Source organism: Pseudorasbora parva, chromosome 3 (genome assembly GCF_024679245.1).
Source record: "Pseudorasbora parva isolate DD20220531a chromosome 3, ASM2467924v1, whole genome shotgun sequence".
Classification (NCBI taxonomy): Eukaryota; Metazoa; Chordata; class Actinopteri; order Cypriniformes; family Gobionidae; genus Pseudorasbora; species Pseudorasbora parva.
In genome coordinates this window covers 19,970,701-20,021,950 of record NC_090174.1, presented here as the reverse complement: position 1 = coordinate 20,021,950, position 51,250 = coordinate 19,970,701, and the positions used below count along the sequence as shown (strand labels likewise).

General features: G+C 36.5%; 2 protein-coding genes and 2 long non-coding RNA genes across 7 annotated transcripts in view; 2 read left to right on the top strand and 2 right to left on the bottom strand.

The window, feature by feature from the left end:
- The window catches only part of LOC137070678 (centrosome-associated protein 350), a 30,974-nt gene extending 30,294 nt beyond the window's left edge, over positions 1-680 (bottom strand). For both annotated transcript variants that reach the window (XM_067438027.1, XM_067438028.1), the window contains exon 1: positions 546-680. The gene's annotated coding sequence lies outside the window, so the exon portion shown is untranslated. The remainder of the gene's footprint in view (positions 1-545) is intronic.
- Positions 681-22,902: 22,222 nt separating this feature from the next.
- LOC137071815 (uncharacterized) lies at positions 22,903-25,177 on the top strand. The gene is made up of 5 exons (XR_010904504.1): positions 22,903-23,000; positions 23,408-23,480; positions 23,873-23,967; positions 24,558-24,636; positions 24,899-25,177. It is a non-coding gene; the product is annotated as an uncharacterized lncRNA (long non-coding RNA).
- A 3,904-nt stretch (positions 25,178-29,081) lies between these two features.
- LOC137071813 (uncharacterized) lies at positions 29,082-47,267 on the top strand. Of its 3 annotated transcripts, XM_067440013.1 has the most exons (21): positions 29,082-29,688; positions 29,773-29,923; positions 30,449-30,560; positions 35,406-35,483; positions 35,603-35,644; positions 35,786-36,169; positions 36,252-36,353; positions 36,460-36,692; positions 36,933-37,108; positions 37,196-37,289; positions 37,397-37,526; positions 37,616-37,836; positions 37,917-37,950; positions 38,509-38,592; positions 38,672-38,763; positions 39,606-39,723; positions 39,958-40,062; positions 40,217-40,381; positions 42,623-42,805; positions 45,967-46,075; positions 46,291-47,267. In XM_067440013.1, the coding sequence occupies exons 2-21, from the start codon at positions 29,780-29,782 to the stop codon at positions 46,400-46,402; spliced, it is 2,718 nt and encodes a 905-aa protein (XP_067296114.1). In that variant the 5' UTR covers positions 29,082-29,688; positions 29,773-29,779; the 3' UTR covers positions 46,403-47,267. The 3 variants fall into 3 exon arrangements, with proteins under 3 accessions (XP_067296114.1, XP_067296113.1, XP_067296115.1); XM_067440012.1 differs by having other exon boundaries at positions 29,082-29,923; XM_067440014.1 differs by having other exon boundaries at positions 29,082-29,923; positions 45,993-46,075; positions 46,291-46,428.
- Positions 31,685-33,963, bottom strand: LOC137071812 (uncharacterized). The gene is made up of 5 exons (XR_010904503.1): positions 33,866-33,963; positions 33,386-33,458; positions 32,899-32,993; positions 32,226-32,304; positions 31,685-31,963 (listed from the first exon to the last, which is right to left on the bottom strand). It is a non-coding gene; the product is annotated as an uncharacterized lncRNA (long non-coding RNA).
- Positions 47,268-51,250: the final 3,983 nt, after the last annotated feature.

Genomic DNA, 51,250 nt, shown 5'->3' with positions numbered 1-51,250 from the left:
TCTACAGCTATGCCCTCTTTTTATTATCTTTAACTTCCTCCAGCTTCCTTTTCACTCTCTCTCTCTCTCTCTCTCTCTCTCTCTCTCTCTCTCTCTCTCTCTCTCTCTCTCTCTCTCTCTCTCTCTCTCTCTCTCTCTCTCTCTCTCTCTCTCTCTCTCTCTCTCTCTCATCCAATAACTCTCTCCTCCCATCCTGCCTCCCCCTCCTCTCTCTCTCTCACTCAATCTGTCTCCACTCTATCTCTGCGACTTCCTTCCATTTCTCTCTCTCCATGGGTAATTACTCTGAGTGGAGCCTGTAACCAAGACAGACACCGTAAATGCTAGATAACAAGCTTATGATATGCACACACTTCTGCCATGTCTCCTCCTCTGTTTTGTGTCATGCAGGATTTGCCAGACAGTAAGTGGTGCACTGCAGTATTTCCTCTTGAGGTTGTACCCTACATAAATGTGTTGGCACTGCCTCTGGATCTAAAATATGCTTCCTGCTTTTTATAATAGTTTATAATAATAAATGATGGAATAATAGGGATCCCACTTGCCTCCCTTCTTCTCTGGGTGCTTCATCTGTGCTTCTAGCATCTGGCTTAATCCCAGGCTGCATAACACCCTCTTCCTCCTGCAAAACATCAGCATAAAAATCAGTACTTCTAAAAGTGGAATCTGGGCATTATGGGTAATTATCACATGGTTTTGCACTCCTGTTTAATCTGTCACATTATTGCAATAATAGCACTGGGAACTGTTGCATTTTGGACTTTGTAAAAAGTCAACATGAAATCAAAATGGCCTATTTATTTTATTATTATTTTTTTTTTTTTTTTTTGCTTTTACTGTGAACATTTAAAGGGACAGTTCACCCAAAAATGAAAATTACTCCATGATTTACTCACGCTCAAGCCATCTTACGTGTATATGACTTTCTTTAAATCTAGAATAAAAACACATCTCTTTAGGCAGGGCAAGGTAAGTTTATTTGTATAGCACATTTCATACCCAATGGCAATTCAAAGTGCTTTACGTAGAAATGAATTAAAATAGTGGTAAAAACATGCATGAGAAAAACAAAGTATGAATTTAAATTTAAATACAAGGATAGTTAAAACAGTTGTAAAGATATTTTTTTTTAAAACTTCACTTAAATAAAATGGTCAGATCTACAATAGTAGTCTGAAATAAAAATAAAACATCCTTCAGTTTACAGCCTACATATACATGTACCATCTTAATTAGAACACCTCTCCTTTATTTATTTCTTAAACACATTTTAACCCATTTTCACTCATCATACCCTTCCAAAGATTTACCCATACACAAACTTTATTGTCAAACTTACTATTTCCATCAAACACAGTTTTTACTCATCATATTTAACTCAAATTAACATATCAAATAACAATAACTTACGATAAGAACAAACAACCCGTTCTCACTCCCAAGGCGTCAAAATCCGAAGCATAGTCAAGTGCCTTCCGCGTCACAATGAAGACGCTAAAGGTGCCCATGGGCGTCATTTTTCGACGCGCTGGGTGCTCCATTCATTACAATGATAAACCTTTGGCGTCATAAACAGACGCATTTAATTCTTTGCGTTTGTAAAAGCAGACATGATTTTATTAATATTTAAAGGCTACTTTTATATTTTGGAGCAACTAACTCCACTCCTACCCTAAACCTACCCATATCTAAACAATATAAAACACATAACAGGCAAATAAATGTACAGTCACAGGTATTTATTGCAAAAACTGACCAAAGCAGTATAAAAGTATTAGCTCATGTTGCATTCCAAGTCTTCTGAAGTCATACGATGTCTTCATGTGAAGAACAGAGTCGATCTTGATGTTTTAATCGCTGAAATGATGATCCCGCTGCCCCGTGAAGGAACTCATTCATATCTCATTCAAATAATTCAAAAGACTCCTGAGCATGACGCAATCGGTCACAAGACACACGAGAGCCAATGACATTTTACAATCAATGCTGACGTAATGACGCAATTGGTCACAAGACATACGAGAGCCAATGCAATTTCACTATGAAATCTCACGTAACCGGCGCCAGTATTTGAAATTTGATGTGTTTGTTGATGATCTTCTGCGGATGGAGATGCTGATTGCTTTTGGGGATTTTCTTCATACAAATCAATCGTTTGGCCTCGGAAAACTTGGATTATTTAACTTTTTTGAATAACTTGTGTATGCAGTCGTATATGTCAGGCTATATCCTGTGTTTTATATCATGTTCAGACAAATGGGTAGGTTTAGGGATGGGATGGGGTTGGGTTACATGTTAAGCATGTCTAAATAGCGTAAATAAAATAAATGTAAATAAAATTATGCTTGCTGATTAAATTGAAAAACACACTCCAACATGTCATAATGGCAAAATTATAAACTAATAAAATTTCACCATGACGATAACATTACTAATACCCAGCGCGTATGTGTATGACGCCAAAGGTTTCTCACTGAAATGAATGGAACACCCAGCGCGTCGAAACATGACGCCTTGGGGCACCTTTAGCGTCTTTATTGTGACGCGGAAGGCACTTGACCATGCTTCGGTTTTTGACGCCTTGGGAGTGAGAATGGGTTGGAACAAAGGTAAACTAAAACAATCCTGCTGATCTGAGTGATCTGTTGGGTTTGTATTTATCTGCAATGTATTGAGGTCCTTGGTCATTGAGTGATTTATAAACAAGTAGTTGTACTTTCCCGAGGTCTACTACAGTCAGCTGGATTGGGGTCATATCCAGATCAGATAGTGAACCCGCACCTGGACATGACCGACACACATCCCTGAAGTGTCCGCAGAGAGCATGTCAATTAAACTCCACCCTGTAAATACCACATCGACATGACATCCTCATTAAACACGTCTCCGGCGTTGACGACTCCAATCTTTCGAATAATCTTACAAATATATATTGAACTAATATGACTGACCATTAATGTTGTCAGAATCAATCATACACTGTTTGTCCATCAGCCAGAGGAGAACTGGCACCCCGACTGAGCCTGTTTTTTTCCCCTCCATTCTGGCCCTGAAGGAGTTTTGGTTCCTTGCCACTGTCGCCTTTGGCTTTTTGCTTGATCAGTTGGGGACACCTACATTTTAACTATATTACGATCTGCCCGCATTGATACTATATATGATAATTTGAAATAAGCTGGATAACATCACTGTTTTCTCCACAGTGGCTATAGAGACCAATCAAATTCTGTTGCATTATTTTGAACCTCCGGTAGTAATGACTCTTTAACTAGTTACATCTGTATATGTATTTTATAAAGCTGATAAAACTTAAGACTCTTCTGAGATTTGAAGGATGTGTAGGAAGTGGAATTTAAGAGTTATAATGTTCTATGACTTTAAATAGGATGTGGGATAATATTGCGATAATGCGGGAGAAATCAATCTGGGCAGTTGTGATACAGGGGAAGAGACGAGATGCAGTCTTTAATCTGCTGTGGCCATTTTCTGAATTGTTCAATAAACAAGTGTTGTCATCACTGGAGCTCCTTGTCAGTGTCCTCCCTACAGTGGTGATAACCCAATAAAAGGAACAAAGCCAAGAACCCGCGGAACAGCACTGGGTAAGAGAACCTAAGTTAGAGGATAACTCACGCAAAGATAACTCCTATATATAGATGCAATACTTCTTTAGGTGCTCAAGATTAACATTAAATTGGCAGAAACAGTGTGTGTTATATCCCCTTTAAACAGGCACTATTTGAGGGGATACCGATAGCTAGTGGTGTTAACCTAAAATCTATCTTCTGTTGCAACATTATGCATTTGTAAATCCCTCTAATTTTGAAAGTGGCTTGCGAATGCTGTTTCATCTTAACCACAGTATCACTGAAGAAAAAGGGTAGATTTCTGAATAATTCAATACCATAGTACTGACCGTGTTCTCCCACTTGTTGTTTCTGTATTTCTTTGGCAGTGTCTGCCTCTGCAGCAATTGTCTAAAGTGAATAGCTGACTGCTTGATTTGAAGAATATCTCTATGATGGTGGAGAAGCAAACGTCTCTGCTGCCGACCTGATCTGTATATGTTTCTCCAATGGTGGGTCTCTGCCTATAATTAACATAGATCAAATGCTTACATATAAACATGGCTGAAAGTAGTATTTTATGCTCACCAATGCAGTCATAATGTGGAAAAAAATAAATATTTTTTTAATTTTTTTAATTCAAACGTAGATGTCCTTGCTGTCTTATTTGATCAATTTAATGCATCCTTGCTAAACAGAAATATTAACTTTTTTTAAACTTAAAACATCCTCAAAAGTCACCTGCTCTTGTTGGAGTCTGTGGATTACTTTCTCCTGCTTCTCCTTGAGTTCAGCTAAAGAAGTGCATCATCTTGTAATGTTCTATGACTGATGATAACAGATGTGTTATATGACAATATTGAAGGTTACATACAATGGCTGTAACAATAAGAGAATACTTGTATACGGTTTAATTAACTTTCTCATATGAATAAGAGGTAATAAAAATATTTGCATAAACAAATTGTATCAGTCATATAATTGAGGACTAACATCTATGATGACACAGGATAAAATGCTGTCATCCAGTCAGCTAAATCCCAGCACATAGAGACTCTTTCACCTAGATATTAGAGACTGTGTCTGTTCCCTGAGAGAATAAGGATTAGTAAAAACAAAAAAAAACATCAAAACCATTTAACAATAAAAAATGTATTTGATGTCCAACAAATAAACAACAGATATAATACATGAACAAATGATAAAGCTCGGGTTGCTGAATATTCGATCCCTTTCTCCAAAAGTGCTTATTGTCAATGATATGATTATAGATCATAACCTAGATGTGCTGTGTTTGACAGAAACCTGGCTAAAACCTGACAACTGCATTACTTTAAATGAGTGCACCCCCCGAGATTATTGTTATAAACATGAGCCACGTCTGAATGGTAAAGGGGGAGGTGTTACTGTAATTTATAATAATATCTTCAGTATTACTCAGAAGTCTTAAATTTTATTCCTTTGAAGTTTTGGCGCTTTATGTAACGTTGTGTAGTGTAAATGATAAATCTAGTTTGACATGTGTGTTGACATCAAATACCGGCCACCAGGGCACAATACAGACTTTATCAAAGAATTAGTTAAGAGTTAGTACTGGCTGCAGATAAAGTACTAATTGTTGGTGATTTTAATATCCATGTATACAATGAAAAAGACGCATTGGGATTGGCATTTAGAGACATTCTAAACTCTACTGGAGTTAGACAACATGTATCAGGACCCACTCATTGCCTTAATCATACTTTAGATCTAATAATGTCACATAACGAGTAAATGTTGATACCGTTTAAATTCTGCAGCAGTGCGATGACATCTCAGATCATTACATAATATCATGTATACTTAATTTAGCTAAGGCTGCAAAGCCGTCCCCTCGCTTCAGATATGGTAGGACTATAACCGCTGCGACTAATGATTGCTTTGTACATAATCTTCCTCATCAGTTTCATCTCCTCAGCATTACAGATAGCCAAGAGGAGCTCAATGTTGCAACAGAAACTACTGACTCTCTCTTTACTAGCACTTTAGACATAGTTTTTCCCAGGCACTTAAAGAAGATTAAAGAAAATAATCCAATGCCGTGGTACAACGAGCACACTCGTTGAAACTGGTTCATGCTTTCATCACCAGTAGGGTGGACTATTGTAATGGCCTTCTCACCGGCCTTCCCAAAAAGACCATTAGACAACTGCAGCTCATTCAGAACGCTGCTGCCAGGATTGTGAGCAGAACCAGAAAATATGACCATATCACACCAGTCCTCAGGTCTTTACACTGGCTCCAGTTACATTTAGGATCGATTTTAAAGTACTATTACTTGTTTATAAATCACTCAATGACCTAGGACCTCAATACATTGCAGATATGCTGATTAAATACAAACCCAACAGATCACTCAGATCAGCAGGATCAAATCAGTTAGAAATACCAAGAGTTCACTCAAAGCAAGGAGAGCCTGCCTTTAGCTATTATGCCAGCCGCAGTTGGAACCAGCTTCCTGACAGGAATCAGATGTGCTCCAACAGTAGCCACATTCAAATCCAGACTCAAAACACATCTGTTTAGCTGTGCATTTACTGAATGAGCACTGTGCCACTGTACGTCCGACTGATTGCACCTTATCTGTGCATCATTTTTTAAAATCTTTTTATAACTGTTTTAGTTTACCTTTGTTCTTTTCTTTGGTTATCATCACTTTATTATTTTTAATTCTCTTTACATTGTATTCTTTTTCTTATGCATTTTTTTATCACTATTTTAATTCCTTTCTATGTAAAGCACTTTGAATTGCCATTGTGTATGAAATGTGCTATATAAATAAACTTGCCTTGCCTTGCCTTGCCTAAGATTGATACTATTAGGAATACAATTATAACCATGCAGCCGTCTACTACAGTATCACTTCAGACAGAGCATTGTAGTGTCACTGAGGAAAAATTACACTCATTCACTGCTATAGGAGGAGAAGAATTGGCTAAACTTGTTAAATCATCAAAATCAACAACAACGACACTGACAGGGAGTGTCATGGCAGAAACAGATTACATGAGTCAGATTACATTCAGCGTCATGAATGAGCTGAATGAGCTCTCATGATGAGACCTGAGGTAAACGTGTTCGTGCTTGCGGCATACATTCAAAGCGCATGTTCAGTGTGGCGCGTTTTCAGTTTATGCCTTTACAAAGCTACTGATACAAAGTCATATGTTAATCGCTGAAGTAACCCTTAAATATCATTAATTCATCCTTGACATTAGGATATGTACCAACATTTTTTAAGTTGGCTATAATTAAACCACTTATTAAAAAACCTAAAAGCATTTAAATTAAATTAAAAGCAACTTGATCCTAAAGAATTAGTCAATTACAGGCCAATCTCAAATATACTGTTTCTATCAAAAGTACTAGAAAAGGCAGTGTCTTCACAATTATGTTCCTTTTTTAGAAAGAAATGTTATATGTGAGGATTTCCAGTCAGGATTTAGACCATATAATAGTACTGAGACTGCTCTAATTAGAGTTACAAATGATTTACTCTTATCATCTGATCGTGGTTGTATCTCTCTATTAGTGTTACTCGATCTTAGCGCTGCATTCGATATTATCGATCACAATATATTTTTAAATAGACTCGAAAATTATGTTGGCATTAATGGAATTATATTGTCATGGTTTAAATCATACTAATCTGACCGTTATCAGTTTGTAGCAGTAAATGAAGAGATGTCACACCGATCACAAGTTCAGTATGGAGTACCGCAAGGCTCAGTGTTAGGACTGTTGCTTTTCACCCTTTATATGCTACCACTGGGAGATATCATTAGGAAGCATGGCGTTAGTTTTCATTGTTATGCTGACGATACTCAGCTCTATATTTCCTCACGCCCTGATGAAACTTACCAATTCACAAGATTAACGGAATGCATAGCTGATATAAAAAATTGGATGAATAGTAATTTCCTGCAACTTAATTCAGATAAAACTGAATTTTTAATTATTGGGCAGAAAAGCTCCACAAGTAGTAACCTAAAATACTGCCTAACACTTGATGCCTGCTCTGTCAAGCCCTCGTCGTCAGTGAGGAACCTGGGTGTGCTCTTTGATACCAATCTCTCATTTGAAAGCCACGTTTAGCATCTGTAAAACCGCATTCTACCATCTTAAAAATATCAACCGTGTATCACATGAAATACGTTCTGAGGAAACTATTTTGCAAATCGCAATTACGTTACATGCCAACATATAAGCAGTGCTATTACGTTGGTCCTTAACCTAATATAAGCAGTGCTATTACGTTGGTCTTTAACCTAATATAGCCAATTTACTGCAGTGCTATTACGTTTGTCCTGAACATAATACATCCAAAGCAGGTTTCTTTTCATACATAGCAGCTAATGCTGTTCATTTTGTTTTAATTATTTACTCCCTTTTTTCTCAGCGGGCTACAAAATATTATCTATGTCAGGGGGAGTCAAAGGCGGAACCCAGATAATTTTTATTTGGCCCTCCAACTGGTTTTTGATGTTTAAAACCCCTCGCAATCTGATATCAAAGTCCCCGCAAAGGTTTAGCGCTTTCAGCGGTGAGTTTAACAACGCACGTGATCATGCAGCGGTGAATTTAACAACGCTCAACTGCAGGTAAAATGGCATTCAGAGGTAAGTTTGACCAAAACAACCCTCAACTGCAGACAAAACGATATTAAAAGGTGAGTTTAACAACGCTCTAAGACGCTTGCAAGTAAGCAGTTTTAGCGTTTTCTTGTCATAGGTAGGACCGGTAACGTGCACAGACCTGGGGGGGGGGGGGGGGGGGTTATGCCAACGTTACATTAGCTCACAACTATTAGCCAACATTATAAATGTAAATAGATTTATTTATTTATTTTAAGTTCTGCTGTGGCTTTGTTTGGGATTTTTTTATATTAAAATAAATGGGGAATTTTTAAAAGCCACGCCCATCTTGTTACTCTGTACTCATCAGTACTCATCAGTATATATATATATATATATATTATTATTATTATTATTTTTTTTTTTATTATTATTTTTATATTAGATGCCAAGGTATCAAAAATACAAGTACATAACACAATTGCAAAAGTTACATACAATTAAATAATAATAAAAGTAAACCGCCATGCATATAGACATAGGCCTATAAAACAGAAAGAAGATTTTAACAGAATTAATAAAAAAGTTTAAACAAATTTGTTGTCAAATTTGTTAAATTTGTTTGTGGAAACAAGTGCATTTCCCCCTTGACGTACGTGTAGGAAATAGCATTGAATTTTAGGCTAACTACTTGCATTTTCATTCAACAGCTTGAATGTAAACCCCAAACTAATATGGAGACAAACGGTTAATTCCCTTTTTTTTTTTTTTTTTTTAAGTGATAAAGAATATGTATAATTTAATGTTAGATGTGAGATTTTGAATAGGCTATTCTTTTAGATCTATTCATGGGACCTATATGCAACGTTTGATTACGTTCTTCAACTTTAGTATATAACTGCATCCAAATATATAATGTATTGGTTAAGCCTAAAAATATGATTAGGCCTATTATTCATCATGGGACGACATGACTAGTCAATCCTGTATATTTCATGATACAATTTATATAATTTTTATTCATTTTTGATCAGCTAATATACAGTATTTAGGACGTGAATTTGCGGAACCCACATACATCTCTGATCCAACCTTTACTGTCATTGGATCCAACTAACGTGTGTCAATGAGTTATTAGTGTGTGCGCGCACCATGGTGCGCAAAAAAAAAAAAAACAACAACACCAACAACCCATATGGTGCGCACTTACTCTTCTTCGTTTGATTTCAGTAGTCCAGACAGCCCTCCGACAAACAGCGCCCCGTGCTGTGTCTGCGACCACTGCGCACTTTTGTCACTACTAGAATGTTGTGCAGATACAGATTGTACGAAATAAATACATGACTAAAGTAAACCCATTTAAAAACTGTATTATACTACTAGACTATATCTAGACTGCAATTAAAAAAAATATAGAGAAACATTATGTGTTTGACCAATTACATCATTGAGAAACCAAGGTGATTTGATTCTACAAATAAATTAAAAAGTACCCATAATAATGCTTCCAAATTTCACCTTTTGTTAGACATTTAGATTTGACTTAAGTCAAAACATTGTCCAAAAGAGCATAATACAGTATACAGGCCTGTTCTTTTGATACTTATATTATGACCTCAACACTTATGCACAAAGATATATTTATTAATGCCTATACAAAGTAAATGTCCAGTATAATGAACCATATAACGCTCATTTAAAAAATGGAAAATGAACAAATGAATGATTTACTTTTTTATTTGCAATGATTCAAATTACAATGTAACATCTCCAACATCTCAAAGGCAGGACAAAGGCTCCCAACTGTTCTTCCATTTGGTCCCACTGTTTCAAAAGAGAGTAAGAAATCATATGAGAAAATTCAGCAACTATTTTAATCTGTCTTATTCACTATCCTATTTAACTTAAGTATAGTAGGGGCTACTGTTTATGTAATGAAAGATAAAATACTGTACTACCATTCAGCATGCACAGCTTTATATACAAATGACTGAGTGTCCATATTTCAGTAATATAATTGACAGACATTTTTTTACTACAGATAGGACTGCAATAATAAGAAAATGTATATTATGTCATGTAAGTCTTGTTCTAATAGCTGTCCAAGTTAACAGGTATAATGTTTCACCTATAAAAGATATGGTTAGATTCATATCGTTGCATAGTTGTCTTTAATAATGATCAGTTCCCTCTGTTTGTATTCCAACACAATTCTCATGTACAATTCCTCTCTAAGCTTAGTCTCATCAGGAACCTTACTTGGGTGCAAGATGGTCGAATCACTTCCTCTGATTCACAATGCTTGTTCAACCCAGACGTCTCTACACCACGATTCAGAAATGTGTAATGACCCAGGAATGTTCATGTGTTTTGATAAAATGTATTCCTTACTTCACCAAGGTGTTGTTAAATTAATCAGAAATGTTAGTAAAAACCTAATTATTTACGGATAAGCTAAAACACTTATTAGGACACAAGTGTCTTTTTTGTTATATTTAAATAATGAATAAATCTGTCATTTCCAACAGTGATAGACATTTGCAACATAGGCACTGGTAAACAATACATATTTTCATTAATTTAATGTCATCTTGGCGAATGAAGGTACAATTTTCTCAAAGAAACACACATTTCGTGGTGATTCCAAAGTTTTAAAGCAGAAGCTCGGTAGATCTGGGCTGAGTTTCCCGATAACATTGTCCTATGAATACTCTTCAGGTAAAACTTAACTGAAGGTCTACCATTTGTAGGTGTGTTCCCCGATCTATACCTTAGGAAGCTGCTTAAGATATACCTTCTTACGTGCGACTTTACCCGGTGCTGTCCGTGTTGATGCTGCTGAATCTGTTGATATCGATGGCTCGAGAATCAATTATTCTCTTGTGCAGGGGCTGTTTATGTGAGAAAGCGGTGTTCTTCATAAAATAAGCACTTCATAAATAGTTTAAAATTATAATAAATACACTTATTAGGACTCATTGGATACTATAAAAAATAACCCAAACTATACTAGCCTATAATAGCCTTGCTGACATTTTAAAATTGTATCATATATTGCTGCCATAATAACCATTTCAATTATTTATGTAGTTTCTTCTCTTTCCTATTTTTGTTTGCTGAGATGGAGCTGTGATGAAATATTGTTCTTGTAAATACTTTACAGCATTTCAGTAATAAAAGTGTACGTCATACGGATTTAAACAGTGGATTTTGAATCTCTTCTTGTAAACTTGGAGATGTGGATTCAGACGGCAATTAAATTATCGTACGACCTGTTTGTCAAAAATCAGTAGGTACTAATTTTCCCAGGGATTTTTACGTGGGTTGGGTGAGAAAAAAAACACTGATATTATGGATTGGACGGCACTAAAATAACTGACTTACTGTATGAGCCCATGACCATGAGAAACAATATTAGCGTCCGAATAGGACTTAACTGACAGTAGCCTATGCTTTCACTGGCATTTAAAACGGCTCGTTAATTAAAATAAATTTATAAAATTGTATTATATATAATAATATAATTTAAATTCTAACAACAATCAGTGTAATGACAATTTTATTATTTGCATGAAAAAAACACTTGAATTAGCCTAACTGAACACTGTCTGGGTGTATTAAAGGTCCCGTTCTTCGCGTGTTTTCGAAGCTTTGATTATGTTTACAGTGTGCAATATAACATGTTCATGAGTTCATGTTTCGCGTGTAAAAAAACACAGTATTTTTCACACAATTTACTTATCTGTACAGCGCTGTTTTCTCTGTCCTAAAAACGGCCTGATGATTTCCTTGTTCTATGAAGTCCTGCCTTCAGAAACACGTAACAAGTTCTGATTGGGCCGGCGCTTCCCGTGTTGTGATTGGACAGCAGCTTAGCACACTTTGCCCGGAAAGGTCCCGCCTCTTACCATAACGGGGAGATGCAAGCTGAATGCGCGCTCTTCTCCACGTGGGAGAGCAACAACACCACGCCCCCTTTTTTTGTGTTCTTGTGGGCGGAGCTTTAGTCAACAAACGGTTCTAGTGACGTCATCACAGCAGGAAGTGCAGCGCTGTAGTCCAAACCGGCCGCTTGCTGTAGGCTTTGAAAGGGAACTTCTGTTAAATAATATCTCGCTTGGCATTGAACTTTGAGCTTTATAATTTTACAGGTATTATTTATGCTCTAACAGCAACATTACACACTAACTAAAGTTTGAATGATGGAATCGCGAAGAACGGGACCTTTAAAACTTATTAAGAATTATATTCATATAGACCTGCAACAGTGAAAAGGTAAAGGTAAGAGTTGACCAACCTTACGAAAGTATGACTTACAGAAGATATACTTGACTTAACATTTCGGGAAACACGTAATAACAATAAGGTACAGCTTAAGGTGTAACTTAAGAACGACGTAGCGTTAAGGTTTCGGGAAACCCAGCCCAGAACAGGTTGTTGAACTATCCAAATGATTTCTAGACAGTTTTATTAACTTAAAATTGTTACCAAGTTCTGCTTTGAAATCTAATATTCTGCAAATGTTCTACATATTCAACCATTATGGAATTTACACATGGCAGACTTGCACATAAGAAATCCCACAATACTGACAGCCTGATTGTGTCTGTCTACTTGTCTAGCCTGCGCAGTGTTGTACCAATTAATGCCACCCCAAGCATACCCACCTGGCAGACCAAGATTCAAAAACACTGCCCATATTGATGAGGCTGTGCTGCCAGGCAGCGACTTAAAGTGCTGCACCACATACGGGTGATCCACAGTACTGATCATACATCTTTAAATGTGTGCCAATATTATGGCAAGACAAGACACTAAACTAAAAACTACACTTTCTACCTACTCATTCTCTACTGATTTCATTCACTAATAAGTGAATTTGTACACTTTACTGTAGCCTTGGGTTAAAACTATGCAGAGCAACCAAAAACTGGTCTTAAAAAAAAAACATCAAAACCAATGGTTCTCAAAACCTCTTGAAGAAACCCCCAGCCATGCAATACATTAGACCAGGGGTGTCAAACCGATCCTAGGAAGGCCAAGCGTATGCAGGTTTTCTCTTTTCCCTTGTACCAGATTGATGGAGAAGCTCACTAATTGGATAGGATCTCCCCTCACCTGGCAGTCTAGGTCCTAATTATGCATTGATTAAAGGGAAAAACCAGCATACACTAAGGCTCTCCATGGATCAGGTTGCCCCACCCCTGTATTAGATGTATTCCAGAGCTACAGTAGCAAACTCTGAATCTACTTGGAGAGCTTGTTCAGGGCTAGAACAAAACTGTGTGGTGATCAAGGGTTCCCTTGGAGAATTTTGAGAATCACTGTTCCAGGACATAGAGTGTGTTGTAATGTTGCCTAAAATTTATACATACCAGGTCGCACACGGACGCCATTGAATAAATACCTGAAAAAGATGCATATGTTTTTTTAATCATTCAACATTTACATTAGACTTGTTGCATTAAATCAACTGTGCAATGGTTTGTCTTGTTTGTCTTCATCCTCCACACCAGGTTTCTATTCCCCTATTAGTAGTACCCCCTGTTTAATAATTCCCTTGTCTATCGTTTCCTTTCATTGTGACATCATGTGTCATGGTACATGCCTTCTTTGCTGCTGCTAGTGGATTCAGTATAAAGTTAAGTCTTCAGTTTAAGCCTTTGTTAACATTCCAGTGTCAGGTTGTTGGTCTCGCCCAAAATATGTTCTATTTTGTGCCTGTGTATTACATTTAATAAACATTACAATGTATTTTTATGGATTAATGCATTTCCCTCCTGCCTACCATTTACCAACATCATCAAAATGACCCTCATCACCAATTCTGGACCACAAAACCAGTTCCACAATATTTCATTGCTACCGTCTGGTCTGGTACATATTAAGACCTGGCTCACCAGGTGAGTGCAATTAAAGACATCGAACAGAAACTCAGCAGGCTTCATCTTTACAGTGTAGAAACAGACCAAATTCCCAAAGTTGCTGGTACCAATCCCTAGAGCTAAACATAGAAACTACCATATTTTCCAGACTATATGTCGCACAAAAGTTTAAGTTGCACTCAGCAAAAAAACACATTGTTGCAAGAAAAAACATATACTGTATAACTTGCTTTGGTTTTAATGAACACATTTCTGGTAAACAAAGGCATTGTTATAAACTTATGCTTGTCTCCTTACAATTTAGATGTGTATATGAAGATATCTCCAAAAAACACAACTCAAAATAAGACATTACTATGGGCTCAAATTCCTGCCCATCGAATTGCAGTCAAGCCTAGAAAAATAATAAGCATGAATCGCATGAATTGTCTGGCTACGGGATGAGCTGTCAATCTAGAACTAGTGGACAAATGGTGATGCTAAGACCCGCCCGTGATTTACATGAAACTCGAACTGCAACATTTGGAAACGCAAGCGCAGAATGTGGAAACAAGCAAAGGAGAAAAGAGCACAGACATACAAAAAATGAAAATAAGTGCAGAAAACATGATTTTGTGTGCGATTCAGATAATTTAGAATTCATGATTCAGTTTTGAGCAATATAATTTTTTTAACTTGTTTAAATGTTTGACTCATGCTTATTATTTGTATTTCTATGACCGCATTGTTTGTGATTATGCACTGATTTTTCAGTTTTGTGCGTTATATTTTCACGTGTGTTTTTAAAATTTTGATTCATGCTTATTATTTTTTTATGCTTGACTGCAATTCAATGGGTGGGAATTTGAGCCCATACAAAACCCTGTGGTGCAGTAAAATGATATGAGCTGAAACGAGACCCCTACAACTCTAAACATAGCAGCTTCTTGCCATTGTAACTAGCTATTTGAGTTATTTCCTTCACAAACATCCTATCACATGGACCATTATGTCCTCAGTAAAATCTTTTAATACATGGATCCATTCTCAACTGTTTTAAATGGACAATATATTTGTCTGAGCACTATATGAATCCAATGTCATCTACTGTACACACTCAGACACAATGCTTTTATTTGTTTTAAAAAGAGATTAAGTCAACATTTTAGCATGGTAAGCTGTAGGTGGGTTCCAATCTGATATTTCTGTAGTGTGTTGCAAATTGAGCGGTAGAGTAGTCTGTAAGCAAGTTCTTAAATCCAAACCACTCTATTTTGAGGCTGGAAGCCAAGAAGTGTTCAACTGGAGTCTTTGGTATGAGTCTTTGTATATGGTATGAGTCTTTGGTGTTTCAGTGTGACACCTTACTTATAAACACTTCAGCAAAGATGTTTACGTTGGAGCAACCATCCAATTACTGGCTGCCAAATTAACATTGAGGTTTTGGTTCCAAACCAAATGTAATGTGAACTGACACTGTTGTGTTATGATGAACGATTGGCTTGTAAAGTGTAAGTCACTTTACAAGCCAATCGTTCATCTTAACACAACAGTGTCAGTTTCCACCGCAGGAACTTTACCCAGGAACTTTGGGTGGTACTCGGTGTGTTTTGACCGCAGGAACCAGGGTCTAAAAGAAGTTCCGGGTAATTATTATACATTTTAAATATAAACGGCCCTGCTCGCGTGGTAGTACTTTTTCAAAGTTCAGGAACTTTCGAGGGCGGGACTTGGGCGCCGAGCATGGTGATTGGTTTAGCTCACGCAGCATTTTATTTCAACCGGAATTTTTAAAAATCTTTTGCGAGGTTCTGTCTACGTTCAGTAAATATCAGTCTAGCTCTCTGTCTGATGGCGCGCGTTCATCTCAGCCATCTCACGTTCAATGTCCGTAATAGCTGATAATAATATACATTGTCATTTTAAATCTAGCTTTACAAGCTTTCTGAATATGCTGCATGCTGCTGAATCTGCATATAGTGCTCTTTTCTGTCGTTGTTAATTTCCTCTTTAGTAAACCTATACATAACCAGCAAAACTCTTAATACTCGTTATTAACTCGTTATTAATTTTTTTACAGTCTATTTTTCACCATGTAAACGACCTGACCGATTAGTTTTAAGTGTGCGTCCTTACGTGACGTGACAGCGCACACCGCGCTCATGTTGACAAGACAGGAAAGCTTATTTTTCTTAGGGGTAAACTTTTTATTTCCTAAGTTATGAAGATAATGTTGGAATATTGACACAGCGTATATTGCCCTAGGCAGTTTTTACTTTAACTGCGCCTGACAGAAGATTTTTTTTTTCTGAGATGATTATTACACTTTACAACAAATAAATAGCTTATAAAATACTGTATTAGTCCTGGTGGCCGTTAAGAGTTGCTATGGCTACAGTAAACACATTCCAGCTGCTGGAGAGAAAACAGCGTTGACATTTTTGATGCGGCAGACAAACTGCATGTGACAAAATGATTGGGATTGAAAGTCATCACATGTAAACACCAGATCGGTTTAGATACGTCTCATGTAAACAGTCCACTAAATCTTTCAATCGGTACAAAAAATGTCATAATGTTTTGTTCATTTTTGCGGTCGTGCAAAAATGATAACTGTCCGTCACGGACTTGGAGGAGCAGTTGTGCGCAATTCTACATCACCGGACTAATTTGCCTAATCTTCACGGAACTTTAGATCGCGGTGAAAACGCACAGTTGCAGGTTTGGGGGGGAGAAAAGTTCCTGTAAAAAAGTTCCTGGTACAAATTGTTCTGGGTAATTTTGGTGGAAACGGGGCTTTAGTTTCACAGAAGACTTAAAACATGACAAAATATGCATAACACGGTTGTACAAAAATAGTTGTGTTTTGTAATCAATATATGACAAAATCTTAAAGTGATGGTTCTGAGTCAGTCGACATCGAGCAAAACAACCCCTCATCAGCTTATATCCCTTGTTATAACATTGGTCGATTTAGCGCTATCAGCTGATTGACTAAATGCATGCGCTAATGGATCCAAACGTGCTTCGTACATTTACCCCACTAATAAATGCCCAGAATAAAACCAAACTTTGACAGTAGTACAAATAGGTTAAAAAACTATTTGTACTACTGTCGAAGTTTGGTACGATTCTAGGCATTATTAGTGGGGTAATGTACGAAGCATGTTTGGATCCATTAGCGCATGCATTTAGTCAATCAGCTAATAGCACTTTCTCGACCAATGTTTTAACAAGGGATATAAGCTGGCGAGGGGTTGTTTGGAACGATGTCAAGTTGCAAAAAACCCTAGGGTTAACTAACTCCGAACCATCACTTTAAATGTCTTACTGACATTTCTAATGCAAAATGTATATTTTATGAACCAAAAGCAGATTGGGCTTCCAGATTTTGGGATTTTATTTAAAAAAGAACAAACATAAAACAACATTCATAAAAAAATACCCCCCCCACCCCCCCAAAAAAAAAAATCTTTATGAAATAGAAGAATCAATAACTTACCAGATCCCCTCTTCTTTTTAGAATCTTTGAATAAAGAAAGTTTCCGGCCGATGTCCGCTCTGCACATTCCTCGCATGGCAGACCTATATAATCACAACTGACATAAGGATTACGGAAGCATTGATGTTTTATAATCAACATTATTGGATCACTTCAGAATGCAGTATATCAATAAGATGATAAGGAAAAGGAAACAAGATAAACAAGATATTATACAGATACCTCACTTTTACATGTACAGGTAATTAAAACACTATGATCACCTTGATCTCAGATCTCTGTCTCGCTTTTTGGCAAGACAAGCACAGTAAAGGGCCAAGACGTTCCAAATACTTACGTGTCTTTTGACAACTTTTTCTCCCTTTCTTTTTTGGAACACCTTCTGTGTTTTTGGTGTCCTTGACTGCAACAAATTATGATGGACAACAGTATTTATAGGTTATTTTCTACATTTGTTTTTCATGGTTCTAAAGTGGGCCTAAACCCAATGTGAATGAATGCCTACCGTGCTCTGCAGGCTGAACCAAATCACTACAGAATGTTGTTTGTGCCATGTCTTCACACTCAGCAACATCCATCTTGGAATCTGTCTCTGCAGCATCTGGTCCAGCAGAATCCTCACACACGGTTTCATTTTCCTCCACACATGGGTTAAGGGTGAGCACCACAGTGTCAGATTCATTTTCCTCCGCACATGGGTTAAGGGTGAGCACCACAGTGTCAGATTCATTTTCCACCGCACCTGGTGTAAGGGTGTGCACCCCAGTGTCAGATTCATTTTCCTCCGCACATGGGGTAAGGGTGAGCACCACAGTGTCAGATTCATTTTCCTCCGCACATGGGGTAAGGGTGAGCACCCCAGTGTCAGATTCTAAAGGACCTTATAACAAAAGAAGAGTGTCATATAATGCTCTACCCATTACATAATAACAACATTTTTCAAAGGTGGACATTACAAAGAGAGTTCACAGATACAGGAAATGTGACCATATTTCATAAGAGCATAGTTGCAGAAAATGGATCTCCACATTAACTTGCTTCATATTTACGTTGCAGGTGTTTGTGTAGTTTGCGCCTGTCTCCGCCCACTACATCGTACACTGCGCCCTTTAAACAGTTGAATGGGCCTCTTTCTCTCTCTATTGGTCGGGTCAAAACGGTGAAAAAAAGATTTAGTGATATGATCTTCTTGTTTATGAGTAGGCATCGAATTTAAATATTATACATGGCCGGAATTCCACACCGACACAAATGAATGCCATCTGGACCGAAATTACCATCGATGTTGTAATATCCTCGACCCACAAATAGGTAGAAAGGGTGAAAAAAGGTGGCAGGACCTTAAACTTTATGAAGAAAAACTTTTCTGAGGCGGAGAAATTTAACCGCAAAATAGAGACGTATTACCTAAAGTAGTAGGCTACATAACATCGAATACATAATTAGGCCTCATAATACATAAAATACGAATACATAATTAATGCTTCCCCTCCCATCTCTTTATATGATCCTCCCATTAATGCATATGCATTACATAGAATGCGCTATTAGCCATTTTCATTTTCATACCTCGCCATGCTTTCATGCGCAGTTTGCGAAACAAATACGCCTGAAGTGGGTGCAAAAGCGTTAGTACATCTGACCCTGAGGCCTGTAGCTTATAAACTAGGTCATAGGGTAGAGTCAAGTGTGGACATCACACACACAAGCCTGTTGATCTTGTTATTGTAAAGAGAAGGGGCTTTCTCTTCTCAATTCAAGGCCACTCGATGACTGACAGGATGACTGTGCAGTGTGCAGGATTTACAGAAAGGGCACAGAGAGGCCATCAAAATCCATCAATGTCTATATTTTAGCTATGCTACAGCTGATTCTAAAGACGTGTGGCTAGGTAGCAGCAATTATTTTTCAAATTGAAAATAATAATAGAATAATTTGTTTTACATGGTTACAATGTGAGACAATATTAATATGAAATACAGACTTGTTTGAAAGTATTTGGGGACCTTTCATGCTTTTTGCAGAAGTAACAGACTTAACAGAAGATCAGGAGGAGGATGACGTTCATGATTAATTTTACAATCAGTGATCTGCTCGTTGGGAGATGGTGGGTCTCTGTTAACTTGTGTCAAATGATATTATGGATATAACATTTATATATGGTAACACTGTTCTTTGTGTCAGAGAGTGTTCTGTTGTATGTAATTTAAAACTCTAAAAGACAAATAAACACAATGTTGAAAAAAAAAAATGAAATATAGAATTTGGACAACTATTCATTTTTTCTAAAGTTGCAAGCCCGTCGTACATTCTTTTGCACATATAGGATACACACACATCCCTTTCTACGCCAGTGTGGCGTTGACTGGAAAACAGTCTGTACCTCGCTGCATCATATCCTCTTCCTGACCAGCTGACTCCCTAGCAGGAATACTGTCTTCAACTTCAGCTACCTTCTCCTTCTCCAGATTTCGGGAGTGTACTTAAGAAACAGAAACAATTTTACAAACACTTAAGACAATAATTATGAATATTTAGAAATCACAAATATGAAATAATTCTAAATTAAATTATTAACCATAAATGTACAGTAATTACCACCAAATACATGTTTCAATTTTGAACATTTACTCACACTTCAGGATTGACCCAAAGACCTCCTTCAGCTTTCCCAGAAGCTCCTCATTAAGATTCAGCCCAATGCTGCTGATGACATCGGCAGTAAATGTAGATTTTTTTTTACTCCCCAAAAGTAATATGGGGTAGTATCCAACAGCTTCAAGGCGATCCAGCTAAAATGTGATCACACCAAGATATGTGTAAATTACATTGCAAGTACACTAGTAAACTAGTAACAAACTAGTAATTGTATTGCTTATTTCTTTGTTGAATATGAAAAGCTGCAATATGATCTCCATAATGGACATATGGCTCTGCAACCCAGTTTCACCCCTTGCTAACACAGGATTACACTGTACATTTGTGTTATTCATACAACAAATTACATTTTTGTGTGCTGTGGAAATGACAGTTCAGTTTTATATTGTGAACGGTTAAGGTTAGGCAAGAACTTAAAGAGGTTAGGGTTAAGATTAGGTAAGTTTACATAATGTATAATAGTCTACTGTAAGTACAGTGATCTGCGTGGCATAGTGGGCTAATTCGCTGCGTCGGACAGTCTGTGTCATGATGGTCATAAGTTCGAGTCTAACATGTACGGTCTAACTTTCTTTGGGCCACCTGCACGAACCAGTGCAGAATTGGCATTGCGCTGCCCAGGGTTTTGTTTACTTAAATCAGATTCTCTATCCTGTCATGTCACTCTCCTGTGACTCTGGTAGACAATAAACTATACTTTATTGAAGTATATTCGATTAACGTTACCCATAGGTCTCAAACCAGTTCCACGGATGGACTAGTGTATGCTGGTTTTACTCTTTTATCTTGTACAAAACTGGTTGAGTAGGTCAGTAATTGGTTAGGATCTTCCATCATCTGGCAGTCTAGGTCTTAATTGGTCACTACTAGAAGATAAAGACTAAAAACCAGCATACACTAGGCCCTCCGTGGAACCAGTTTGAGATCTCTGACGTAAACATTCTGTGCATGATCCGAATAAAGGTGAACAGTGAGAAAAAGTTGTTGGTTCAAGCGACATATGGTTGGATGAACCCCTTGTCATCCCACAGATCTATACAAGTAGTAGTGAAGTGGCAGACAAGGCAGGATTCAGAACTATTTGGCTATCCTATTCTATTATAGGATTTGGCTAGCCTATACAATGTAAACCCCAAGAGTTCATTATTTTGTTGAAAATGAATGCACCTAATAAAGTCGAGTACAGTGATTTAAATAAACATATAACAGGTTTAATGTAGCTAAATGTTTAATAAAAAATTAACAGTAATACTGATATTTCACAAAACGTGAGTTCACCTAATATAGTTATAAGAGTATTTGGGTAAAAAAATGAATGTGGGTGTCATGTATGTTTATTGGTTCCCACCCAGCACCAGACGTCTTTTAGACGTTGTTTTTTGGGCTAATTCAAGTCGGCCCGTCATGGCCTTCATTTGGCCCAAAAAAAGACGTTGAAAATTGGGCTCTGTTTGGTCCGTCGGATTTGGTCCAAATTTAGCCCAAAAAAAGACGTTGAAAATTGGGCTCGGTTTGGTCCGTCGGAGTTGGTCCAAATTTAGCCCAAAAAAGACGTTGAAAATTGGGCTCTGTTTGGTCCGTCTGATTTGGTCCAAATTTAGCCCAAAAAAAGACGTTGCACATTGGGCTCTGTTTGGTCCGTCTGATTTGGTCCAAATTTAGCCCAAAAAAAGACGTTGCACATTGGGCTCTGTTTGGTCCGTCTGATTTGGTCCAAATTTAGCCCAAAAAAAGACGTTGAAAATTGGGCTCTGTTTGGTCCGTCTGATTTGGTCCAAATTTAGCCCAAAAAAAGACGTTGCACATTGGGCTCTGTTTGGTCCGTCTGATTTGGTCCAAATTTAGCCCAAAAAAAGACGTTGCACATTGGGCTCTGTTTGGTCCGTCTGATTTGGTCCAAATTTAGCCCAAAAAAAGACGTTGTACATTGGGCTCTGTTTGGTCCGTCTGATTTGGTCCAAATATAGCCCAAAAAAAGACGTTAAACACTGGGCTCTGTTTTCTCCAAATTTAGCCCAAGTAAATGTGCGTCTGTTTCGACCACATAAACATAATTAATCAGTCTACTAAAGCAAGTGAAAAAATAGACTGTTGTATATTATAGGCTACATCTATTTCTGAACTTTTGTTAACAATCACTACATTCAGCCTTTAATATAATGCATCCATAAAAACATATTAGCCTACATATCACAGTTTAGACTGCAATAAACCACACTTATAGCCTATTAATAAATTAATTTTAATTGCACCCGTAATTTATTCACATAGGTTATATTTGAAGTGCACTGTTAAATATATTGAAATCCATTTCAAAATATATAATTAAAAATACATACAAGTTGTTCTACTAGGCTACATCTGCAACAGTAGGCTGTATGTCTTATGTATAGATTTTAATCAGCATTTTTGCTATTTTATTTCTACACGTAGCCTATACATTTCAAAAGCTATATTATATTAGCTATATTATAAAACTGATCGTTTTTCATTCTCAATACAGCTTTATTCTCTTTCCATTTACAGGTTGATGCTAGAATTAGGCCTGCTATCCACTTAATAATGTATCAAGTTTCAGGACATTTTATCTGGTTATCAAATTATTAACTTTATTAATTCGACATTTATGCATTTATGTAAATGCTACGTGACTTCTGCGCGTTTTAATGGGCGCGCGCGCTGAACATTCGCGTCACATTTGAACTGGAGCAGAGGGCGTTACCATAGAAACGGAGCTACGCAACTCAACTGACAAGCAGCAAAACTCCGTCTCTCATTGTTGTTTGCATAATTTCAGGTAAGTTTAGTGCCTACAATTACACAAATAGTACATACAAATGTTCCTTACACTTTTCATGTGTATGACACGCTTCCGTTGAATATTACGTTATAGAAATGGTTTAAGTTAACGTTAGTATCTTTGGAAAAAGTTCGTTAGCATCTTAACCGTTAGGCTATAACGTTAACTACAGGCAGGTTAAAGCTCTTGTTAATGGAAGTTGGGGCTTTTAAAATCACATTTTATGTGTAGATGAGATATTTTGATAGTTTTGTTTGGAAGTAAGCTAATTAATTTAACCTAAAATATGAACTGTACGGTTAATCGGTGACGTCATTTAAACAGCATGAAAATGAGCTGATTTCATACACGTTATGATCTTACGTTGTACACTAATACTGATACAATTTGTTCTGTGATTCCAGAAGAAGAAAAAACCCTCTACCTACCGCATATATTTTATAATTTCCAATGGGAAGTACAGACAGAAGGAAACAGGTGATCTGAGAAAGCACTTTGAACTTCATATGCATTTTTTCACAATATAACGTTATATCAAAAATGAATATACATCATATTTCATCTATATCACCATGCATCTGTAAATTTCTTTTGCAAATATATATATATAGTTATTTTAAAAAAAGGCTTTAATGTACAAACATAAGTGACACTGTGTTAGTATTATTAAATAAGTAAACCAAAAAAAATTAATTCTATTTTTTATATATATATATATATATATATATATATATATATATATATTATATATATATATATATATATATATCTGTAAATTACTTTTTCTATTCTGCGTTTGTGCTGCTATAATTTATTTATAATAAACCTTACATTGAATAGGCTACTAAATATTTTTGTCTCTGTGACAGATGTTCGTAGATTCTTCCTTGCTGATGGCCGTGCTCTAAAGTTGGAGCATACCCCTGTCGAAGAACATCTCTAGACATTATGTTCCATATGACTGGTAAGTTATACCAAAGTCCCTTTAAGACAAGTCCTTTCGCACAGTGGTCATCTTTAAAACGCTTCTCGGGTATGCAAGAGCAGCTCCTATCTCTTTGAATAAAGGGAAGGTTTTTATGTAACAGTATTTATTATTATGTACTGTAAATAGCATTAGAAATACATCATTAATATCTATGTATATATGTATATTAATATCTATCTATCTATCTATCTATCTATCTATCTATCTATCTATCTATCTATCTATCTATCTATCTATCTATCTATCTATCTATCTATCTGTCTATCTTGTTCATTAATATCAGTAGTGTGTATATATAGTCAACGATCTGTAGTGAGCCACTGTTCTTACCAGTGCCCGAATTCATAAACACAATATACTAATTCACAACCTAGGAAACTATGAAGCTGATTGAGACGTATCCTTTATGACACTGGACCTTGAGGGTCAAGAGTTGAGAACCCCTCACATACTAATTAGTCAATAATCACTGATGAAGAATGAGTACACTTTAATTTGCACAGAAATATGAAATATTTTGGAATAATCAGTGATGTTGTCATCTTGTTTCCCTTTTGTTTGTACAGCTAAATAAAACCACAGGCCACTGCATCTTTTTACAGTGTGTGCAGGTTCCCAGTTTCAATTGATGATGATGACATGAGGGTGAGTACAAGATGACCATATTTCCAGTGTACCATCCTTTTCAGTAGTTTACTTTTTTGTAGTACTTGCATAGTTATTTTAATTGTACAACATTTGCAATGTAGAGAAAGTAACAAAACGGTGTTGAAAATTTTAGTAAATTATTCTCATGCTATTAATCATGTTCAGTCTTTTGTGCCCTCAGGTGGAAACTAACAGACAACCATTGTTTTGTTTTGTGTTAACATTTACATTTGGGTTATTGTTTTCTTTCTCTCTTTAGATGCTGGAGAAAAACAGCCAGGCTAAAGTATTCAAAGTGGAAGCTTCTGTCGTGGTTCAATAATCCAGATTGGGATGGTGGAAGGAGCAGAAGAACAAGCGGTTTATTGATATGTTGACTGATTTACCTAATGTATAACATTTAACCAAAACATTTCATCACCCACCTTTATGTTGTTCCAAACTGTGAGAATTTTATTCATCTTCTTTTTAATTAAATCTGAGAGATTTCTGTCCTTCCATTTCATAGTTTATCTCAGAAAGGTAGTAAAGACATCAAAGTAACCCACTTGGTTTAACCTCGATTTTATGAAGCAACGTGAATGCTTTGTGTGTGCAAAAATAATCAGCATATTTTTTCACAAAATATATATATCCGATGCATGTTCATGAGAGCACCACAATGCATCCGTGTTGTGTTGGCTTGAGGCATGCTTGTGAACATGCTTCAGAGATACATCATTTGTGAACAAAAATGTTTTGTTTTATGTGCACAGAAGGCATCTGCTAAAACTTCATTTGTGTTCTGCACTAAAGTCTTACGGGTTTGGAGCTGCACAGGGGTAATTAATGACAATCTTAATTGTTGGGTGAACAATCTTTAATGAGTTCTTTGTGTTTATAATTGGTCATTGTTCTGTTTTATAAAGTTTTAATATTTTGAAAAAAAATATTCAGAAAAGATGGATTAATTTGATCAAAAGTTACAGTAAATGCTTAAACTGTGTGTGTGTGTGTGTGTGTGTGTGTGTGTGTGTGTGTGTGTGTGTGTGTGTGTGTGTGTGTGTGTGTGTGTGTGTATAAATGCTGCTCTTTTGAAAGTTTTATTTAAAGAATGCTGAAAAACTATCATGGTTTCCACAAAAATATGAAGAAGCACAACTGTTTTCAGCATTGATACTAATAAATGATTCTTAAGGCATCAAATCAAGAATGATTTTTGAAGGATCATGTGACACTGAAGAGTTCAGCTTTGATAACAGGTATAAATTAGATTTTACATATAGAAAAGTTATTTTTTGTAATAATAGTTCACACAATTATTGTTTTTACACTGTTTGATGAAAATTGTTTTTGATGTGTCAATAAACACATAGTTTGTGTACTCTTGTGTATTGTCTTATTTTGACATTAATTAAAATATTATATAATCGTCTTTTTCAGGCCTAATTTCAACCGTTAATATGCGGTTGAAATTAGGCCTGAAAAAGACGTCTTTTCAACTTTCACTTTACAATCAGATTTAGACGCAAGTGGGACGTCCTTGTATATACGTCTTTTCAACGACCTGAAAAAGACGTCTTTTCACCTTTCACTTTTCAACCAAATTTTAACGTTGTTTAAACGTCTGGCAATGTCGTCTTTTCGACGTCTTTTCAACGAGTTTTTGCTGGGTGGGTTGGTTAAAAGTGTTGTACATGCGCAGAAGAAGAGACGTAATGTGTGTTCAGTAAAGAGACATGGACGGCTGCAGATTAAAATAAAAATATTATATTTGATTAAAATAATAACACAATAGTTATGTAAATCAAAAATGTTCAGAATAATCTTAATTCAAAAAGTCAAACTTTACAGTAAATTACATTCTTATAGTAGTATGCACCACTTACCAATTTGAAGCTTGACTCTAGCACATGGGTTTGGTTACAGTTCTTCTTTATGTTTTTGACATATTCTGACTTCTGAGCTGCAAACTTGGTTCTGGCCTCAATCAGTCTTTTCTTGTAAGGCTGCTGTGCTTTGCAGTGAGGGCATTTTTTGCATGCAACATATATTAAATGCTGGCAAGCAACACACTGACGTTGGTTCTTAACGTTACCTCCCGGCATACCTGCATAAATACGCACAGCTTTTAATAAAAACAAATGGAAAATTACCCCGACCTTCCGGACCCCAATATCAGTAAAGCAGGGTGTCGAAATGTAGAACAATTGTACTTACTTCTTAATGTGTTCTGTTGATCGATTTTCTTCGCGATCGTCTGCAGTCACGACAGGCGAGAAAGCACTCTGGTCCAGACGTGTGATGTCACAATAATCGATTCCCGCCAAGGCCTCCCGCAAAAATCCTCGAATCAGTATCAATGCGCGTAGGCTAAGTAGGTTAAGCGCGTAGGTTAAGTCAACGCTATCTCACGACCAATTCGTACTAATGAGTGAATAAAAGGTGTCTAAATCGTTCGTGCTGCTGCTGCTGCTGCCTTGCGCGCACGATGTCTGACGTTAGCCAGGCTATTCTAAGTAGTTTTGAAATTGTCATCTTTAACAGTTATAATGTGACAAATGGCCTTCAAGCCAAATGCATTCAAAATATTTTAAGAAAAATAATTGTTTGCAAATTATTCTAGCAAAAAGTACTGTATTTAAGAATCAGTGCCCCTGTGAGAATAAGCTTGGACCCCCTGTGGCCAGCCTAAACAACAATGTATATTGTAACTGGTCCCCCTAAGAGTACAACTGGCCCCAGCGTGGCTCCCCAGTTGAAATGTTCTAGAACTGCCACTGGGGTGTAGGACTAAATGAGATGGAGGGGACACATTTCATATTTTTGAGTGTTCTTACTATTATACTATGCCAGGGATCTCAGTGCAAATTGTAGTTAGGGTCTCTGTGAATTCCATCACAGTTGTTAAGTGTTAATATGTAATCATCCCATATATGTTCTGACTTAAGTCTTCCATGTTGAATGAGCTGTGAAAAGAATCAGACCATCTCGTACCTTATCAACAAAATAACACTTAAAGTGTGAATTTAACATTAGAATTTGATTATGCCGAAAAATTGGGTAACCCATTGTGTGTGTGTGTGTGTGTGTGTGTGTGTGTGTGTGAGAGAGAGAGAGAGAGAGAGAGAGAGAGAGAGAGAGAGAGAGAGAGAGAGAGAGAGAGAGAGAGAGAGAGAGAGAGAGAGAGAGAGAGAGAGGGTGGTAATCCCTACATTATGGGGACAAAATGTTAACCTCACAAAGATGGCAATATCCGAAATCCATTTTTTGGTCCCCATGAGAAAAACATCTTATAAATCATGCAAAAAGAGTTTTTTTGAGAAAATAAAAATGCAGAATGTTTCCTGTGATGGGTAGGTTTAGGGGCACAGGCAGTGTAGGGGAATGCAGTTTGTACAGTATGAAATCCATTACACCTATGGAAAGTCCCCATAAAACATGGAAACACTACATGTGTGTGTGTGTGTGCGTGTGCGTGTGCGTGTGCGTGTGCGTGTGCGTGTGTGTGTGTTATTGCAGCTTATAGGAATCAAAGATATGGTATCTCAAATAGAAAAGAATACAGATTTTCTAATACAGAAATGTCAACCTGAGAAGCATTTGCAGCTACTTTTTATCTCTCAATCTGGTTCAGTACAACCACAATCATGTGCTGACTTCAGATGCACCTGTATATATTTTCAACCACTAAGTGTGAACACTCCGCATATGTATTCACATTGGTTGTGTTCTGTTTTGAATTTATATAATCCTCAACCTAACACCCAACAAAGTCTTCTAGAAGTTGAGGAATGAGGAAAAACTCTACTCCAGACAATGTTCCTCTACCAGTGAGATATTTAGCATCTTGAAATAATGGTGTGCATAAAACTCCACCAACCTGCTACAGAATACAAGCTGTTCTCTCCAACACAGGAGTTGATGCATTTCTTTCAGTCTAAGTGACCAATACTGAAGATACACATTCATTTGTGTCTGAACATTTTAGCAAAGCAATAAAAATAGTGAAATTTGAGCAACTTCCAAAATACATCACAAATATATTGTCCAGTTCCTTTACATTTAGGAAGCAATGTGCACATCATCTACAATAAACATGATTGTGCATGCACTGTATTGTCAAATGCTTAGGGTTAGCATGCAGCACCCATGGAAGGTTTGGCTTTAGCAACAGACAGATTTCCCAGGCAAGAGGCCTAAGGTCAAAATTGCCCCTTTACAGAAAAAACCCAAATGCATTTCATATGTGAAAAAGCACATGTGATCACGTGTGGTTTTTAAACACTTCACATTCACACCTGTGTTCACACTAAGGGTGTAACTTTGGGTTCCACATTGGGGGGATTGAGATCTAAGTTAATCATTTTCATTCATCATTATGATAAGGGTTTGCACTGGCCAGTTTTGATTTTTTATGGGGGGGGGGGGGGGGGTGTTAAATTACGCCAATGATTCAAATGTGTGTTCAAGTGATTCCCATGATTTCACATGTTGCAATATAGCAATGTGTCACAATAAATTACATTTGGTTTTTATACACTTCACATGCATCCACATGTGATCACATGCGTTCACATGTGAAATTCATGTGTTTTTGTAAGGGTGTTGTATTCTTTAAATAAAACACCAAAAACTACAGCAACAACAAAAACTAATGAGGATTTAACAGGCTGAAGAGACCACAGAGTAATCTGTTGTCAGGCCAGGATGTTACTCAAGCAGTTTCGTTGACAGTTCGCAATTTAAATGATGCCAATTCTATAAACAATTATAAAATAGGCCTATATACCTATTCGCTTATCACAGGTAAATGTAAGACATACATTTTATTTTGTATATGTTTTGGACATGTTGTTAATATTTTTTTTAAATGTTTTTTATATGTTTTGTACAATACTGGAAAAATAGAAATCTAGCTAATATATTCAATGAAACGGGAAATAATTTTGTAATGTGCCATTTGAACCTGAACCCTAATTTTCCGGAAGTGGGGTTTACGCGGGCCATATCTATCTATGACGCCGGCGGCATATATGAAGATACACCACTGCGAGTTTAATCCGAGAGGTAAAACATTTGAACGATATATTGAATAGACTAGACAACATCTAAAAATAAGCAAACGTAAAATATTGCGTATTTCTGTTGTAGACGTGACATGGCAAGAAGGAAAAGACTACAGAAACAGATTCCTCTTGATGGGCCGAACGTTTCTACACTCACTGGAGACGTGAACGATTATGTTGATAGTCGGCTAATTGATATAATTAGTTCCGAATTAAGAGACAAAGTACATGAAAAGGTAAGCAAAGAAGAATATACGTTATGTTAGCCAAAAGGAGTGGTAGCCAAAATTTATAAGTGTTTTAGGTCAGTGTTTCACAAACAGCTGTAACGTTAGCCCCTTAGTTCAAGACACGTAGGCATAGTACAATTAATATTAGGTTACTAAAGAGGTACTTTGGCTACAGTCACATACAAATGTTGGGAACAACTGTTATATGTTAATGTTATGTTGGACATTGCTGCATGAACATTTGCGGTGCCTTTCTTGTGAGATATCAATTTTTGTTATATTTAATGGACTCCAATGAATAACTTTTACAGATATATTCTTGAGAAATGCTTTTGAGCATAGATTTAAGTTACCCATCTGAACCCAAATATGAACTTGATTTACTCAAGTATAAATAAATGTAACTAGGCACATTCTCAAAACGAATGCAATTATAAAAATGATAACTGTTGCCATTTATTTGCATACTAGACAATTCAATGAGTACAATTGCATTTAGCTGCAATTTATTAATCAATACATTTATTCCAGAAGGATCCATGTAAGGCCAAATGTAAGCGCAAGAACATTGACTCAGTGCGGTGGAGAAAGAGGGACCAGTTGGGACGATTAACAATTGAGAATCGAACTCCCTCAAGAGATAGTACCCACCCAGCAAAAACTCGTTGAAAAGACGTCGAAAAGACGACATTGCCAGACGTTTAAACAACGTTAAAATTTGGTTGAAAAGTGAAAGGTGAAAAGACGTCTTTTTCAGGTCGTTGAAAAGACGTATATACAAGGACGTCCCACTTGCGTCTAAATCTGATTGTAAAGTGAAAGTTGAAAAGACGTCTTTTTCAGGCCTAATTTCAACCGCATATTAACGGTTGAAATTAGGCCTGAAAAAGACGATTATATAATATTTTAATTAATGTCAAAATAAGACAATACACAAGAGTACACAAACTATGTGTTTATTGACACATCAAAAACAATTTTCATCAAACAGTGTAAAAACAATAATTGTGTGAACTATTATTACAAAAAATAACTTTTCTATATGTAAAATCTAATTTATACCTGTTATCAAAGCTGAACTCTTCAGTGTCACATGATCCTTCAAAAATCATTCTTGATTTGATGCCTTAAGAATCATTTATTAGTATCAATGCTGAAAACAGTTGTGCTTCTTCATATTTTTGTGGAAACCATGATAGTTTTTCAGCATTCTTTAAATAAAACTTTCAAAAGAGCAGATTTTATACACACACACACACACACACACACACACACACACACACACACACACACACACACACACACACACACACACACACACACAGTTTAAGCATTTACTGTAACTTTTGATCAAATTAATCCATCTTTTCTGAATATTTTTTTTCAAAATATTAAAACTTTATAAAACAGAACAATGACCAATTATAAACACAAAGAACTCATTAAAGATTGTTCACCCAACAATTAAGATTGTCATTAATTACCCCTGTGCAGCTCCAAACCCGTAAGACTTTAGTGCAGAACACAAATGAAGTTTTAGCAGATGCCTTCTGTGCACATAAAACAAAACATTTTTGTTCACAAATGATGTATCTCTGAAGCATGTTCACAAGCATGCCTCAAGCCAACACAACACGGATGCATTGTGGTGCTCTCATGAACATGCATCGGATATATATATTTTGTGAAAAAATATGCTGATTATTTTTGCACACACAAAGCATTCACGTTGCTTCATAAAATCGAGGTTAAACCAAGTGGGTTACTTTGATGTCTTTACTACCTTTCTGAGATAAACTATGAAATGGAAGGACAGAAATCTCTCAGATTTAATTAAAAAGAAGATGAATAAAATTCTCACAGTTTGGAACAACATAAAGGTGGGTGATGAAATGTTTTGGTTAAATGTTATACATTAGGTAAATCAGTCAACATATCAATAAACCGCTTGTTCTTCTGCTCCTTCCACCATCCCAATCTGGATTATTGAACCACGACAGAAGCTTCCACTTTGAATACTTTAGCCTGGCTGTTTTTCTCCAGCATCTAAAGAGAGAAAGAAAACAATAACCCAAATGTAAATGTTAACACAAAACAAAACAATGGTTGTCTGTTAGTTTCCACCTGAGGGCACAAAAGACTGAACATGATTAATAGCATGAGAATAATTTACTAAAATTTTCAACACCGTTTTGTTACTTTCTCTACATTGCAAATGTTGTACAATTAAAATAACTATGCAAGTACTACAAAAAAGTAAACTACTGAAAAGGATGGTACACTGGAAATATGGTCATCTTGTACTCACCCTCATGTCATCATCATCAATTGAAACTGGGAACCTGCACACACTGTAAAAAGATGCAGTGGCCTGTGGTTTTATTTAGCTGTACAAACAAAAGGGAAACAAGATGACAACATCACTGATTATTCCAAAATATTTCATATTTCTGTGCAAATTAAAGTGTACTCATTCTTCATCAGTGATTATTGACTAATTAGTATGTGAGGGGTTCTCAACTCTTGACCCTCAAGGTCCAGTGTCATAAAGGATACGTCTCAATCAGCTTCATAGTTTCCTAGGTTGTGAATTAGTATATTGTGTTTATGAATTCGGGCACTGGTAAGAACAGTGGCTCACTACAGATCGTTGACTATATATACACACTACTGATATTAATGAACAAGATAGACAGATAGATAGATAGATAGATAGATAGATAGATAGATAGATAGATAGATAGATAGATAGATAGATAGATAGATAGATAGATAGATAGATAGATATTAATATACATATATACATAGATATTAATGATGTATTTCTAATGCTATTTACAGTACATAATAATAAATACTGTTACATAAAAACCTTCCCTTTATTCAAAGAGATAGGAGCTGCTCTTGCATACCCGAGAAGCGTTTTAAAGATGACCACTGTGCGAAAGGACTTGTCTTAAAGGGACTTTGGTATAACTTACCAGTCATATGGAACATAATGTCTAGAGATGTTCTTCGACAGGGGTATGCTCCAACTTTAGAGCACGGCCATCAGCAAGGAAGAATCTACGAACATCTGTCACAGAGACAAAAATATTTAGTAGCCTATTCAATGTAAGGTTTATTATAAATAAATTATAGCAGCACAAACGCAGAATAGAAAAAGTAATTTACAGATATATATATATATATATATATATAATATATATATATATATATATATATATATATATATATATATAAAAAATAGAATTAATTTTTTTTGGTTTACTTATTTAATAATACTAACACAGTGTCACTTATGTTTGTACATTAAAGCCTTTTTTTAAAATAACTATATATATATATTTGCAAAAGAAATTTACAGATGCATGGTGATATAGATGAAATATGATGTATATTCATTTTTGATATAACGTTATATTGTGAAAAAATGCATATGAAGTTCAAAGTGCTTTCTCAGATCACCTGTTTCCTTCTGTCTGTACTTCCCATTGGAAATTATAAAATATATGCGGTAGGTAGAGGGTTTTTTCTTCTTCTGGAATCACAGAACAAATTGTATCAGTATTAGTGTACAACGTAAGATCATAACGTGTATGAAATCAGCTCATTTTCATGCTGTTTAAATGACGTCACCGATTAACCGTACAGTTCATATTTTAGGTTAAATTAATTAGCTTACTTCCAAACAAAACTATCAAAATATCTCATCTACACATAAAATGTGATTTTAAAAGCCCCAACTTCCATTAACAAGAGCTTTAACCTGCCTGTAGTTAACGTTATAGCCTAACGGTTAAGATGCTAACGAACTTTTTCCAAAGATACTAACGTTAACTTAAACCATTTCTATAACGTAATATTCAACGGAAGCGTGTCATACACATGAAAAGTGTAAGGAACATTTGTATGTACTATTTGTGTAATTGTAGGCACTAAACTTACCTGAAATTATGCAAACAACAATGAGAGACGGAGTTTTGCTGCTTGTCAGTTGAGTTGCGTAGCTCCGTTTCTATGGTAACGCCCTCTGCTCCAGTTCAAATGTGACGCGAATGTTCAGCGCGCGCGCCCATTAAAACGCGCAGAAGTCACGTAGCATTTACATAAATGCATAAATGTCGAATTAATAAAGTTAATAATTTGATAACCAGATAAAATGTCCTGAAACTTGATACATTATTAAGTGGATAGCAGGCCTAATTCTAGCATCAACCTGTAAATGGAAAGAGAATAAAGCTGTATTGAGAATGAAAAACGATCAGTTTTATAATATAGCTAATATAATATAGCTTTTGAAATGTATAGGCTACGTGTAGAAATAAAATAGCAAAAATGCTGATTAAAATCTATACATAAGACATACAGCCTACTGTTGCAGATGTAGCCTAGTAGAACAACTTGTATGTATTTTTAATTATATATTTTGAAATGGATTTCAATATATTTAACAGTGCACTTCAAATATAACCTATGTGAATAAATTACGGGTGCAATTAAAATTAATTTATTAATAGGCTATAAGTGTGGTTTATTGCAGTCTAAACTGTGATATGTAGGCTAATATGTTTTTATGGATGCATTATATTAAAGGCTGAATGTAGTGATTGTTAACAAAAGTTCAGAAATAGATGTAGCCTATAATATACAACAGTCTATTTTTTCACTTGCTTTAGTAGACTGATTAATTATGTTTATGTGGTCGAAACAGACGCACATTTACTTGGGCTAAATTTGGAGAAAACAGAGCCCAGTGTTTAACGTCTTTTTTTGGGCTATATTTGGACCAAATCAGACGGACCAAACAGAGCCCAATGTACAACGTCTTTTTTTGGGCTAAATTTGGACCAAATCAGACGGACCAAACAGAGCCCAATGTGCAACGTCTTTTTTTGGGCTAAATTTGGACCAAATCAGACGGACCAAACAGAGCCCAATGTGCAACGTCTTTTTTTGGGCTAAATTTGGACCAAATCAGACGGACCAAACAGAGCCCAATTTTCAACGTCTTTTTTTGGGCTAAATTTGGACCAAATCAGACGGACCAAACAGAGCCCAATGTGCAACGTCTTTTTTTGGGCTAAATTTGGACCAAATCAGACGGACCAAACAGAGCCCAATGTGCAACGTCTTTTTTTGGGCTAAATTTGGACCAAATCAGACGGACCAAACAGAGCCCAATTTTCAACGTCTTTTTTGGGCTAAATTTGGACCAACTCCGACGGACCAAACCGAGCCCAATTTTCAACGTCTTTTTTTGGGCTAAATTTGGACCAAATCCGACGGACCAAACAGAGCCCAATTTTCAACGTCTTTTTTTGGGCCAAATGAAGGCCATGACGGGCCGACTTGAATTAGCCCAAAAAACAACGTCTAAAAGACGTCTGGTGCTGGGTGGGTATGTGTTGTGTCAATTATAAGCGGCATTCCTCTAAATTGTCATGCATTTTTAGACAATCTCTAAAGTTTTCATATGATTGTCCAGTCACATCTGAATGTCGAATGAGGTCGACACGACCTCAATATGAAGATTCATCAGAAGACATTGCTGATACAACAGATGGTGAGAATGTACTATTATTAATTTTTATATCTAACAACATGCACAACTGTTGTACATTTTAGCACTGCATGTATTCTTGCTGACTGTATTGTGTACCTATTGTATGCATTCCTACACAGGCACTTCACCTCGACGGTTTGAGGAGACACTTCAATTGATTGGTAAGAGACAATGTCTGATACAATATATGTACAAACTAATTTTGTATTTTACAGGATATACAAATTCTATGGCTGACGCCATTCAGTACAGGGCTGGAAAAAACTGTGAAATACTTTAACTCCATTTATCCCTCTCTAAAGACAAAAATATTCAAGAACTCAAGGAGAGCTTAGACAGCCCAGACATTTATCCATCAGAAACCTGCAACGTACGGACCTGGGGTTTGCGGCATGAGCTGTGTGATGAAAAGTGGCAAAAATCAAGACCACATCTTTTACAAGCCATGTTAACAAGCAGAAGGACACCTCAACAAGCTTGCCAACAGTGTCATGTGGAAGAGGCTGTTATTCGATGCAGAGACTGCCTCCCCAAAGAACTCTATTGCAGTAACTGTGATGTGTCAGTGCATCACCAGTTTGTTCTACACAACAGGGAGTCATTTGTGGGAGGCTTTTACAAAGCCATGTCACCGAAATGCATCGTTACAAAAGACAGGACTGGTGAACATGTAGTTAGTGAGCAAGGTATGTGACCACTATATGGATTGGATTACATTACATATCAAGTGTAAACTGTTACAATTACTATTGATGTCTGTTATTCCAGATTGTCTCCTACCGATCACTTTGCCCAACAAGATTTGCTGTTGTGGTGTTGAGGATGTTTCGGTGAATGCTGGTCGTGCCGTTATCTTCATAAATATTTATGGTGCTTACCTTTGTTTAACTTAAAACATAAAATGTGTAAAGCAAATACAAAGGCTTTGTATAGTTGAATGGATGGTTGTGAGGAACATCTCTGTTTGACCCAACAGGTCGCTATGATCTCTCCCTTCCCTTGGTAACCTGTAAGTCTTGCCTAAAATCATGGACACCTGAGGTCAAAGACCTTATATTAAATGGATACTGGCCTGGAACCATTGAGTTTCAAACAGTTTACACTGTCGACCTGTTCAGTACCTTTGAAGACTTTAAAGTCACGGCACCTGGCCTTTCCAGACAGGCCTTTGTGAGAATGCTACAAAGCCGCTCAATGCGTTCTGGCAGAGTAAGTCAGATTTAAACAAAATGTAATAATGTAGAGGATAAATGGGTGAGGGGGGTTATAGCCATTGACATAAAGGTTTGCTTTATAAATAAGAAAGTCGTGGCTAGGTGTACAAGGAAAGGAAATGTTGTGGAATCATGATTAGGAGAAGTCAGGTTGTACTGTATAGTACAATGCAAAAATGTATCTGTTACTTCTTAAGCAACTCTCACCATAACTAGTCTATTTTATGTTTACTAGGTTGGTACAATATCAGTGGACTGTTTTCAGCGCAGTTTTCTGGAATGGACGTACTGTAGACATGAGATGGAAACACTTCTTGGAGATGACCATTTCTCCTGTCCAGCTTGCAGTCAGGATATGGTGGCAGTGTCTCTTGATGGGAACAGGAAAATGTACAGGTTTAATCGCAACGGGTAAGTTAATTACGGGTAAAGTAATTTATCTTTTAAAAGAAACCTAAACCTGTCAGAGTCCATTCAGTGGTTTTTGTATTTTTGTAGGATAAATGAAAATCCATATTTTGACGGAACCTTCTTTGCCAAAAATGAAGAGGTTGCAGAGTTTTTGCAAACTATTAGAGACAAAATCAAAACTGTAAGTTATGGAAAAATATAATCAATTAATGCTTCAGTCATAAGAGACAATTTTATTATGTACAACTTATTTAACAATAATAATTGTTTGTGAAAATATTCTCTTAGTCACCACGCCGACCCGTTTGTGGAAACTCACACTTTAAAGCTGGTAGTGAGTCTAACAAGAAGTCTCAATCAAAACTTGATGAAGAGGGTGTGATGATTTCAGTCTGTAGACACTGCATTCTTTTGAATGGTAGGTTCAGCACTGTGATGAACCCAAGCTAACCAAGACTTTCTTGTCTTTGATTATACTACAATTCTAAACTAACTCTTTTGTAACAGGACTACAGATGTACCGTGGAGAAGTGTTTGCATACCCTCTTTATCTTCAAAAAGAGCTTGGCAAGACACAAAAGATTGAGTTTGTCTGCACTGATGTAATGTGCAAATATTACCCATACTTAAAAAGAGTGTGTGAGGCCTTTCCTGATCTAGAGTATCTTTTGCAAATGCGACCATTCTTATCCGTTATGCATGCAAAAGGTCATTCAACCAAATGCGAGGTAATTGTATTGATTATATATTTATTTTTAATTCTAAATTCATAATGATTATTATATGAGTAATTTTTTTATTTTAACAGGTGGAGTGGGGTGGCCGCAACCAAGAGGGAGCTGGTGAGTTTTAACTTTACAGCAGTGGTCTCAAACCTATTCCATTGAGGGTCTAGTGTATGCAGGTTTTCTCTTTAACCTTGTAGCAGAATAAGTAGGTCACTAATTGGTTAGGATCTTAATTGGTCACTAATTGAAGGGAAAGACCAAAAACAAGCATACACTAGGCCCTCTGTGGAACCGGTTTTAAGACCCTTGCTTTAGAGTATCTACTGATAAACCTGTCATTGGATTATTCTCATAGACAGGTTAAATGTCCATATCGTAATTTAAGTTACACTTTTAAAGGAAATTGCTAACATTTACAATGGTATATAATGTTTTTGGGCCCCTCTTAGTACTGTTGTTGTGTCATTATCACTTCACTCTTGTATGTTAAATGTTGCATTGTTTCTGCTGGACTTTGAAGATCCTGGCAAAGTCAGAGAAACTATAGTCAGGATCGAACTGCTGACTATCATGACATCATTTGTTCTGCATGGCAGCAACTTTGACCACTATGCCACTCGTACCCTGATGGATCTTTTCCTTAATTTTTTTTTAAATTTCCTACTAATGCAGGTTTGACTGTTGGGGAGGAAGTGGAAGCAGTCAATTCTTTTATGTCTCGTGTTGCATTGACAACAAAATATATGACCAAATCTGGTGAGTCGTTGGGTTTAATTAAAGTCATTGTTAAATATGTGCAATATTTAAAATGGACATGTTTTTTTTTTTTTCTCAGCACGCACAGATATGATCACTATCCATGTTCGTGGATGGAACCTAAGGAAAAAGTTAAATCTTCACAATTATCTTGCTCAAAGATATTTAAAGGTACATTTGGTATTATGTTTTTGTTTATTCTAATTTAGAAAAACCTTTGCGTTCAGTGTTGGGTTAAGTTCTTGAAAAGTCCGTTTTAGTTAATTTTCTGAGTTCACAAGTTTTGGGAAGTCCCTAATTTAGACAAAATAATCGTGTAAACGGAGTTCATATCTTAACAGTGTTCTATAAAACAAATACAAAGAGTAAAGAAAATATCAATCATGGTCACCAGTAAGATATGAACTCAATAAACCTGATAATTTTGTCTTAAAGGTCACATATTGTCAAAATCAACATTTTCTGGCTTTTATTATCATAATGAAGGTCTAGGTAATATGTATTTTCCTTCTAAGTGTCTACATTGACGATTGTCAGACAAACGCACACTGCCTATATTTGGAACAGATTTAGAACCTGTGCCTGAAAACGAGCCATTTTGAATTCCTGCATTTTGAGCTATCACAAATGCCTAGGCTCCTCCTTCAGTCCCTGCACACACTACAGCTTGTTCCCTGTGGCTGCCTGCTTGTGTGTCTTTCAAATTGGCAAATCAGAAGAAAGGCTCGTGAACATTAATTAGACAGACCAAAATTGACCTGTTTTTAGCAGAACTACTGAGAAAAGAGCTTGCAAAATGCTATTTACTTGGTGTTTGATACTTATAACTGCAAATATAACTTCATAAGTACATACAAACTTTTTAAAAAAGTATTTAAAAAAGGTTACAATATGAGACATTCTATTAGGGACATCCCAAAACTTGTGAACTCAGAAAATTAACTAAAATAAACTTTTCAAGAACTTGACTCAACACTGTTTGCATTATAAGTATAACTTCATGTATGTTACAGACATTAAAGAGAACAGCTGAGGTGGCAGGGGAGATTGAGATGACCAAATCCCACCTGAACAAAACAAGTGAAGATCTTCAGCAGTGGGTCACAGATGTCCAATTGTGGGCAGCATCAAGTAAGTTTGTTACTAAATCTAAAGAAATCATGTCATGTGTGCAAGGGTGTAGGAATGAGTTTGATATTGAGGGAGACTCAAATCAACAATTGTTGTTTTTATTGGGTGGGACCACATTAACTGCCACTAGGAATCATGTCCCCCTTTCCCACCCGCTCCTACGCCCTTCCATTTGTGAAATGTATAACTTTTTGAAAATTATGTTTGTACGCTTATCGTTTTGTTTGCAAACAGCTCCGAGTACCATCAGTTCACATGATCCACAGGGGCTGCAGCGTCTAATGGAAGGCTTGGTCCTTAAAATCCACCAAAAGAAAATGGAGCTGTACAGAGAGACAGGTTTGTGATTGAGTTTTTTTTTTAAATTAATTTTGTAGGATGCTACACATTCTTGTGAAAGAATGTGAAAATCTGAATGGAAATTTCATAATGTGTGTACTTTATTAAAAATATATTTTTCTGAAATCTGTGTTCATGTGGTACCTCCTTGTAGACAGCAACAAAGACAGGCGACGCAAGCGATCTGCCATTGCTAAAGAGAAGAGCAAACTAGAAGAGGCCATAACATCATACAATGCTCTGGTCTCAAATGCAGAGGCTGTGGATCCAGCAGACACCCTTTTAGCACAAGACTTTTCAATATGGCCTTGGGAAACAGGTAGAGATTGGAACAGGAAATGTTATTGATAACACAGTATTAGTCTTCACTTACCACAATAGTGCACAATTAGATTCCATGTAGTTTAGATTTATGTTACATGTATTTATAAAGAGAGAATCAGGCTCCAAAAGTATCCTTGGTCTCTTTTACAGCTGAGCCTTGTGGACAGAATATGTAAAATATAATTACAAGAAACATTATTAAGAATAACAATTACAGCACATTCAACAGAAAATGGTAAAAAAAAAAAAGTGTACAATGAAAGAAAAGTGTAACTCTAGCCAAAATTTTACCTATGGTGGTTTTTTTTTTTAGGTATTCGAGTCAACCTTTTCATTAATAGCATAATTTAGATGTAAAAGCCACGTTTAAGATTTATTGTGGTCTCATTGTTCGGTCACATAGCCGTTTGAATTGAAGTGAATCATTGCTATGATGGCATAAAAATTGTTATTCCTAAAACCCAAAAAAGGCTCAACATAACATGACACTTTTTTCAAAGTATCACCAAGGGCTCTAGACATGAACTCGAACATTGAGAATGTTGTTTGTGTTCAAAAAGTTTACAAAAATGCAAGGTTTTGTAAAAATTATTTTAGCAGTTCGTGATTCTGCCATTTTTCCAGTCAAAAAGTGTCGATCTCTGATTGCAAAGTAACAGGGAGAAGAGTAAACATGAAAAAGCTCCTAAAGTTTAGTTCCATATAAATGCATGGGTAATTTGTTGTTTTGTTGTTAGTGAAAAACAATACCTTGTAGTGACCTTATAGTTCCTAATATGGAGTCTGTTCATTTGCATTCTAAGATCGACACTTTTAAACTGTCAACATAGAGGCGGCTGGAAAGAAAAAAAGCTACATTGAGTTGTAAAAAACATTTATTTTTAGTAAACTCTGTGTACACAAACAATGTTCTCAATGCTTTAGTTCTTAGAGAAAAGTTGAATGTTATGTTGAGCCTTTTTAGTGTTTTAGGAATAGCAGTTTTGATGCCATCATAGCAATGCAGGTATCACTTCAATTCAAACGGCCATTTGACTGAACATTGGGTCTGATTCATGAAACATTCGTAAATATACAAGTAAGTATGTCAGTGATTTGCGCGTAAAGAGACATTCTCTAAAATTCTTCTCCTGATTCACAAATACTTCGTAAACGTCAGATGTGATAGTGAAATGTGTGTGTAGGTTAACGAATTCCAATCAGTCGTAAATGGGACGCGTGTGCATGCTCATTCTCTCAATTACCATAAATCCCGCCCATTAAAACCAACTGACAACTATATATGGGCATCAAATTATGACACGAAACGAAGGATTTCAACATGTCTTCTCAAAAGTGAATGAAGAAGAGAAATTTTTCAGATCAGAAATGTTTTATTATAAGAAGTTTATTCAAAACGCCACATTTTATTTTCAAGCGTACGTGGTAGGCCTATCAGGTCCTAAAAAAATGATTTTTTTTAGGTAATAATGCTTTTACCTAAATGCTTTAGGTAAAAATGCTTGGCAGAATATTACAGATGCAGTTAATGGAGTTTCATCTTTTAATCGAACAGTCCTGCAACAGAAGTGAAAATAAAATTGTTCGACATGAAGCTTGACTGCAAAACTTGCGGACTTGTAAAAAAAAATAAACAGCTTGGATAAATATATTATACATGTATATATATATATGTGTATGTATATGTGTATAAATAAAAATAAAAGACTTGCGGACTTGGCTCGTTTTATTTGCTTTTTTTATTATTGAGAATAAAGTGATCCTAGTTTTTATTTTTATTCAAATGTGCTGACAAAGTTTGTAACAGAACTAGTTCAACACAACCACAAACAATTACATAGCAACCTAAAGATAATTAAACAACTTCACAAAATAACTTCAAATGCTTTTTAAAGTGATACATCACTTTTGTGACATAAGCATTTAAAATGCTACATGGCTTGGGACAAATGACTTGTAGTGCATCTGTTTACCACTATTACCGTATTTTACAGACTATTAGTCACAGTTTTTTTTACTCGTCTGGCTGGTCACTTGGGAAAACACTCATTTTAACTAGCATAAAATTATAAGCATGCCTTTGGTGACCAGTAAAGTGTTTATTTAAAGGGCCTTGAAATGTAAGTGCGATTTATACTCTGGTGTGACTTATAGTCCGGAAAATACGGTATGTAGTTTTATATAACATTGCAAGGCCTTTTACTGTCGGTCAATCTTTTTTGTCTTTTCTTTACAGAATCCACTGTGCCCTTGACACAAAAGAAGATTGTGTTTGACAAGATAATGCTGTTGTCTCGTTTAAAAGAAGAAAAGACTATTCTCATTAAAGAGATGAAACAACACTGGCAGTTCCTGGCTAGTGTCTCCAAGACATTAGGTGATGATATAAAGTTGGTCAGAGGTGACTTGAAAGAAGGAAGTAAGTATTCATTACTGTCTCTAAAACAGTAATTTGACAGTTTTATGGAGTAAACACTAACAGGTCTTTCTTTTTCATGCCATTTGGTCTAAAAAAAAACTACATGCATGTACAGGTCCTTCTCAAAAAATGTGCATATTGTGATAAAGTTCATTATTTTCCATAATGTAATGATAAAAATTAAACTTTCATATATTTTTGAATCATTGCACACCAACTGAAATATTTCAGGTCTTTTATTGTTTTAATACTGATGATTTTGGCATACAGCTCATGAAACCCCAAATCATGAAATCTAAAAAAATTAGCATATTTCATCCGACCAATAAAGGAAAAGTGTATTTAATACAAAAAGTCAACCTTCAAATAATTATGTTCAGTTATGCACTCAATACTTGGTCAGGAATCCTTTTGCAGAAATGACTGCTTCAATGCGGAGTAGCATGGAGGCGATCAGCCTGTGGCACTGCTGAGGTGTTCTGGAGGCCCAGGATGCTTCGATAGCGGCCTTAAGCTCATCCAGAGTGTTGGGTCTTGCGTCTCTCAACTTTCTCTTCACAATATCCCACAGATTCTCTATGGGGTTCAGGTCAGGAGAGTTGGCAGGCCAATTGAGCACAGTAATACCATGGTCAGTAAACCATTTACCAGTGGTTTTGGCACTGTGAGCAAGTGCCAGGTCGTGCTGAAAAAATTTTCAGCAGATGGAAGGAAGCATGAAGTGCTCCAAAATCTCCTGATAGCGAGCTGCATTGACCCTGCCCTTGATAAAACACAGTGGACCAACACCAGCCGCTGACATGGCACCCCAGACCATCACTGACTGTGGGTACTTGACACTGGACTTCAGGCATTTTGGCATTTCCTTCTCCCCAGTCTTCCTCCAGACTCTGGCACCTTGATTTCCAAATGACATGCAAAATTTGCTTTCATCCGAAAAAAGTACTTTGGACCACTGAGCAACAGTCCAGTGCTGCTTCTCTGTAGCCCAAAAGTGGCTTGACCTGGGAATGCGGCACCTGTAGCCCATTTCCTGCACACCCCTGTGCACGGTGGCTCTGGATGTTTCTACTCCAGACTCAGTCCACTGCTTCCGCAGGTCCCCCAAGGTCTGGAATCGGTCCTTCCCACAGACTTCCCACTGAAGTGCCTTGATACAGCACTCTGGGAACAGCCTATTCGTTCAGAAATTTATTTCTGTGTCTTACTCTCTCGCTTGAGGGTGTCAATGATGGCCTTCTGGACAGCAGTCAGGTCGGCAGTCTTACCCATAATTGTGGTTTTGAGTAATGAACCAGGCTGGGAGTTTTTAAAAGCCTCAGGAATCTTTTGCAGGTGTTTAGAGTTCATTAGTTGATTCAGATGATTAGGTTAATAGCTCGTTTAGAGAACCTTGTCATGATGTGCAATTTTTTGAGACAGGAATTTTGCCTTCCCTTCCAGTCAGTCACGTACGACGTACGTCGGACTAGACCGACGAATTGGGATCACTTCTGGAAGCCCCTATCAGCTTCGAGATATAGAAAACGGGCCAATGAACATTGACGTGCGTGCTTTGCATATCGCACCCCGCCCCGCTGCGCGAGTATAAAGCGGAAGTGATCGCCACGCACTGTTGTCATTCACTTCGGAGCCAATGGCGTTGATGAAGCATCTGACTGCCTTGTATCTAGCAAGAGAGAGAGAGAAAGCGTGTGCCGGGGGAAATTTGCTCTTGTGTTGGCCAGACGGCACAAGACAGCGCGACCGCGATCTCACTGCTGCTGAGAGAGCTGCTGTTTTCACAGCAAACTGAGAAACTGAGCAAATTGCACCACACACACACACACACACACACACACACACACACACACACACACACACACACACCACACACAGTTGGTTCGGTGGGCGTGTTTCTTTTTCCCGTCGCCACAGTTGCTGTACCATCACTGCAGTTCGAGCCAAGGGTTTGGCTCCTCAGTGAAAAACAACAGTGCGTGGCGATCGCTTCCGCTTTATACCCGCGCAGCGAGGCGCGATATGCACGTTTTCTATATCTCGAAGCTGATAGGGGCTCCCAGAAGTGATCCCATTTCGTCGTTCTAGTCTGACGTACGTCTCCGTTCCCTCCTTCAGGGAACGAGGGTTACCATACGTAACCGAGACGTTTTCACGAGCTGTATGCCAAAATCATCAGTATTAAAAAAATAAGAGACCTGAAATATTTCAGTTGGTGTGCAATGAATCTAAAATATATGAAAGTTTAATTTTTATCATTACATTATGGAAAATAATGAACTTCATCACAATATGCTAATTTTTTGAGAAGGACCTGTACATGCAATATATGCATATAATTACTTGAAGGAGCTGTATGTAGTTTTTAGCAACCTCCAGCGGTGATGTTTCAGATTGCAATCAATAAGTTTACAAGCGCATGCTCACACGTGCTCGAATTTATGAGCGAGCACTCTGTGTACCGGCCAGACTGAGACGCAACACACAAAGCATCCCACACAACATGCTGGAAACTCAACGTTACAATAGGCTACTTTTATCAGCTTGACGTTGAACTAATGCTCCATGTAATGTTACTATGATAAGTATGGAACCCTATCAACCATGCCGAATTTTGCCACTGCAAGCACCACTTCACACTTTCTTCAGGAAATGTACATTCTAGGTTTGTAGATAAGGTTTCTCCATGCTTATTTCCAAACTATTTTACAGTAGGTAAATCCAAACTATTTTACAGTAGGTAAATCCAAACTATTTTACAGTAGGTAAATCCAAACTATTTTACAGTAGGCTTTTAGTCAGAGCGCACATGCAGGTGACGTTACTGGCGGTAAATCTGACCCGGGACCTTCACATAAAAATAAGAATACTTGCTTTTAGAAGTTATAGCAAAACCCGCAAAGGGGATAATTTTAATGTGAGATTACAACTCCTTCACACACAGCTAATAAAAAAAGAATTTGTTTTGGTAAAAAAGCTACATACAGCACCTTTAAGTAAGATATATGTAGCCATATTCAATGAATGAGCTAATGACTGGTATTAATGCTGATATATTAACCTAGCAAAGATCATCAGGACAGAAATAGGGACATTGAATGTGTCTGTAAAAAGCTGCAGTAGGATACATTTGCCCCTAACCAATCTTTAAACTTTTTAAGTCTGTCCTACTAACATGTCTGTGGAGGCATACGAGGGACTGTGCTGCATTATGTTGGCAAGATTGAGTGATCTACAACATCACATGAGTGAGGTGAAGTCAAAATATAGGTGAGTGCTCATGTTCGGTCCCTGTCTTGTACTGTACCTTGTAAAATAGTTTAATCTTTCTTTGTAGACATACTTTTGGTATTACATTGTGTGAAAGTTACAAAGTAAAATATTTAGTTACTAAAATAGTGTAATTTTATGAGCTCAACAGGACTGAGACAGTGAGAATGCAAGATATTTATCATTTCAATTAACCTGTGTTCACTTTATCACAGGCAGATTGTGGTGGATCCAAGTGTTCTCTCAATTGATGAGGAAGATGGAGAAGCAGTTTGTGAGGAATTTCCTTACCTCCATGATGACATTAATTCATCCGATGAAGACTGAGTGAGGATAAATAATGTACTAGATCACTAATGATAAAACTCTGCAACCTTCTCCTAATGCTCAGGTACTTTCCTACTAGCTCCTGGCTGACAAAAGTTGTGATTAACAATACTCAGCAGTCAGTACTTTTTTTTATTTCCTAAGAAGTCTTTTAGAGCTTCTGCCTGTTCATTGTATATGCCATTTGCACTACATTTGTAGTGGACAATTACGCCCATTGTTAATTTACTACTAAGGTAGTTGCCTTGTCACTTTATACACCCACTTCTTCTACCTCTCTGTTTGATTGTGCTGCAATAATTGTACATATACCTACACCTTTACTGTGTTGCCCTCTCATCCTGTATCTTATCTGTATTTCTTTCTTTTTCTATCCCTCCGTGCAATTAATGTGTAATTTTGTGTAATTTCATGTGTAACTTGACTGTGTTGCAGTCATCAGATTTAAAATGAGTGAGTATTTTCTAAAATAAATGAAATACTCAAAGGCATGTAATTTGAGTGAACTGAATTTTCAAAAGAATTTTTTTTTTTTTTTTTTTGCATTTTCAATAATGTCAACTTTTTCAGAATCAGGTTGTACTTTTATAGTGCAATCCTTGGTTATGTTTTCTTTCTCGGTTGATACAAATCTTTGTAGTAGAATAATAAAACAAAAGTAGCAGAATACATCTATATAATGCTAAAGAAATATGAATATGTACAAATTACTGTGGTAAGTTGTTTTTAATGTTCTATCTTTTAAATGTATTTTTTAAATCTTGTAATCTTTTTTAATTTTTTTATCTTTTAAATGTATTTTGCTTAAGGAACCCATTTTAAATAAAGTGCATGTTTGTATCACCCTGTCCAAGGTAAAACTAGATAGACCCATCTAATCAATTTGCCATTGTAATTTGAATCATTGCAAATAAAAAAGTAAATCATTCATTTGTTCATTTTCCATTTTTTAAATGAGCGTTATATGGTTCATTATACTGGACATTTACTTTGTATAGGCATTAATAAATATATCTTTGTGCATAAGTGTTGAGGTCATAATATAAGTATCAAAAGAACAGGCCTGTATACTGTATTATGCTCTTTTGGACAATGTTTTGACTTAAGTCAAATCTAAATGTCTAACAAAAGGTGAAATTTGGAAGCATTATTATGGGTACTTTTTAATTTATTTGTAGAATCAAATCACCTTGGTTTCTCAATGATGTAATTGGTCAAACACATAATGTTTCTCTATATTTTTTTTAATTGCAGTCTAGATATAGTCTAGTAGTATAATACAGTTTTTAAATGGGTTTACTTTAGTCATGTATTTATTTCGTACAATCTGTATCTGCACAACATTCTAGTAGTGACAAAAGTGCGCAGTGGTCGCAGACACAGCACGGGGCGCTGTTTGTCGGAGGGCTGTCTGGACTACTGAAATCAAACGAAGAAGAGTAAGTGCGCACCATATGGGTTGTTGGTGTTGTTGTTTTTTTTTTTTTTGCGCACCATGGTGCGCGCACACACTAATAACTCATTGACACACGTTAGTTGGATCCAATGACAGTAAAGGTTGGATCAGAGATGTATGTGGGTTCCGCAAATTCACGTCCTAAATACTGTATATTAGCTGATCAAAAATGAATAAAAATTATATAAATTGTATCATGAAATATACAGGATTGACTAGTCATGTCGTCCCATGATGAATAATAGGCCTAATCATATTTTTAGGCTTAACCAATACATTATATATTTGGATGCAGTTATATACTAAAGTTGAAGAACGTAATCAAACGTTGCATATAGGTCCCATGAATAGATCTAAAAGAATAGCCTATTCAAAATCTCACATCTAACATTAAATTATACATATTCTTTATCACTTAAAAAAAAAAAAAAAAAAGGGAATTAACCGTTTGTCTCCATATTAGTTTGGGGTTTACATTCAAGCTGTTGAATGAAAATGCAAGTAGTTAGCCTAAAATTCAATGCTATTTCCTACACGTACGTCAAGGGGGAAATGCACTTGTTTCCACAAACAAATTTAACAAATTTGACAACAAATTTGTTTAAACTTTTTTATTAATTCTGTTAAAATCTTCTTTCTGTTTTATAGGCCTATGTCTATATGCATGGCGGTTTACTTTTATTATTATTTAATTGTATGTAACTTTTGCAATTGTGTTATGTACTTGTATTTTTGATACCTTGGCATCTAATATAAAAATAATAATAAAAAAAAAAATAATAATAATAATAATATATATATATATATATATACTGATGAGTACTGATGAGTACAGAGTAACAAGATGGGCGTGGCTTTTAAAAATTCCCCATTTATTTTAATATAAAAAAATCCCAAACAAAGCCACAGCAGAACTTAAAATAAATAAATAAATCTATTTACATTTATAATGTTGGCTAATAGTTGTGAGCTAATGTAACGTTGGCATAACCCCCCCCCCCCCCCCCCAGGTCTGTGCACGTTACCGGTCCTACCTATGACAAGAAAACGCTAAAACTGCTTACTTGCAAGCGTCTTAGAGCGTTGTTAAACTCACCTTTTAATATCGTTTTGTCTGCAGTTGAGGGTTGTTTTGGTCAAACTTACCTCTGAATGCCATTTTACCTGCAGTTGAGCGTTGTTAAATTCACCGCTGCATGATCACGTGCGTTGTTAAACTCACCGCTGAAAGCGCTAAACCTTTGCGGGGACTTTGATATCAGATTGCGAGGGGTTTTAAACATCAAAAACCAGTTGGAGGGCCAAATAAAAATTATCTGGGTTCCGCCTTTGACTCCCCCTGACATAGATAATATTTTGTAGCCCGCTGAGAAAAAAGGGAGTAAATAATTAAAACAAAATGAACAGCATTAGCTGCTATGTATGAAAAGAAACCTGCTTTGGATGTATTATGTTCAGGACAAACGTAATAGCACTGCAGTAAATTGGCTATATTAGGTTAAAGACCAACGTAATAGCACTGCTTATATTAGGTTAAGGACCAACGTAATAGCACTGCTTATATGTTGGCATGTAACGTAATTGCGATTTGCAAAATAGTTTCCTCAGAACGTATTTCATGTGATACACGGTTGAAAAATATATCTAAATTACGGCACATGCTCTCAATTCAAAATGTTGAACAGTTAGTACATGCGTTCATGAGCTCAAGGCTAGATTATTGTAATGCTCTACTGGGTGGTTGCCCTACTCGCTTAATAAACAAACTCCAACTAGTCCAAAACGCAGCAGCTCGAGTTCTTACTAGAACCAGGAAGTACGATCATATTAGTCCAGTTCTGTCAACACTGCACTGGCTCCCTATTAAACATTGCATACATTTTAAAATCTTACTTATTATTTACAAAGAAGCACTAAATGGTTTAGCTCCCCAGTACTTAAGCGAGCTTTAATTATTATTAGCTCCCCAGTACTTAAGCGAGCTTTAAAATTTTAACACATTATACTCCATCATGTCTATTGCGGTCCCAAAACTCTGGCCAGTTGATAATATCTAGAATATCTAAATCAACTACAGGCGGTCGATCCTTTTCCTATTTAGCACCTAAACTCTGGAACAGTCTTCCTAGCATTGTTCAGGAAGCAGACACACTCTGTCAGTTTAAATCTAGACTAAAACGCATCTCTTTACTATGGTATACACATACTTACATTATTCAAATCAATTGACTGATTGTTAGGCTGCATTAACTAGGTCAGCCGGAACCAGGAACACTTTCCATAACACCTGATGTACTCGTTACATCATAAAAAGAGTGGCATCCACACTAAGAGTTAGAGAGTTAGTCTCTCTGCTTATCTCAAGGTTTGCCAATTTGTCGCTGATAAATTAAAATAAGCTTATAACATCACTCCAGAATGACGGTACAGCCAAATATTTTTTTTTTGTTGCAATATTGTCCTGTTTAAAGGGGGGGGGTGAAATGCTGTTTCATGCATACTGATCTTTTTACACTGTTAAAGACTTGGATTCCCATACTAAACATGGACAAAGTTTCAAAAGTTAAGGTGGACGTTTGATGGGAGTATTTCTTTGTCAAAAATACTACTTCCGGTTAGTCATAAGTTTCGGCAAGTTTTTTGCGATCATGCGTCCCCTTTGACGTTAATGGGGGCGGAATTTCCTTGTATGGGCCTTACGGACAATTCTACCGGAAGAGCGTGAGAGAGAGAGAGAGGGAGAGAGCGAAAGTAACAGGCTACCCCCATCAAAGCGCTGGCTCGTAGGCAGTGATGCCAGTAACGCGTTACATAGTAACGCGTTACTCTAATCTGACTACTTTTTTCCAGTAACGAGTAATCTAACGCGTTACTATTTCCAAACCAGTAATCAGATTAAAGTTACTTATCCAAGTCACTGTGAGTTACTATTTTAGTCATTTTCCTTTGTAAAAACCGACAGCTTATCAAAGTTCTCAGCCCGAGGGCTGGTGTTTTTTATTTATTTATTTTATTTTTTACATTGTTGCAGCCATTAAAATAGTTCAGTTTTGTTTTTAATGTCAAAGTAGTTATTTTTCGTTTCGTTTTTTATTATCCTAATTTTGTTTGTTAAATTAAAGTTTATATAGGCAAGACAATTCAAGAGTTGGTTTGAGAGACTAGGCTATTAAACATGCGGTTAACTCACTGGGTCGTCACATAAAAAAATTAAAACTTTAATTTAACAAACAAAAATTGCTCCAAACATTTTTCTAAATGAACTTAAAAAATAAACGAAACGAAATATAACTACTTTGACATTAAAAACAAAGTAGGCTAGTTATTATACCACCACAAAGGCATTTCTGACGAGCTGAGGCAGCTGATAGATTAGCCTACTGCTCGCAACA

What these genes read in the sequence shown, in the direction of transcription:
- LOC137071813 (XM_067440013.1), top strand. Translation starts at nt 29,780, where the DNA reads ATGGCAAGAAGGAAAAGACTACAGAAACAGATTCCTCTTGATGGGCCG. An exon ending in GTCATTCAACCAAATGCGAG is followed by an intron (nt 37,837 to 37,916) that starts GTAATTGTATTG and finishes TTATTTTAACAG; the next exon opens with GTGGAGTGGGGTGGCCGCAA. An exon ending in AATATGGCCTTGGGAAACAG is followed by an intron (nt 40,382 to 42,622) that starts GTAGAGATTGGA and finishes TTTTCTTTACAG; the next exon opens with AATCCACTGTGCCCTTGACA.